The 72,089-nt window shown below is 40.7% G+C and overlaps 1 protein-coding gene across 1 annotated transcript; it reads left to right on the top strand.

Annotated features, from left to right (window-relative positions):
* Positions 1–754: 754 nt before the first annotated feature.
* zswim2 (zinc finger, SWIM-type containing 2) lies at positions 755–48,078 on the top strand. Its single transcript, XM_063052024.1, has 10 exons — positions 755–947; positions 10,970–11,152; positions 14,489–14,565; positions 16,139–16,179; positions 23,285–23,504; positions 32,631–32,882; positions 33,862–33,946; positions 34,363–34,490; positions 35,752–35,911; positions 46,799–48,078. The coding sequence occupies exons 1-10, from the start codon at positions 804–806 to the stop codon at positions 47,612–47,614; spliced, it is 2,106 nt and encodes a 701-aa protein (XP_062908094.1). The 5' UTR covers positions 755–803; the 3' UTR covers positions 47,615–48,078.
* The last annotated feature ends 24,011 nt before the right edge of the window (positions 48,079–72,089 follow it).

Below are 72,089 nucleotides of genomic sequence, written 5' to 3' on the forward strand. Positions count from 1 at the left end.
AGCTGAGCTTCCCGTCAGTTATTTACTATAATTCCCTCGTCCTCTCTAATCTAAAGCCTCTCTTTTTCTCAACCTCCAGTACTATTCCAATGGAATTCATTATAAACTCAAGGAACACCACGTCACATTTCTACCTGGCAGGTTACCATCTTCTAAAGACACAATAACTTCAACTCTCTAATCGACATTTCCAACGTTTTAGTTCCAGCATGCACTATATCTTCCTGCAATAATTTCAGATGAAGACTCTACGTCCACCATCTACACCTTTTGCTGCCTCGATTTTTTTTCATTATGCACATTCGCTCCTCCCTTCCAGATTTTCCTGCAGATTTCTTGCGTTATTTCATTTCCGTTTTTCTGATGAGAGGTCATGGAACTGAGATATCACCACTGATTTCTATCCGTTCTTTTATATCCAGAAAAGAATATTCCGCTTTTGCCATTCAGTTTCTCTCGTACCTCACTTTTTTTCCCTTCTATCTTCTTTCCTCTCTCCCTTAAGACATGCCTGTGCTATTGCTACAAGTATTTCATTGCATGTGTGCAATCACGTACTTGTGCGGGAGCCAATAAACTCGACATTGACTGCTGAGTTTTAAGGAAAGGTGAAACGTTCACTCTGTTTCCACTCCGCACAGTGTCTGTCTGTGTATTCTGGCTGAGGGAGAGGAGTCGGCCCCCTGCTCCAGACCTTTTCCTCACACGCTTTTGCTGTTGGTAGCCAGAGTGAATATTAAATCTCTGACGGGTTGGCTGCATTGACCCCGACTGGGCTTGTAACCCTGGCCGCTTTCACCCCGATGACCCGGAAGCTGTGTTCGGCGTCCCGTCGCCATGGTAAACCGGTAGCGCACTGCTCAGTGCGATCCAGGCCAGGTGGTTTCACGGATATCAGCGCGTCTCCCGGTGCCGGAGAGGGAGCGCCGCGCTCGGTCCTCTTGCGGGTAAGTGACCCAGAAGCAACAGGGGAAACCCGGCAGCGGCGGTGTTCACGCGGGGTAATTACACCGACTCTGGACCGGATGGTGGAGCTGGGGGTGGGGGGGAGGAGGTAGGTGAGGAAACAGAAGTACATGGCTAAGGCGGCATCGGGTTTCAGTGCAAGGGGTAGTGGTATGGAAGAGGAAAGGGAGTGAGGAAGGGTTCCGGGTAGAGCACGAGTTCTCGTTAGAGAGTTTGGATGGAGAGGATAAGGATATCCAGGTTTCGGGGTAGAAAAGGACGTCTGGGATAGGTAAGGGATGAGGGATAGAGATTTTCCAGAGTCCATAAGATATAGGAGCAGAATTAGGCCATTCGAGTCTGCTCCACCTTTTCATCATGGCTGATCTATTTCCCTCTCAGCTCCAATCTCCTGCCTTCTCCCCGTAACCCTTCATGCCCTGACCAGTCAAGAACCGATCAACCTCTGCCTAAGTATACATAAATATTTGGCCTCCACAGCTGCCTGTGGCAAAGAATTCCACAGATTCACCACTCTCTGGCTAAATGAATTTCTCCTCATCTTTGTTCTAAAAGGACGCCCCTCTATTCTGAGGCAATGTCCTGTGGTCTTAGACTCTCCTGTCAAAGAAAATATCTTCACCTCCATTCTATTGAAGTCTTTCACCATTTGATAGGTTTCAATTAGGTCACCCTCTCCCCCCCCCCCGCCCCCCTATTCTTCTGAATTCCAGTGATGCAGGTCCAAAGCCAACAAACATTTTTCATATGACAAATTCAGTCCTGGAATCATTTTCGTGAACCTCCTTTGAACCCTCTCCAGTTTCAGCACATGCTTTCGAAGATAAGGGGGTCAAAACTGCTGCTTACAATACACCAAGAGAAGCCTTACCAGTGCTTTATAAAGTTTCAGCATTACATCCTTGCTTTTATATTCTAGTCCTCTAGAAATGAATGCTTATATTGCATTTGCCTTCCTCACCACATACTCAACCTGCAAATGAACCTTTAGGGAATCCTGCACAAGGACTCCCAAGTCCCTTTATACCTCTTTTTTTTGTATTTTCTCTCCATTTAGAAAATAGTCAACCCTTTCATTTCTTCTATCCATGCTCGAACCTTTCCCATAATACCATGGTCCTGTAGTTTGTTAAGCAGTCTTACGTGTGGCATCTTGTCAAAGGCCTTCTGAAAATCCAAGTACACAACATCAACCGATTCTCCTTTGACTATCCTGCTTGTTATTTCTTCAAAGAATTCCAACAGATTTGTCAGGTAAGATTTTCCCTTGGGTAAACCTTTTTTATCATGTGCCTCCAAAAACCCTGACACCTCAGGTCAGACTAAGTGGCCTATGGTTTCCTTTCTTCTGCCTCTCTCCCTTCTTGAAGAATGGAGTAACATTTGCAATTTTCCAGTCTTCCAGAACTGTTCCAGAATCTTGTGTTTCTTGAAAGATTATTACTAATGCCTCCACAATCTCTTCAGCCACCTCTTTCAGAACCCTTAGCTGTACACTATCTGGTCCAGGTGACTTATCTAGCTTCAGATCTTTCAGTTTACTAAAAACCTTCTCTCTAGAAATGGTAACTTCGCACACTTCATGACCCCTGACACTTGGAACTTCTACCGTACTACTAGTGTCTTCCACAGTGAGGACTGATGCAAAATACTTACTTAGTTTGTCCACCATTTCCTTGACCCCATTACTACCTCTCCAGCATCGTTTTCCAGCAGTCTGATTTCCACTCACACCTCTCTTTTACACTTCATGTATCTGAAGAAATATTTAGTAGCCTCTTTAATATTATTGGCTAGCTTACTTTTGTATTCCATCTTTACCACCTTAATGACTTTTTTAGTTGCCTTTCCCATTCCTCTAACTTCCCATTAATTTTTGCTCTATTATGTGCCCTCTCTTTGGCTTTTATGCTGGCTTTGAATTCTCTTGTCAGCACAATTGTGTCATCATCCCCTTAGAATACTTCTTCCTCTTTGGGATGTGTATATCCTGTGCCTTCTGAATTCTCCTGACTATCAGAATACTGATGTATTTGGTCGCTTAGAATACCTTTCAATAAATTTCCCACTACTGATGTCAGGCTCACCAGCCAATCATTTCCGGGTTTATTTTTAGATAAGCAACAGTGGAACAACATTAGTTATCCTCCAAACCTCTGGTACCTCACCTGTCACTAAAGATGATTTAGATATCTCTGCTAGCACCCCTGAAATTTCTGTACTTGCGTCCCATAGCGTTCAAGTTATCCACCCTAAATTGCCTCAAAACAGCAAACAACTCCTCCTCTGTAATCTGTAAAGGATTCATGACCTCACTGCGGGTTTGCCTCACTTCTATAGACTATGCCAGTCTCTTGAGTAAATGCAGATGCAAAAAGTCCATTTAAGATCTCCACCCTTCTGTTTTGGCTCCGTGCATAGATTACCATTCTGATTTTCCCAGAGGACCAATTTTGTCCCTTGCAATCCTTTTGTCCTTAACATATCTGCAGAATCCCTTAGGATTCTCCTTCACCTTATCTGCCAGGACAACCTCATGCCTTCATTTAGCCCTCTGCTTTTTTTAAGTGTTCTCTTGCATTTCGTATACTCCATAAGTACATAGTTTGTTCCTATCTGCCTATTCCTGCAATGCACTTCTTTTTTTTTAAAACCAGGGCCTCAATATCTCTTGAAAATCAAGGTTCCCTAAACCTGTTGTCTTTACCTTTTATTCTGACAAACACATACAAGCTTTGTACTCTCAAATTTCACTTTTGATGGCCTCCCGTTTAGCAAATATACTTACGAAGAAATATAACCCTAATGCTAGAAAACTGCATGTCCCAATCCACACTTGCAATTTAGAATCCCAACCCATTGACCAAACATATCTTTTTCCATATTTAGTTTGAAACTAATGGCATGATAATCACTAGATACAGTGTTCCCCTATACAAACTGTCACCTGCCCTGACTTATTCCCAAATATGAGATCAAGTAATCACACACTGTCTATGTATTGATTAAGGTAGTTTTCCTGAACACATTTGACAAACTCTATCCCATCCAGTCCTTTTACAATATGGGAGTCCTAGTCAATATGCGGAAAGTTAAAATCACCTACTATAGCAACCTTATGTTTCTTGCAACAATCTGTGATATCGCTACAGATTTGATCCTCTAAATCCTGCGGATAATTGGTTGTCTATAATATAGCCCCATTAACATGGTCATCCCTTTCTTGTTCCTCAGCTACACCCATAAAGCCTTACTAGACGAGTTCTCCCGTCTGTCCTGACTGAGCACTACAGTGACAATTTCCCTTACAAGTAATGCCACTCCTCCTCCTTTAATCCCTCCTGCTTTGTTGTGTCTAAAACAACAAAATCCAGGAACATTAGGCTACCAGTCCTATACCTCATGCAACCAAATCTCACTAATGGCTTCCATATCCTACTTACATGTGTTGATCATCGGCCTTTCCATACATCTTGCAATGAAATTAGTCTTTAGTCAGAACATTAATTGCATTATGCTCAAACTTTTGACTACTGATTTTGCCTGAGGTCTTAACAACATGTCTCCACAATCTCTCCACTATTTGTTCTGGCACTCTGGTTCCCATCCTCTACAACTCTAGTTTAACCCCCTCCCCCATGCATATGCAGTATGTATGAATGAATCTCAATTCCAATTGGTTAAAAGCCTTGCTATAACCTCTCTATACTCTCTGAGAAATGATACTTTGCTTAAAGAACACAGATGTCTCCCGACTTTTTTGTGAGATTTCCACTGCCATGTGCATGGATCAGCATGACAAATCTCATGAGAACTTTACCTTTATATGTAGTTATTGTATAGAGGTTCTCACTTCTGGAGAAGCCTACTGGAACCATCTCTCTCCAGGCTCTTCTTGAGGTGGGCCTAATGTATCTCATAGCTCTCCAAGGATACAATATCTCTATGCGTCATGCATTATGTTGCCCAGACTTTGTGTGTCTCTTTGAGCCAATGTGGGAGATTTCACCCTCTGCACGGCAGATACTGACTCTTTCATCACAGTAATAATGCTTGATACTGTTTGGGGCTGCCTTAGGTGAGTACAAAGTGCTGATGCCCTTCTCGAAAGACTGTACTCTGAAGTATTGGGAGCTGTACTAACTTGAGGAGATCTCAGTAGAAATTATTTACACATGGGTTTGGTGCTTACTGCAGCCAGTGAACAAACGCCAACTCACACTGGATTTTGTCCAATTTCCTAAGTTTCTGTTGCTGGTGCAAAATTCAGTGAATATTTTAGCATATCCAAAGTAAATGGAATTTCCAATTTCTGGGCAAACATCCTAAATGCAGACAAATCCATGACAAACCTATCCCTGCAGTGGATAGTGAGGTCAGTTGAGAAGATCACTGGGGTCTTTCTTCCCGCCATTACAGACATTTACACCACACGCTGCATTTGAAAAGCAAACAGCATTGTGAAGGATCCCACGCACCCCTCATACAAACTCTTCTCCCTCCTGCCATCTGGCAAAAGGCACCGAAGCATTCGGGCTCTTATGACCAGACTATGTAACAGTTTCTTCCCCCAAGCCTTCAGACCTCACAATACCCAGAGCCTGGACTGACACCAACCTACTGCTCTCTACTGTGCCTATTGTCTTGTTTATTATTTATTGTAATGCCTGCACTGTTTTGTGCACTTTATGCAGTCCTAGGTAGGTCTGTAGTCTTGTGTAGTTTTTGTGTTGTTTTACGTAGTTCAGTGTAGTTTTTGTATTGTTTTATGTAGCACCATGGTCCTGAAAAACGTTGTCTCATTTTTACTGTGTACCGTACCAGCAGTTATAGTCGAAATGACAATAAAAAGTGATGACTTGACTTGATTTGAGCAGAGTCTGAAAATGAAACAGACAAATTGCATGTTTGAAGCATGAATTAGCTACAGCAGATTGAAAAATAGTAATAAAGGTATGACAGAAAGCAAACAAGACTTGTATTTGAAGAAATATATATTCACTGCTGGTTCCAAACTGTATCAGGCTCTGTTGTTCCTTTGGGTTCAGCAGATATGTAGAGGGGAATCTTGCTGCATGTACAACAGCTTGCTCTCCATATTGTACTGCCTTGGCTTGCATATCTAGACAGCTAGGATGCAACGTTCATGACTGACAGAGGCAACTATATATCCTGTTAAGGCACAAAGACCCAAAAGGAAAAGAGGTGCGGCTGTTGTTAACGAGTTAAATATAATATCAGAGTATAGGAAAAAAGCTTATCATCTTGTCAAAAAGTGCAGTAAGTAATCTTAAGGATGGGCAAAAATTCAGAATTCAACAAAGGAGGATAAACACGAGAAAGTCTGCAGATGCTGGAAATCCAAACCAACACACACACAATGCTGGAGGAACTCAGCAGGTCAGGCAGCATCTATCGAAAAGAATAAACAGTCGACATTTCAGGCTGAGACTCTTCTTCAGGATTGATAAAGAAAGAAAAAGTAGAAAACAAGAATAATAATTTGAGAAACATAAAACAGAATGTAAAAGCCTGAGACCATAAGACATGGGAGCAGAATTAAGCCATTCAGCCCATGAGTTTGCACTGCCATTCCATCATACGTAAGCAAAAGACAAGGTGAATGTAGGTTCCTTACAGACTGAGACAGAAATTATATTGGAAAAGCAGGAAAATGAAGAGTAATTAAACAATTATTTTGTGTCTGTTTTCAATGGCATATACACAAAAACTTCTGGAAATATTGAAGAACAAGTCTGGAGCAAATGAGGAAATGAAAGAAACGCACATCAGTTAAAAACAATTATGTATTGGAGTGGGATTTAAGAAGAAAGAATTTTATGTACTGGACTGGGATTACATCAAGCTTAAATTAAATTGCACCTGGAATTGTATGGCTGACTAAGGAAGGTAATACATGCCATAAAGAGAGTACAACAGACTCACCACTGGGATGATAATGCTTCCTGGACTGGGAAAGAGATTGCTGCTTTTAATGAGTAGAAAAGCACTCTTCTCTTCCTTTCCCTCACACCCTGCAACCCCATATCTTTGATCCTTTTTCTAACCCTGAACCCTTTCTGTCTTGGATCCCTGTCTCCTCCCCTTCTCATGTTGCTTACCCCGACATGTAACTCTCTCTATCCCTGAGTGCCTTCCAAAATTCCTGTGACCCGCAACCCCTCATGACTCAGGACTGAAGGTGTTATATTTGAATGTGAGCAGTATACGGAATAAGATAGATTGACTTGCAGTACAGTTGCAGATTAGCAGGTATGATGTTGTAGCCATCGCTGAACCATTGCTGAAAGAAGATTATAGCTGGGAGCTTAGTGTCCAAGGACAGGCAGGAAGACAGAGGGGCCGGTGTTGGTAAGAAATGAAATCAAATCATTAGAAAGAGGTGATATAGGGTCAGAAGGTTTTGAATCATTGTGGATAGAGCTAAGGAACTGCAAGGGTAAGAAAACATTGATGGAAATTATATACACACCACCAAACAGTAGTAAACATGTGGTCTACAAATTACAATGGGAGATAGAAAATGTATGCCAAAAGGGCAATGTTACAACAGTCATGGAGGATTTCAATATATAGGTACGTTGAAATGCAGAAAATCAGGTTGGTGCTGGATTCCAGGAGGATGGATTTCTAGATTGTTTTTTAGAGCAGCTCAAGGTTGAGCCCACTAAAGGATAATATGATCAAATTCACCCTGAAATTTGAGAAGGAGAAGCTAAAGTCAGATGTATCAGTATTACACTGGAGTAAAGGGAATCACAGAGGCATGAATGAAGTGCCAGAATTGATTGGAAAAGAACACTGGCAGAGCAGCAATGGCTACAGGATAGTCAGCATGGCATTGTGTGTGGTAGGTCATGTCTAACCAACCTTATAGAGTTTTTCAAGGAAGTTATCAGGAATGTAGATTTTTAGTAAGGAGTTTGACAAGGTCCCGCATGAGAGGTTGGTCAAGAAGGTTCAGTTGCTTGGCATTCAAGATGAGATAGTAAATTGGATTAGACATTGGCTTTGCAGGAGAAGTTGGAGACTGATAGGAGATGGTTGCCTCCCTGACAGGAGCCTGATGACTAGTGGTGTGCCATAGGAATCAATGCTAGTTCTATTGTTGCTTGTTATCTGTATCAATGATATGCATGATTTTACCATAATACCATAAGATACAGGAGCAGAATTAGGCCATTTGGCCCATCAAGTTATGTGATTGACTAGATCTGCAAATTTGCAATTTGCAGATGACACCAAGATTGAAGGTGTAGTGTACAGCAAGGAAGAATATCAGAGCTTACAGCAGGGTCTGAACCAGCTGGAAAAATAGACTGAAAAGTAGTAGATAGAGTTTAATGCAGACAAGTGCCAGGTGTTGCACTTTGGGAGGACCAATCAGGGTAGGTCTTACATGGTGAGTGATAGGGCACCGAGGAGTGTGGTAGAACCGGCAGATCTGGGAATAGAGATCCATAATTCCTTGAAAGTGGCATCACAGGTAGATAAAGTCGCAAAGAAAGCTTTAGGCGCATTGGACTTCATAAAACAATGTATTGAATACAGGTGTTGGGATGTTATATTGAAATTGTATAAGATGTTGGTGAGGCCTAATTTGGAGTATTGTGTGTAGTTCTGGTCACCTACTTGCAGAAAAGATGTAAATAGGATTGAAGGAGTGCAGAGAAAATGTACAATAATGTTGTTAGGACTTGAGGATCTGAGCTTTAGGGGAAAATTGAATAGGTTAAGACTTTATTCCCTAGAACATAGAAGATTGAGGGAGATGTGATAGAGACATTATGCCTATAAAAAGTATTCACCCTCCTTGTAAGTTTTCATGTTTTATTGTTTAACAACATTGAATCACAGTGGATTTAATTTGGCTTTTTTTCTACTGAACAACAGAAAAAGACTCTTTCATGACAAATTGAAAACAGATCTCTGTAAAGTAATCTAAATTAATTACAAATATAAAACAAAAAAATAATTGATTGCATAAGTATTCTCCCTCCTTTAATATGACACACCAAATCACCACTGGTGCAGACAATTGGCTTTAGAAGTCGCATTATTTGTTAAATGGAGATCAGAAATATGGCAGACCTCTTCTAAGTCTTTTTGTACAAACTCTGTACCAAGGAAGTTCAGAGATGACATAACTTTGAGCTGTAGGGAGAGAACAGTTCAGAGGTAAGAAATGGCTGAAGGTCTTCTTGCAGAATTTCATGCAGCACAGTGATGACTGCCAAAGAATTACACTGAATGCATTGTTAACCAGTGGGGTATAGATAGTCCATGATGTCTTTCATGATTCACTGGGAGGAGGATCTTATCTGTTGGGCATGCCCTTGTCTCCTACCTCAAGTTTCCTCTTTTGAGTGACCAGCATTACCAATTACAATGCCACTAATAATGAAATGCTGCAGCAGCATTGACATATAATTCAAAGTTCAAAATTTCACAAAGTAAATTTTATTATCCAAGTACACACGTCACCATATACAACCCTGAGATTCATTTTCTTGCAGGCATACAAATCAAATCTATAGAATAGTAACTATAACAGGGTCAATGAAAGATCAACTAGAGTGCAGAAGACAGCAAATTGTGCAAATGCAAATATAAATAAACAGTAATAAATAATGAGAACATGAGATAACAAGATAAAGATTCCTTACACTGTGATCATTGGTTGTGGGAACATCTCAATGGATGGGCAAGTGAGTGTAGTTACCCCATGTTCAAGAGCCTGATAGTTGGGGGGAGTAGTAACCGTTCTTGAACCTGGGGGTGTGAATCCTGAGGCTGTTGTGCCTTTTACCTGATGGCAGCAACTAAAAGCTGGGGAAAACTATCTCTGCCAGTTTATAGAATTCTGGGCTTTGAATGGTGTCTGAGAAGTCTGCTGTCAGTTCTGAAGCTTTTCAGTCAGTTTTCCCAATATTACTAAGACTCTTTAAATCATGAATATTCTTCTCATCCTTCTGAGACACCCTTCCATGGATGGACGTATTATAGAGCTTTGGTGTTGACGTTGTTACTGGCAAAATTCGGCAATGTGCAAATAATGATATCAAAAGATGCACATCCAGTCCAGAGAAAGTGTCAAGCAGAGTTTGATCCAATCTTGCAGTCAGTATAATTTCACTCAGAAGTAATTGCTATCTATGTACCAAAACATCTAGATTTTGCATGTTTAGTGCATAAGGTTTAGTATTATGTTTAAGCTAAGTTTTAAATTAAAATGGAATTCAAAGCATGAAACGGTCACATTTCTTAACAAAAAGCTGATACAGGTTGAAAGTGTGTTGTTTTCCTTATTTTGTACTGCTGCTTTCAATCAATTTAATTTGGTGAATCTTGTTATAACTGCTCCACTGCTTACTTACTGAATTGCTAAATAAACCAATTTATTGATTCATATGAGGATCAGTATGTTCCCACTCCATTCAAGGAAAGAGTGCCAATGGAAATGATCAGTCAACATCTCGGGCCGGAACCCTTCGTCAGGATTGAAGAGGGAAGGGGCAGAGGCCCTGATCGTTGACTGATCGTTTCCACGGATGCTGCCCGACCTGCTGAGTTCCTCCAGCGTGTTGTGAGTGTTGCTTTGACCCCAGCATCTGCAGAGTATTTTGTGTTTGAGTGCCAGTGTGCATGAGAACTTATGCAAACATCAGGAATTACTCAGGTCACAAGTGCACTGCTGCTACACCCAAAGGTTATGCTATTGTGCATGTAGATAAAGGACAATGTGAGTCAATTCCCATAATAGTAAATCATTTATGGGAGTGGCTGATCTCACTGTGTCCCAAAAGAGATGTGTGAGAAGTCATAAGATTGTTTCTCCGCCCAAGATTAAAGCACTACAACTTGATTAACAACATTTAAGTAAACTAACCCCAAAGAACCTTTGCTCTGAGTTAAGAAAAAAATCAGCACACTTTTTGGAAATAATTGTTTGATTTCACTGATATTGTTTAATATTTTTCAGATTTATGAAGTTATCTCACCTTACTTCCTCAACATGTCACGAGTTGCTCCCTTCAGAAGAGCTGTAACTGATTTAGTTCATAGGAATCAAGATCATGCACTCAATACAACGATATATATTTTGAGAGAGTTAGGTCCTGTTGGATTTCTTCTTAAAGAAGAAGGCATAGCTAAATGTTTTAAGGTAAGTATGAAATAATCAAGAAGAATTCCCCCATTTTATTTGGAATTAGTTCAATAAGTTAATTTTCATTATTTTAATGTTTCTGCATATGCCGGACAATATTTATAAAATCATTTGATGCCTTTTATAATTTTTAACTAAATTATACAAAACTTGAACCATTTTGCATTAGTTGCACTAACATAGAAACGTAGAAAGAAACATAGAAAACGTGTAGCACAATACAGGCCCTTCAGCCCACAAAGCTGCGCTGAACATGTCCCTACCTTAGAACTACCTAGGCTTACCCATAGCCCTCTATTTTTCTAAGCTCCATGTAGCCATCCAGGAGTCTCTTAAAAGACCCTATCGTTTCCGCCTCCACCACCGCCGCTGGCAGCCCATTCAACACACTCACCACTCTCTGCGTAAAAAAAACTTAACCCTCCGTACCTGCTTCCAAGCACCTCAAAACTATGCCCTCTCATGCTGGCCATTTCAGCCCTGGGAAAAAGCCTCTGACTATCCACACGATCAATGGCTCTCATTATCCTGTATACCTCCATCAGGTCACCTCTCATCTTCCGTCGCTCCTAGGAGAAAAGGCCAAGTTCACTCAACGTATTCTCATAAGGCATGCTCCCCAATCCAGGCAACATCCTTGTAAATCTCTTCTGCACCCTTTCTAGGGTTTCCACATCCTTCCTGTAGTGAGGCAACTAGAATTGAGCACAGTACTCCAAGTGGGGTCTGACCAGGGTCCTATATAGCTGTAACGTTACCTCTCGGCTCTTAAACTTAATCCCATGATTGATGAAGGCCAATACACCGTATGCATTCTTAATCACAGAGTCAACCTGCGTAGCACCTTTGAGTGTTCTATGGACTCAGACCCCAAGATCCCTCTGATCCTCCACACTGCCAAGAGTCTTGCCATTAATGCTATATTCTGCCATCATATTTGACCTACCAAAATGAACCACCTCACATCTATCTGGATTGAACTCTATTTGCCACTTCTCAGCCCAGTTTTGCATCCTATCGATGTACCGCTATAACCTCTGACAGCCCTCCACACTATCCACAACACCCCAAACCTTTGTGTCAACCACAGCAAATAATATAAAAAGTTTCCTCAGATTTGGAGTATCCATTTTTTCTTTTGCCAAAAGTATTTGGAAATAAAAATAAACAAGACAGTAGTTAGTATTACTTCATTCTATTTCTCTTCTCCATTCTATTATTTATCCAGTTCAAGGTACAGAGGGCATAGAGTATATTTAGGATGACTTTTCATTCAGATGGTGAAAACCCATGGAACTTTACTTGCATTTGACTATTGACAGCAGTTAATAAGCGCATGGTTTTACATGTGTCCATACGGCAAAAGTATATGTAATTCTACAAACACAGTTTTACAGAATTTTGATTTTAATCATTGGTTTGAAGTCTCATATTCCTAGAGAAACTGCTGGATTTGCCATCTCAGTTGGGTCAGCATGCTGTCTGGCTTTGCCTAATCTAAAGTGGCAGTTAATTTCTCGGAAGATAATTCACAGGGGAGCAATTTAATCAAGATTTATCAATGAAATGAAAAATGGACAAACTTTGTAAAGATCAGCCCATCACTGTTGAAATATTATTAACATAATTTGCACTGAATGTTTTGATTCCTGCAGGAGACATGAATGGTAGTGAATAGATAAGTGGATAAAATTTCAAGGAATCTTACAATTCAGAAGAAGTCCTTTGTATTCCCTGTGAACTCCCTATTTTAAGACCATAAGATATAGGAGCAGAATTAGGCCACTTGGCCCATTGAGTCTGCTCCGCCATTTCATCTTGGCGTTTCCCTCTCAGCCCCAATCTCCTGCCTTCTCTCCGTATCCCTTCATGCCCTGACTAATCAAGAATCTATCAAACTCTTCCTTAAATATTCCCAATGACTTGGCCTCCACAGCCACCTGTGGCAATGAATTCCAGAGATTCACCACTCTCTGGGTAAACAAATGCCTCCTCATCTCCATTCTAGATGGATGTCCCTCTATTCTGAAGCTATGTCATCTGGACTTGGACTCCCCTACCATAGAAAACAGTCTCACCACATCCACTCTTTCGAGGCCTTTCAACCTTCAATAGCTTTCAATGAGATGCCTCTTAACTTAATATTCTATCTTTTCCATCTTTATGACTTTTTAGTTGCCTTCTGTTAGTTTTTAAAACCTTCCCATTCCTCTAACTTACCACTAATTTTTGCTGTATTATATGCCCTCTCTTTGGTTTTATGTGTGCTTTGACTTCCCTTGTAGCCGCGGTAGCCTTCGGAGTACTACTTCTTTATGATGTATCTATCCTGTGCCTTCCAACTTGCTCCCAGAAGCTCTAGCCATTGCTGCTCTGCCATCATCCCTGCTAGTATTCTTTTCCTCTCTTATCCCTTTGTAATTCCCTTTGCTCCTCTGCAATACTGATATATCTGACTTTAGCTTCTGCTTCTCAATTTGCAGGGTGAATTCTATCATACTATGTTCACACACCTCTAAGGGTTCCTTTACCTTAAGCTCACTAATCAATTTTGGTTCATTGCACAACATCCAATCCAGAATAGCTGATCTCCTTTTGGGATCTACCATGAGCTGCTCTAAAAGACATTTCATAGGCATTCTACAAATTACCCCTCTTTGAATCCAGCACAAACCTGATTTTCCCAATCTACTTTCATATTGAAATCGCCCATGACTATTGTAACATTGCCCTTTTGGCATGAATTTTCTATCTCCTATTGTAACTTGTAGATCACTGTTCAGATGTCTGTATGTAATGCCCCTCACAGTCTTTTTACCTTGCAGTTTCTTAGCTCTACCCATAACAATTTGGCACCTTTCAATCCTATTTTACATTATTCAGTCCTTTGACTTTTATTCCTTTCTCCTCCATATAATTAACCACCAATTTCAAAATTGGTATTGCCTTCAATAATTTCAGAGTTCAACTTCCTCAGCACTCTTGGTTTTTAAAAAAAAAATGCATTCACAGACTGAAATCTGCACTAAGTATCAAATATGGGAAACATACAAAATGGCCACAACACCTCACAAACAATTGAGAAAGTAAAGGAAAATAATTGATGGGTGTAATTAAAGTACCTTTTTTTTCTCTAAGATTATTATTAGAAAATGGTTATTTGAACTTTAATGTAAAAGTAATAACTAGTCAGGGTTCATACAATATGATTACTGTCTTAGAATAAAGAGAAAAAGATCCGTATTAGTAAAGCTGTATGTGAACAGATATAGTACTGTGTATATTTACAAATAAGGAGATCTATTAATTTCTCTTAATTTTGTTTTTTGAAAGGTAAATATAGGAAATCCACACAATTGCAGCTGTTCCACATTTCTCAAAGAAAATGATCTCTGCAAACACATCTGCTGGTGAATTTATTTTCATGTATAGTCTCCAATTCATGGAATACTTCTGAATTTAAAGCCTTGAATACGCAATAAGAATACATCTTGAATAAAACTAACACAATTTACTCTCTCATATATAATAATGTATTCTCTTGTATATTAAGTAAGAAGCTACAATGTTAACTGGGAAACAGTTAAGCACAACAGACACTACAAATCTGGAGTCTGTGGCACTTTCGGTTAAGTTCTCAGTTCACTGTATGGTATGCTGTTCTCAGTAGTCTGAAAAACAATGGGAAGTGATTCGTCCAAGTACATCTTCAGAAAAACCCAGCCCTTACTAATTGCCCCAATTGAGCATTGAAAGGACCAACACCAACATTTTCATGTTTATGTGCTTTGTGCAAGAGAAAGAGGAATTGAAATCTGCTGGGATTAAAATCTAAGTAAATTGGTGCAAAAGGATCTTGAAACATTTATTCATTTTAACCAAACAAAAAAACAGAAAGTAAATCTACAATCTGAACGCATTGAATACAAGAAGTATTTTTATAGATTTTTTTCCTTTGCTTGTGACATTGGCATTCAGTTTCATTTGCAGATTTGAAAATATATGTCTTTGTAATTCTTCCAAATTTACTGTGGTATTTTAGAAACTGGTTCTCATTGTATCTCAGGTAAACTAAAATGCATTATAATTAAGTACAAAGGAAAGTCTGTGGAAGAGGAGCGTGCTTTCAGTAAGAATTATGTTGCTTTTTACCCCCACCCTGCCACTATGGGTTTTGTATCTCATCAGGGAGCTGCTATTCTGCATTTTTTTCCTTTTCCTGTATCTAATTTGAAAGTATCTGAGCCAGCACTAATTGAGCACTGTTGTGTATTTGGCTAGTCCTGAATTTTCCCAGCACAGGCACCTCCCAATCTGCATACAGGAAAGGAAAGGATATCAATCACTATTCTTTCCAAAAAAGACACTGAAAGTTGCACAGCTAACTGAGCTGCATCTTAATGACAGAAAAAATTTGAAATGAGTCTCCATAGGACAAGAAAGTAAAATATCATTATCTCTTAACTATTTAGATCATAATAACCATTATTTAGGGGAAGGTGAGTAAATTGTATTTTAAGCATTCTCCTTGAATCTTTCCTTTAACAAACTTAAGCTCTCCAACTATATTTATTAAATTAGTGAAAACATATTAAGTGTGTGAAAAATTTACTTTCACACTATAAATGGATGGTATTACAGACTGGCCTGCATTGTCCAGGTTTAGTCTCTAGTTTATGTCATCTAATCTTAGAATGGTAACAGGCTTTTGTTGCTAGCCTCCTCCTCCTGTGCCAAAGAAAGATATATTGCTCATACAGTATATTCTCCAACATACTGTTTATTAAGGATGGACTGCTTGCTGCAGTCAAATATCCTGCCAATATTCATAATTAAAGTTCAAGAATAAATGAGGGACAGGCAAATTGTATACTACAGTACAAAGAATACTCTGAATTGTTACACAAAGAAAAAAAGGGAAAACAGAATACTCTGGTTGCTTGGAAATAGTATCCTCAAAACTATTTCACTTCTTCCAAACAGGGTTTTGTTAAAGAAATTCAGGCTACCACGTGATCATGAATGTAAGTGCATAATTTATTTCTTCACTTAAAGATTTAAAGACTTTTGCACTGAGGTTTAGGGTTTAATCATTCTGAAATATTCTTAATGTGGCCTTGTAAGCCAAAGTACATTTAACACATGAGGACTATAAAGCACATTGTTGTAAGTTAAGCCATGAGCAGATTTTGTTCACAAAAGATGCTAATAAGCTTCCCCAGTGAAAGATTTTCTATGATATCCTTGCACCCTGCAATCACTTTTCTTGTTGTTTAGCAGGGAGGACATTATTACAATTTGCTGATGCTTCATCAATAATCATGTTGCAAAAAATAATTCAGCCGTGGTGAGCTTGCTGCAGATGCAATATACTGAAAGATTATATTCTATGAAGTAACTTTATCTGACAAAAAAAAATCAAACATTAAGAGTGGTATAGTATTATTTTGCATTATTGCTACATCTCACATTTAAATATAAAGAGAGGTTTGGTATATTATACAGTTTTTGCTTGGAGTTATGCAGTCATAGAAAAGTACGTACAGAAACAGGCCATTCAGCTCATCTAGTCTGTGCTGAACCATTTAAGCTGCCTACTCCCATTGACCTGCACAGGAACCGTAGCCCTCCATACCACTACCATCCATGTACCGGATCAAACTTCTCTTAAACATTGAAATCGAGCTTGCATGCACCACTTGTGCTGGCAGCTCTTTCCACACTCCCACGACCCTCTGAGCAAAGAAGTTTCCCCTCTTATTCCCTTAAACCTCTCACCTTTCACCCTTAACCTGTGACCTTTGGTTGTAGTCCCACATTTACCCTATCTATACCCTTCATAATTTTGTATACCTCTATCAAATCTCTCCTCAGTCTTCTACATTCCAAGGAATAACGTGCTAGTCTATACAATCTTTCCTTATAACTCAAGTCTTCCAGACCCAGCAATCCTTGTAAATTTTCTTTGCACTCTTTTGATCTTATTTACATGTTTCTACAATAATCCAAATTAGGCCACACCAATTTCTTATATAACTTCAACATAACATCCTACCTCCTGTAATCAATACTTTGATTTATGAATGCCAATGTGCCAAAAGCTACTATCTACTTGTGGCAGCACATTCAACAAATTACGGACCTGTATTCCCAGATCCGTTTGTTCTACCACACTCCTTAGTGCCTTATCATTCATTGTGTAAGATGTATCCTGGTTGGTCCTCCCAAAGTGCAACACCTCACACTTGACTGCATTAAATTCCATCTGCCATTTTACTGCCTATCTTACCAGATACTGCTGCAAGCCATGGTAGTCTTCCTTGCTGTCCACTACATCCCCAATCTTGGTGCCATCCGCATATCCACATAAATACGTTATCATCAAAACTATTGATATATATGACAAACAATAATGGGCCCAGCACCGATCCCCATGCCACTCCACTAGTCACAGGTCCCCAGTCCGAGAGGGAACCATCTACTACTTCTGTCTTACTTCTTTTGCCTCACTTTACAGACTCTGTGTCCATCTCTGAGTAGATACAGATGCAAAACAGTTAGTGAAAGTGTCTCCCATCTCTTTTGGCTCCACACTTGGATTACCACTCTGATCTTCCAGAGGACAAATTTTGTCCATTGCAATCCTTTTGCTCTTTTCATATCTCCTTCACCTTGACTACTAGGGCAACCTCATGCTGCCTTTTAGCCCTCATGATTTTTTTTCTAAAGTGTTCTCTTGCATTTCCTATCATCCATAAGCACCTCATTTGTACTAACCTTCCTATACCTGCAATGTACCTCATTTTCTTTTTCGTAACCAGGGCCTCTATATCTCTTGAAAACCAAGGATTCCTAAATCTGTTAGCTTTGCCTTTTATTCTGACAGGCATTTTCAAGCTTTGTATTCTCAAAATTCTACTTTTGAAGGCCTCTCACTTAACAAGTACACTTTTGCCAAAAAACACCCTGTCCAATCCACACTTGCCAGATCCTTTCTGATACCATCAAAATTAGCCTTCCTCCAAGTTAGAATCTCAGCCCGTAGATCAGACGCATCTTTTTGCATACTTACTTTGAAACTAATGGCATTGTGATCACTAGATACAAAGTGTTCCCCTGCACAAACTACTGTCACCTACCTTGTCTCATTCCCTAGAAACAGATCCAGTATCACACACTCTCTCATTGGAACTTCTACATACTGATTGAGGAAACTTTCCTGAACACATTTGACGAACTCTATTCCATATAGTCCTTTTACAGTATGGGAGTCACAGTCAATATGTGAAAAGTTAAGATCAGCTACTATAACAACCTTATGTTTCTTGGAACAGTTTGCGATCTCTGCAAACTTGTTCCTCTTAATGCCTCAAGCTATTGCTTGGACTGTAATATAGTCCTATTAACGTGGTCATACCTTTCTTATTTCTCAGTTCCACCCATAATGCCTCACTAGATGAATTCTCCAGTCTGTTATGACTGAGCACTGCCCTGACATTTTCCCTGACTAGTAACACCACTCCTCCTCCTTTAATCCCTCCCTCTCTAAAACAATAGAAACCCAGAATACTGAGCTACCAGTCCTCCTGCTCCTGCTAACAAGTCTCAGTACTGGCTGCAATATGTTGGTCCATGCCCTGAGCTCATCTGCATTCCTTATGATACTTAGTGCATTAAAATATGCACAGCTCAGGACATTAGTTTCACCATGCTCAACTTTTTGGTTCCTGACTTTGTATGAGGTCTTAAAAACATCTGTGTCCACAACCTCTCCACTGTTCTGGCACGCTGGTTCCCATCCCCTTGTAACTCTAGCTTAAACCCCACCACGTGACAATTAGATAGATGCAGATAGATAGGTACTTTATTGATCCCAAAGGGAAAAAGAAAGAATAAAAAATAAGTTACCTCAAACATTCTAAAAGGAGGAGGTCATCACTTCCCTGGCTCTAGGCTGACTCATTGTAAAGCCTAATGGCTGAGGGTAAGAATGACCTCATATGGCACTCTTTGGAACAGCGCAGTGTCCTAGCACAGAGCTCCCCAACCTTTTTTGCACTGCGGACCGGTTTAATATTGACAATATTCTTGCGGACCGGCCGACCGGGAGTGGGTTGCCAACGGACAAGAGTAGCAGTCAATACGTTGTGTTTACCCTGAGAAAGACTACAATGACAGGCGTGGGCACCTGTGAGTGCATGCGTGTAGGTGTCAATATTTTTTCCACAAATCGTTTTTGACGATTCTGTTCGGTGGGGCGGGAGGTGTTAATCACGACCGGAATATAGGTGATAAGTGGCTAATACACTCAATTTCGTTTCTAAAAGGGTTTATCTAACGAATCTAATATTAAACACACAGCGCATATTTTCCTCGCATGAATATAGTGATAAGTCAATTATCAGGGGAGCTTGAAGTAAGTGTTGAATGAACTTCCAGTAGAAGTGGAAGAGGCAGGTTTGATATTATCATTTAAAGAAAAATTGGACAACTATATGGACAGGAAAGGAATGGCGAGTTATGGGCTGAGTGCAGGTTGGTGGGACTAGGTGAGAGTAAGCATTCGGCATGGACTAGAAGGGCCGAATGGCCTGCTCCGTGCTGTAATTGTTATATGGTTATATAAGTCACTTATAAGTCAATAGCATCATAACATTTTAAGTAATGTTTGGATATTAAACAGACAGCACTTATTTTCCCCTTATGAACATATAAAATCATTGCAACACACCAATATTGCTAAATCAATGGGAGCCCTGGGCTGAATACTTGTTTCCTTGAAACAACACGGTCACATCGAGGGGTGGTGGGAGACAGCGATACTCGAAGGGAGTTCCTTATGTCCAGTCTATTCCGCAATTTAGTTTTCATTGCATTCATTGCAGAAAACTCCGCTTTGCAGAAAAATGTTGGAAATGGAAGCAACATTTTCAGTGCTTTCGTGGCTATCTCAGGATATTTAGCCTTGACTTTGATCCAGAATGCCGGCAGAGATGTTATGTCAAACATACTTTTCAGCCCGCCGTCAGTTGCAAGCTCAAGGAGTTGATCTCCTTCCCGCGCTGACATGGATGACGCGCGAGTAATGACCTCGCATGTGTTCAAGCTCAACAGTGGGCGTGACAGGGAATGAGGAAAGGTGCAGCTGACTCATATCGCCAAATCATATCGTTTCCTCGCGGCCTCATAGCAGATGCTTTGCGGCCTGGTACTGGTCCGTGGCCCAGTGGTTGGGGACCGCTGTCCTAGCAAACCTTCCCGCTAGGATATTAGTCCCCTTCCAGTAAAGGTGCAAACTGTCTCTTCTCTACAGGTCCCTCCTTCCCTGGAAGAGAGCCCAATGATCCAAAAATTTTATTGCCCTCCCTCCTACACCAACTCCTTAGCCACACATTAAACTGTCTCATCTTACTATTTCTGGCTTCACTAGAACACGGCATGTGTAGCAATCCTGAGATCACAGCCCTGGAGGTCCTGCCTTTTAACTTAGCACCTAACTCCCTGACCTCACTTTGCAGAACCTAGTCATTCTTCCTACCTATGTCATTGGTACCTACATGGGCCATGACCTATGGCTTTTTACCTTCCCACTTAAGAATGCTGAGGACTTCTATCTGAGGTGTCCCAGATCCTGGCTCCCAGGAGGTAACATAGCATCCATGAATCTCTTTCTCATCCACAGAATTTCCTTTCTGTTCCCCTAACTAATGAATCCCTTACTCGCACTGCTCACCTCTTCTCCCCCCTTCCCCTCTGAGTTGCAGAGTCAGGCTCAGTGCCAGAGACCTGACCGCTGTGGCTTTCCTCTGCTAGGTCATCTCCCCCCCTAAAGTATCCAAAGTGGTATACCTGGTATTGAGGGGGATGGTCACAGGGGTACTCTGCACTGGCTGCTTAACCACTTTCCCCTTCCCTGAGTGTCACTCAGTTTCCTGTGCCCTGCACCTTGGGTGTAACCACCTCTCTATATGTCCTATCTGTCACACCCTCAGCCTCCCGAATAATCCAGAGTTCATCCAGTTTCAGCTCCAACTCCTAATGCTGAGTGTTACAAGCTGCAGCTGGATGAACTTCCTGCAGGTGCAGTCATCAGGGACACCGGAAGTCTCCTTGCCTTCCCACATCCCACAAGAGGAGCATTCCATTATCCTGCCTGGCATCTCCACTGTTCTAACTAAGCAAATATAAAGAAGGAAGAACAATAAACTGTGTGGGAGGGGGAACTCTACCTCCGGCTGTTTTACCTTCTCTGGCTAAAGCCCCTCCTCACTGAAGCCTTGAAGAACTAATGCTTCGAAAGCCCCACTCTAACTCTGTCCACTCCAATGATAGCTGCTCTGCTTGCCCCTGCCTTACTTTAATTTGTTCTTTTCAATCAATCCTGCACGCTGATTGGCTGCTGTTCAGAGTTCCAAACTGCTGTGAGGCGCTGCCTTTTCTACTCAATCGGCAAACCTGAGTGAATTACATCTTCTCAGGCTTCTGATCTCTGATTGGGTCCAGCACAAAGCCTAAAGGTTTTTTATTACTGAAAATCATTTGAATGTACTTGGAGTCCTCCCATTATAATTTTATCTGCAGTGTTTTAATTATTATCAAATTTGTGTATTTGATTGACTTTTGAGATGCTCCAGGCTATAAGAAGTCAAATTATTTGGATCTCTGAAGAGAGTTTTTTGGGAGTTTTAGAATTAGAATCACTATGTGATTACATGTAAAAGCTATACAATAAAAGTATTACATTCATTGTACAGAATTCTACTACGACCTCGAGAATTGCTAGATATAATTCTACAGTCTATTTTTTAAAAATTTATTGAAGTAGGACGTAATGGAATTTCTTTTAGAGTAATTGAAAAACATTACAAAATCAATTGAAATATGATAAAAATAAGTTTTACACTATTCTTGCGGGCTAGCTCCACCTTTAGTTCTGGTGAATCAACCTAGGTTCAGCTGCCTTGCAGTGTGGATCCCATTTATCTAAACTGGGGCTATATATTAATGCTGCCATTGAGTTCAGTGATTCTGAGCTTGGAAAAAATAATCAACTGGGGTTCTTCTCGTTATGTGGCAGCTGCAGGAAAGTGTGATGAATGGTTATTCGATAAGGCCAACTTCACATTCTATCGTCAGATAGCTAACTTCCAATTAATGCCAATCCTGGAACATGAAAAAATTGCAATATAAGGAACTGCCAATGCCAGAAGATAGTACTACAGCACAAATCTGAAACAAATGAGTCAAAATATCAGAAGACTTGGTCAAATACACAGCTTTTGGGGAGAGGAAAACAGAATTAGCATTTCAGAGCAATGAACAAATATCCCATTGAAATGTTAGAAAGCTGTTCATCCACAATTTAAATCAATAGGGAGTACAAATGGGATAGACAATAAACTAATTTCTACTGATGTACCATAGAGAGCATTCTAACTGCTTGAACACCGTCTGGTGTTGTGGGGGTGGGGAGGTGTCACTGCACAGGATTGAAATTAGCTGCAGAAAGTTGTAAACTCAGTCAGCTCCACCATAGGGACCAGCTTCCCCAACATCCAGGACATCTTCAAGGAGCGATGTCTTAAAAACGTTGGCATCCATCATAAGAGATCCCCATCACCCAGGACATGCCCTCTTCTTATTGCTACCATCAGGGAGGAGGTACTGGAGCCTGAAGGTACACACTCAGTGATTCAGGAATAGCCTCTCTCCCTCTGCTATTGAATTCTGAATGGACATTGAACCCAGGACATTATCTCACTACTTCTTATTTTTTTTCTTTTTTGCACTACTTATTTGATTTAATTTTTAAAAATGTATACAGTACTTACTGTAATTTACAGATTTTATTGTGTTTTACAATGTACTGCTGTTGCATAACGTCAAATTTTACCACATACACTGGTCATATTAAACCTGATTCTGATTCTAATTTTACAGTTAGTTGTATTTATAATACAACTGCATTATTCTAAATCAACCAATGAGCTGGTAATGTAGAAACCTTGCATTACTTTTATAAATATAAGGAACTTAGTATAGAAAAGTAGTCCTGCATTAATCGTAAATTTAAGAATTTCTATGAATTTTGAGATGTCTGTGTAATTTCTGGGTTTGCATTCCTTTCAGGTGCCTTCCAACTTGGCCTTGTGGACCGAGAAATTGAAATATTACTGCATAATCTTCACATAGATGAAACAGTACAGTTTCCCACTAGAAATTCTAACGTAAAGCAGAATGTTGAAGGAGCCATTGGAGTTGTGCTTCAGAAGGAAATTTATCCTGAGGATATCTGCCCTATTTGTCAGGAAGAGCTATTGAAAAGGAAACAGCCTGTGACATATTGCAGGTGAGGCTTGTGCTAGTTGAAATATTAAATTATGGTTTTGAACTAAAGGACAGAATAAGAACAAAATTTCTGCAAAAACTGCAAATTAACTCAAAAATATTTTTAATCAACATGGGGATATTAAATATTAAGATACTTTTTAAACTCAGATTACCAAAGGACAGATACCTTTATTTATCCATGTTTGTAATGGTGTGCAAAACAGCAGAAATGTATTAATAGTATTTATAATCAATGAAAGTATGCGTAATGCTTAGTCCATTAATTATTAGAACAATTACAATATGTATTCAAAGCAACTTAATGCAACTTCAAATTGTTTCTTTCAAACATTGCAGTGTTAATTGTGTTTTCACATTCTAGTCCCAGTAATTGTGATTGTGTTGGACAAGTGAATCTACTATATATTTTGTTCCACAACTTCAGTCTGTGAGTAAAACAATTATACTAAAGTGGAAATCAACAGGTTTGATCCCAGGTCTGCAGTAAGTTTGTCCTTATGTTGTGTGATGATGTTAGGTGCACCACAGCAATAGAACTGACCTTGTATTATTTGGCAGAGGGTAATTGAAATAACCTTAACCCTAGTTCTTGATTGCTAATCACTTTCTCCTCCTGAATTTTTTGTGTTTGGAATTGGCCTGGTTGAGATGCATTCATAATCCCTACCTCCCACAATGCCTAAGAAATGTCATTTTGTTGAAATACTAAAAGCAGTGTTTGTAGAAAAATGTTGCTATTATCATACCGTTCCCCCTCCCCCAACATTTACCGCTAGAATTTAATTTCAAAAGTACAGCTCTAATTTCTAAACCATAATCTAATACATTCAATTAGTTGGAACTGACTCTGATCATTATCTGAACCTTTGTTAAATGACTCACTGTGAAGTCTGCATAGGTATTTAACACAAAGGGTACAGATTGCAGTTAAATCAAAACAGATTGTGATTTAATTGATTCTATTAGTGGAAGATTAGAAGACAATTGACCTCTAATTATAGCTTTTATGAAATACTAAATTAATTGAAACTGGGTCAAAGAGGACAGAAAAATGGTGATCAGATAATGTAAAACTTTATATTAATTAAAAAATTGCATGGAACATTGAAAATAATACTTCACTTGATTGCTCGGTTGTTTCAAGTTCATACATTTCAAATACAGCAAAAAGAGTAAAAATGTTGTTGACCTTGCGTAATTGCAGCCTGGCATGTTAGTCAATCATCATCATCATCATAATGCATGGAAGAACAAAGGAAATTTATACAACTGGTATGCAATATTAATCCTTAAAAATATATGTTTGAAGGACCAATGCAAATTATGCTTTGTCATAATCAGCAAGTGTACATTGATTTTGGGTGAATTTTAAATAGTGGAAATGAGTACAGAGTTAACAGGAATGGCAGTGGGTAATGGAAATTAGAAGTCACAGAAATTAATGGCACAGACAATCATCAAACCTTTTCTGAAATTTAACATGAAAGGTTAATATAGTTGGCTACATACAATATTCAAAGTAGATGATGTCACTACCCATTCCATCTGTGATGCTGTGCATATTAATATGTAGTTTGACATGTTCAGCACTAATGCATTTAGAATAAAATAGGGCAGTTTTACACTTTTTTTATCTCTTTTACTGAACAGGCCTAACCCATCATCTTTCTCTTAATAGTTGGAGCCAGAGTTTACCTGAAACTGAATAGTTTACTGTATTTTGAATTTTGGATTTCTTTTGTTTCCTTTATAATTCCTTGGTCCATTCCTTTATTCCCACCAAACACCCCGCCTTTTTGGTAGTTTCCCTTGCGATCATATGTGATGCAACACTTCTCCTCTTCCCATCTTGTTGTGGTTCCTTTCCACGCTTTGTGGTGCATCGGGTGGTAATCTTACTGCTGCATAAGCATTTTTATCTGTTTTTTATGAGGCCAAGTTGCTAGTTTGATGTACAACCCAGCATGGATGGAAAGCATGCAAGCAGCCGGCCGAATTCGAACCAGGGACGACTCACTTTACAGACGGGGTAGATGCCACTACGCCACCGGCTGGCCTTTCCCACCTTCCAGAGACCCAAATATTCTTTCCAGGTGAATCAGCAATTCACTTGCACTTCTTCCAATCTAGTGTACTGCATTCAATGTCAACATTGTGGTCACCCTCTAAAGGAGAAACAACAGAGATTGGGTGATCCCTTTGCAAAGCACTTGCATTCAATCCATTGGGCTTCCTGTTGCCTGCCAGTTTAATTCCCCATTCCACTCACCCTCCGACCTTTTGGTCTGTGGCCACCTGTAGGTGTAACAATGAACATAAGCTTGAAGAATGGCATCTCATCGTCTGTCTTGTCATGTTGCCGCTTTCAGGAGTTAATATAAATTCAGTAACTTCACCTTACTTAATTTATCAATCTATATGAGTCAGCCATCTATGGTATTAGCTCAGCTTATATATTTCTCCGTTCATTTTTCTTTCTCTCTGGACGTGCGGATATGTCAATATTTGCCTACTCTGCATTTTGCAACTCTAAGTTCTTTGGTCTATGTTCTCACTTTCTCTCCCCTTCACTCATTGACCAGATAACTTTGTTTGCAATTGATATGCACAGTCATCCCAGTTTTGCCCTGAGTAACACACCCATCCTCTACTCCCTTCTCCCCTGAAACTTTACAGATTTCTTTTTCAGTTCTGACAAAGGGTCTCCAGACTGAAGCATTTACAGGTGTCCCCCGCTTTTCGAACGTTCGCTTTACGAAACCTCGCTGTTACGAAAGGCCTACATTAGTACCCTGTTTTCGCTTTCAGAAGGTGTTTTCACTGTTACAAAAAAAAGCAGCGCGCAAGAAAATCAACGCGCAATAAAAGGCAGCGCGCGCCCCGAGCAGCCGCTCTCCCCCAGATTCTCGCCGGCATTGCTTAGACATGTTGCATTGAGCAGCTGTTAGCAAGATGAGTTCTAAGCTGTCAGAAAAGCCTGAAAGAGATCGTAAGAGTGTTACACTTAGTGTAAAACTAGACATAATTAAGCATTTTGATCGTGGTGAACCAAGTAAGGACTAAGTGAGTTTGGCTTGTGGAAGCTGACGAACATGATGTTGCAGAGGTTTTGGCATCCCATTACCAAGATCTGATAGATGAAGAGCTGATGCAATTGGAAGAAAAAAGGATAACAATCGAAACCGAATGAGTAATGATAAAGTACGACTTTAATTTTGAAAGGGACGTCGGTTTAGGGGATATTTGCAGGATGGTTTGAGTGCTTATAAAGAACTGTGTGATAGAAAATGGCGCGAGGCTCAGCAGTCAAGCAAGCCTTCCACATCAGCCACAGCAGACGACGAACCTCGACCTTCGACATCAAGGCGAGCAGTCATAGGAGAAGATGAGCTGTTTGCTCTAATGGAAACAGACGATGATGAGATGACACCCCAGTGTCCCACCACCCCAACCCCCAGGCCACGGACAGATACCGATTCGCGGAGAATGCAGCAGTAGCCGGGAGACACACAGCACATCTTTAAGAAAAAAGCCGAAATAGACATGCTAATTAATTAGGTGCCGCCCGACACCTAATTGTCAGCCGAGATCAGAGACGACGCAATCGGCACTAATCTGGGCTGATAATTACATGTCGGGCGGCACCTAATTAATTAGCATGTTTGTTTCGGCTTTTTTCTTAAAGATGTGCTGTCTGCCTCCTGGCTACTGCTGGACCCCTGCATGCTTCACAGCAGTGTATCAGTTGGTGGCCCAGAGGGTGGGGGCCACTGCACCACCCAGCCTGCGACAACTCAGTCTAACACACCATCATCGGTGTGCTTGGCGCTGTCTTCCTGATTCCAGTAAGTGATACTACACTGTACATACATTATTTCTACTTTATATCAGCTGTGTATTTTTACGTGTTATTTGGTATGATTTGGCAGCTTCATAGCTTAAAGGTTACTGGAGAGTGCTTGCGTTGTGTTTTTGCCAACAGCGCTTGCGTGAGATTTTCTGCCGACGGCGCTTGCGTGAGATTTTCGCTACGGAGAACATTTCTGTAATGATTGTGGAAAAGTATTTCTACTTTATATAGGCTGTGTATTTATCATATAATTCCTGCTTTTACTATATGTTACTGTTATTTTAGGTTTTCTGTGTTATTTGGCATGATTTGGGAGGTTATTTTTGGGTCTGCGAATGCTCACAAAATTTTCCCATATAAATAAATGGTAATTGCTTCTTCGCTTTACGACATTTCGGCTTACGAACCGTTTCATAGGAACGCTCTACCTTCGGATGGCGGGGGAAACCTGTACTCTGTTTCTCTTCTCTCAGATGTGGTCTGAATGAAATTTTGGATAATTTAACAGCTTGTTTAAAAATGAAGACATTTACCTGGTGTTCACAGTGTATTTGGCTAATAGCTCTCTTAAAACTAACTTGTCATTCATCTTATTAATCTATGTGAGTGCTTGCACTGATAGCCTGCTATGATTGCCAGGGTTACATCAGTTATTACATTAAAAAGTAAATAGTCTAGGTTTTCGCAGCACATGTATACCTACCCAAAATTTACACACAAATAACACACACAAAATGCTGGAGCAACTCAACAAGTTGGGGAGCATCTAAAAAATGGAATAAGCAGTCAACATTTCAAGCAGAGACCTTTTATCAGGACCTGATTATAATCCTGTAGGGTGTTAACCTGAAACATTGACTGTATTCCCCTGCATTTATGCTGCATGTCTTGCAGAGTTCCTCCACCATTTTCTGTGCATTGTTCAAGATTCACAGCATCTGAGGAATCTCCTGTGTTTATATTGTAGATAAGTGATGTCTGTTGACCCTATTTATATACTCAGTGGCTACTTTACAGGTACACCTGCATATCTGCTCTTTAATGCAAATATCCAATCAGCCAATCATGTGGCAGCAACTCAAAGTTTAAAAGCATGCAGTCATGGTTTAGAGCTGTTGTTCAGACCAAACCTCAGAGTGGAGAATAAATGTGATCTAAGTTACTTTGACCATAGAAGTAATGATGGTGCCAGAAGGGTGCTTTGAGTATCTTCAGAAACTGATGATTTCCTGGGATTTTCATGCACAATAGTCTCTACGGTTTACAGAAAATGGTGTGAAAAACAAAAAAAATTCAGTGAGTGGCAGTTCAAGATTCAAGATTGATTAATGCCATTTCCAGTACACAAATGTAAAGGAGAACGAAATAATGGTTACTCTGGATCCGATGCAGTACAAAAAACTTAATATAATAAAGAATACAATAATCTTTAAAAAATATAAGTACATTAGATAGCTTATATACATTGATTGTATGTCCAGAAAGTGATGATAGGCACAGAATTGTCTGCACTGTACATAACATGACTCTGACAAGAAGTAGTAGTGTAAAGTAGTGGTTGTGGAGGGGTGGGTTAGTGGGTGGAGGTGCTGGTCAGCCTTACCACTTTGGGAAAGTAACTGTGTCCAGTAGTCCTGGTGTGGATGCTACATAACCTCCCCCTGATGGGAGTGGGAGAAACAGTCCACAAGCAGGGTGGAGGTGATCCCTTATGATGTTACTGGCCCTTTTCCAGCACCATTTTGTGTATATGTCCTTGATGGTGGGTAGGCTGGTGCCTGTGATGCATTAGGCAATTTTGATTACCCGTTACAGAACCTCCTTGACCGCTGCAGAGCAGTTTCCGTACCACGCAGTGATGTAGTATGTTAGGATGTTCTATCCTGCACATCGGTAGAAGAATGTGAGTACATGCATAGTCCAGCTCTCTTCAGCCTCCTCAGAAAGTAGTGGCATTTGTGAGCTTTCCTGATTGTGTAGGATGTGTTCTGGGACAGTTTACGATTATGCGAGAAGTGTACTTCCTGGAGTTTCCACTGCTGTTCTGCCAATGTTAAGAGGAGTGTGAGTTGTGCGAGTTCTCCTGAAGTCAATAACCATCTCCTTTGTCTTGTTGGCATTGCAGAAGAGCTTATTGGCCTGGCACTTGGACTCAAAGCTTTTCCACCTCCTCTAAGCGATCTAATTGTTGTTGGTGCTGAGCCCCACCACTGCCGTGTCATCAGCGAACTTGACAATGTGATTACTTCGGTGAGAAGTGAGGGTCTCCATCGGTCAAAGTTGACCATGGATGTTGTATCCTAGCTGTCTGGATACACAAGCCTGGGCAGTACAATATGGAGAGCAATCTGTTGCCCATGTAGCAAGTTCCCCCTCTCCACACAACTTATGAGCCCAAAGGAACGTCAGAGACCGATATAGTTTGTACCAGCAACGCCGCATGAGTTGCCAATCAGCATTGACCTTGATGTAGGCCTACCTTGGGGATTCCTGTTCCATATTTTTCCCTCTGGGTTTACTCCCAAAGCCTTCCCCATAACTGGGTAGTGGAATTTGAGATCAGAGTTTTCCTTCTCCTAGATGAGTTCCAACCTTGGCTGACAAACCTATCTGACTGAAGTGACTTCCAACAATAGTTGTGCTGTAGCAAATTTATAGATGCCATTTAAGCTGTGCCTAGCCACACAGTCGTGGGGGTAAAGAGAGTAGAGCAGTGGGCCAAATATGCTTCATTGAGATGTGCCAGTATTGATCATCAGTGAGGAGGGGATGTTATTTCTGATCTCCTGTAGTCTAAGTCAAGAATTCATTTGCAGACGAAGGTTTAGAGGCCCAGATTTTGGAGCTTTTTGATTAGAACTGAGGTTATGATTGTGTTGAACACTGTGTTGTATAAATAGCATTTTAACATAAGTATTACTATTGTTCAGGTGTTCCAAGGCTGAGTGGAGAGTCAATGAGATTGCATCCGCTGTGTACCTATTTGGTGATAGGCAAATTGCAGCAGATCCAGGTCCTTGATTATGCAGGAGTTGATTCTAGCCATGACCAACCTCTCAAAGCACTTTATCACAGTGGATATGAGTGCCACTGGGCGATAGTCGTTGAGACAACTCCTCCTGCTCTTCTTGGGCATTATATGATTGTTGCTCTTTTAAAGCAGGCAGGAGCCTGCGATTGCAGCTGTGACAAATTGAAGATGTCCTCGAGCACTTCCACCAGTTGTTTGGTACAGGTTTTCAGAGCCCCGCCAGGTACACCATCTGGGCCTGATGCCTTTTGAGGGGTCACCCTCCTGAAAGATGTTCTGATGTCGACACCAAGACAGAGATCACAGGATCACCAGATGCTGCAGGGATTTGCATAAATGTAGTTTTGTACTCAGTTAAGCAGTGGTTTGTCTTTCTTACACCATATTAGCTATTTCCATGAAATTTCAGCTAATTCCGGCAGCCGCCTATTTGAGCCAAAATGTACTAGTCCTGATGTGTCGCTATCAACCGGAATCCACTATATATATTTACAAAGATACATGGTGCACTCTAGTGGTGATTACTGAGTACTACAAAACATCATTAATATAGTGAGTGCTACTTTCAAATTGTAAATATCTAGTAATATTTGTTGAATTTTGTGATAACATAACAGATTATAAAATGAATAAGAGAAATATCTAACTTGTGTATTTCTTATTTTGGTTTCCTATATTTTTGGTACAAAATGTCTTTATTGAAATGTTTTTATTCTATAATTTTTATGGAAACCAACAGAAAGGTAATGGGAGAAGTTAAGCAATACACCTTTGGTTAGTTGTCAATTTTTGCAAAATGGAATTATGTCATGCCATTACCTGTAGCTACTACTATAGCTTAATGTCAGAAATTCCCAACCTTTTTTATGCCATTAACCAAGCGTACCGTGGAACCCCGGTTGGGAACCTCTACTTTAAGTAAATTATTGCTCACTTTCCTAAAAAATGTTTTCATCTTAAAGCATTGTGTTTGCTATTAATTTCACATTAATATACCAAAGTGTATGCTATTTTTAGCATCTGTAACACCATAGACATTTTTGTTTAAAGTGAGCATTTTCAACGCTGGATGCTGTGGCAGCAAACAGTGTGTAGGAGGAACTCAGTGGGTCGAGCGGTATGTGAGGGAGGAAAGGAATTATCGATATTTCAGGTGAAGCCCTGCATCGGGACTGAGAGTGGAGATGGGAGAGCTGTGAAACAAGAAGCTGAGGTCATTGGTAGACTGAGGGGTATAAGATCAGTAATACACACAAAATGCTGGAGGAACTCAGCAGGCCAGCCAGCATCTATGGAAGGAGTAAATGGTTGATATTATCAATCAATTTGAAACACCTATTGGTTTTGTTCTGTACAGATGCTAAATATTTTCATCTGCTTTACTCTCTGCTTTATTTCAGATTTCCAGCAAGTGCAATATTTTATTTTTGGCTTAAGTCAGGGGCTGAATGAGTAAAGGCTGTGGAATAGTTTGCCTTCATCAGGGGTATAAGATGACAGGTTAATTGGGAGACAGTAGCAGATGAATGTTAGATGGAAGAGTAAGAAACGAGGAGTAAGAAAGAGGAAGTAATGAAGCAGATAGAGCAAGACCAGGGGGTGGGAGAGTAGTGTGAATGTTGGAGTCAACTGCTGGAGGGAGATTAGCAGAAATATAAAGGGCCACCAGTGCTGAACTATGATAATGGGAACTGTTAGTGGAGAGGTGGAACCAGAGTCAGATAGGGGAGAACTGGGGAAAAGCATGTGTGTGATGTGGGTGGATGGAACCAGGAGGTGGTTAAAGATGAGTGATGGGGGAGGGGTGGGGTTGGTGGTGGGGCATTTGAGGGAAAGGGCACAAAAATGGAGAAACAGTGAAAAATCGGAAGAGCAGGGTGGGGGAAAGAGGAAAGAACCAACCAGAAGGGAGGGTTATCTGAAATTGGAAAGCTTAGTGTTCATGCCATTTGACTACCTAAGCAGAATAGTTGGTGCTATTCGTTTAGTTTTGATTGTGCCTCTCTCTGCCAGTGAAAAAAACTGAGGTCACTGTTGAAACGGGAAGGGGAACTGAAGGGGGCTGGAAGCTGTGGTTCTGGAAATAACAACTATAGGATCAATATTAGCTATATCAAAAATCTAAACAGAAAGCATATCTACTTGAATTCTAGTGTAACATGGACTATTTAATTTGGAATAGTTTGCTCTTTAATTACAACTAAATTGGTGACAGTTTGTTTTCTTTTTCTTCCTGACCATAGATATACCTGTGGTAACAGTGTCCATATCAAATGCATGAGGATTTGGGTAGAACACCAAACAAAGATTGAGAATGCAGCCACTATTAAATGTCCTTTGTGCAGGGAGGAATTTGCACCTTTGAGTCTCCTTCAGGAAGAATTTAGAAACTCCACTAAATTTGCCACAGCTGCGGAAAGAGAAAGACTTGACAGACACCTTGGAATTCCTTGTAATAAATGTGGGATTTGTCCAATTCAGGGCAAATGCTACAGGTGAACAAATTATTGTTTTGTATTAACAAGTGTCAATTACTGGATATATCTACCTTACCTTACCATCAGTTGTTTTCTAAGAATAGTCCTTAAAGTATATACAATGCAGATTAACAAAATAATATTTGATATGAGAAAATAACAATATAAAAATGCTGAAAAATGTGGTCTTTTTTTTAGAGATCATATGATAAAGAATCCACCAAATTAGATAAATTTCAGAGTTTCCTGTGATAGACTGACCTTAAGTAAGGGGTACAGATACAAGACTATGCACAGCAGATTCCCCTGTTATAGGGGACATATTTTTTTACTGAGTGTCTTATGATACTGTAGAATATACTGCCAGAGTTGCTGACTGAAGTGGGGAGAATTGCAGAATTTAGGGTTAGGCATAAAAGAAGAAAAGCTGAATAGTATCATATGATAAGTAAATGGAGACAAGAGATTAGACCACTGTTCTTGTGGAGGATAAACTTTAAAGTAGATTGTTTGGACTAAATATTATTTTTATATTTTTAAATTTCAATGTGATTATTTTTGAATTTCTGAAATATTAGAGATAATTGCAAAACCCTCTATTCTTCCATTCAAATATTAATACATTTTATCAAGAGTAGAAAAAACAAGAATTTGGTTGCTGTGCAAAATATAGTTCAGAGTTATCAAGCTCTCAGGCTTTAAGCCTTACCATGTCAAGTCAAGAGTGACATCAATAGTGTGGGGAAGAGATCACTTAAGGAAAGGAATGAGAGAAATGTGGCAAGTGGATGAGTGTGGAAAAGTCATGAAGATTTTAAAATGGGTGTAAAATGAAGATTAGAGGGTCAAAGCCTCTGTTCCAAATACAATACAAGGTGTCCTAAAGGAGCTGAATTACAAGTGCAGAATCGATATTGGATCTGTTTTTTTAAGTATTTTTACACTTTCATAACTGAATATAAATCTTATTCCTGTTTTGTCTCCTTATTTTCGAAAGATGTTTGAGCTGTCCTGATTTTCATCTTTGTCAGGAGTGTTTTCCATGTTTGAGCCACCCTCAGCACGAGTTCACCTTTCGTGAGGTAATTCCAGTTGCTTCTGTGAAAACATTTTAAATACACTTACATATGGAGGAAAGAAAAAGCCTACATGAAAAAGCAGAAGTAATAAAAGCTTAAATGGTGATAATCATTGAGTACTATGTGGGAAAACATCTGTTAGCACTTAGATAATACATTAAGCAATGACAATATTAGGAAATAAGTCCACTGTTCTGGTTGGGAACAAACCTAGGCTTAGATATTTAATTTTTTTAAAGGAAATCTCTAATTGAAAGACAAGTTATATATTAGGTGACTTGGAAATGAAACTTAATATACTTCCATAACATTTAGCCAAGGTTGAGGATTTTTTAATGAATGATATGCAATACAAGTGCACTATATTCTCCATTAATATTTGAAATACCAAATGTTGGAATATATATTTTTAATTTTAGAAGAGAAATCAGTGTTGGAGACCACTACAGCAAGTTTCCAGTGTGCCTTTACCACTAGCAGTTATTGATGATCTGATGAATAGAGATATTGTTGCCAGTGATTATGATCTACTTTTGCAGTTAGACAGGTACGTATTTTTTCAGCTACCTATGACATTGTGGTCCAGAAAGTGGATCATGTAACACCTGATTTTAAGTGTTGGGCTTTTCCATTTTAATATTTGTTTTAATAATCAAGCATAAAGAAGTATAATGATTGCCCATCACGGTAGCTTTCCTCAGACCTACAATGCACTTCATCCCCAGGCTTGATCCCATGTTTTCCCAATCTACAACTCCATCTTTCACCTGATCTTCTGCCTGTTAATCTCTATCACCAATTGCTATTCCAGTCACCAACCCCAACCAATTACCTGCCCTGAATTCTCAACTTTCATCCTAGCATTGATGGCCCTAACCAATCAAGATCCTAATCATTCACACTCCAAACTTCTATCACCATTCTACCACGTCATCTGATATAAATCATGGTAGTTAAAATATTGTGCTTTCAAGTGGCTTGGCAGAGCTGGACCCTTGAACAAGGTATTTGTTGGCCTTCTGCATACTGCTTATTTAATATTCATTATCTAACTCTAATATCTCTAACTTTAATCCACTGGAGGTAAAGTAGGTTGTTATAATTTGGAGCCAATACAAAACTTTTAATCATTTTTTAAACATAAAGTTAAGGTGAACTGGCAAGACCTTTTGTGTAAGTCTGTATCAAGACTTAAAATATAGAGATGACAAGCCAAATGATGGCCACAGAATTGTGTAAACAGACTCCGTGTCCCACCTAATCCATACCAACTACCGAGCACCTAATTACACCCACACAGCACTAATCATATTTTATTCTCCTTAATCTTCTCAATTTTACCACCTGGCCCTCCCTCCCCCTGCAATTCTCCCAGTAAACTTGCATACCATAGACAATTTGCAATGGATTTAACCCACCAATCTGCATATCTTTGGGTTGTGATGATATCAGGCTGTCCAAAACTTGGTTAATCTCATGCAGAACAGTGGCAGACTGAGTCTTCAAAAATAGTGAGATTTCTTTCAATAAAGGAACATACATAATTCAGAGATACATTGCAGGAGTGATAGGGAAATCTCATGTTTTTCCATATGTTCAGTTCTTAGCTGATTTGAGAGGATTGGGTATGAAAACCACAGCCATCTTGTGAAATTGAAACACTCATTATAGCTAATGCATCATTTGTACTTCAATGGATTCAAAATGAGTTCTTAAAAAGGACAATATTTGGATCCCAGTTTGTTTTGTAATTTCACATTATTTAATTATCACTGTAACAAAATACTCTTTTCCTCCTCTGATCCAAGAAATAAATCTAGCACTGTGCCTGGACATGTTGTACAGACTTTACCTCTGATAATGGTGAAAGAGCAAAGCAAATTACTTGTGCCTGGTCAGCAGTGCAGAGTCTGTCTAAAGGCATTCAGATTAAGGCAGGAAGTTCGATGTCTACCTTGTCATCACAAGGTAAGAGTACTTTCCTAATTGCTTGGCAAATTCTATCTTTGAACATCAATTGCAGAATATAGTTGGCATACATATATTCCATTCATTTACCTGGCATCTATGGCCTTGCATACAAGACTTCAAACGATCCAGGGTGATGAATCTAAGGAATTCATTGCCACAGGCAGCTGTGGAGGACAGGTCATTGGGTGGAGGTTGATAAGTTCTTGATTAGTCAGAGCATGAAAGGTTATGGGGAGAAGGCAGGAAAATGGGGTTGAGAGGGAAATGTATCAGCTATGATGAAATGGCAGAACAGACTCAATGGCCTGAATGGCCTAATTCTGCTCCTATGGCCTAAATCAGGGGAACCAGCTCAAGTAGAGCAAAGTGACTACCATCAGCTCTGTTCATGGTCATATCAAAGTGTCTGTTAGTTGCTTTGTAATTGGCTTTAGACCCACAGTGATTTGGGTTTCCAGCACAGTGAATTGGGATATAAACAAAGATGGCCAAATTATCTCAGAACACTTTCTTCCATTCTTAGTTTAATGAATCTGAACTTGGAGGCATTATGTATGTCTGACTTTTCTAGGCGCTGCCTAACCATCCTTACATACCGTACACTGTATATGCCACTCATTAAGCATCTATGTGATACCTCTCTGAAATCTGAAGTAGAGGACAATCAGAAATCCATTAGTGAAGAAGTTGTCTCAAAACTTCAGTTACACAATGTTCAGCAATTGTGCACTATTTAGTACTTCTTTTAGTGTTAGAAAACTTAAAATACAGCTAGTGAAAAAGGAAATGAGTTATTGTCACAAACTTTGCTGAACAATTTTAGTTGATTTCATTTCTACTACACAGGAGGTTCTGCAGATGCTGCAGAGGTTCTGCAGATGCTGCAGAATTTCTGCAGAATCAGAATCAGGTTTTATATCACCGGCATATATCGTCAACTATGTGAACTTTACGGCAGCAGTACAATGAAATACATGATAAATAAATATAGAGAAAAAAACCTATTAAATAGTTCAGTTAAAATAAGAAGTACAAAATAACAGAAAATTTAAAAAAAGTAGTGAGGTAGTGTTCATGGGTTCAGTGTCCATTTCGAAATCGGATGGCAGAAGGGAAGAAGCTGTTCCTGAATCGCTGAGTATGTACCTTCAGGTTTCTATATCTTCTTCCCGACGGAAACAGTGTGAAGAGGGTATGTGGGTATGTCCTGAGTGGTGGGGATCCTTAATGGTAGACACAACCTCCCTAAGGCACTGCTCATTGAAGGTGTCTTGAATACTACAGAGGCTGGTACTCATGATAGAGCTGATTAATTTTACAAGTTTCTGCAACTTATTTTGATCTCGCACAGTAACTCTTCCCCCACCCCACCCCCATACCAGACAGTGATGCACGCAGTCAGAATACAACTTGTACATTTGTATAAGTTTTCGAGTGTTTTAGTTGACACACCAAATTTCCTCAAACTCCTAATACAATATAACACTGTCTTGCCTTCTTTATAACTGGACTATTATGTTGCGTCCAGATTAGGTCCTCAGAAATATTGACGCCCAGGAACTTGAAATTGCTCACTCTCTCCATTTCTGATCCCTCTATGAGGGTTGATTTGTGTTTCTTCGCCTTACCCTTCCTGAAGTACACAATCAGCTCTTCGGTGTTGCTGATGTTGAGTGCAAGGTTGTTGCTATGATACTACTCAACTAACTGGTTTATTTCACTCCTGTATGGCCTGCCTTCTCCATCTGAAATTCTGCCAACAATAGTTGTATCATCAGCAAATTTATAGATGCTGTTTGAGCTATGCCTAGCCACACATCCATGGGTGGGCTAAGTAGGGCAGTGGGCTAAGCATACATCCACGTGGATAGTCAGTGTTGATTATCGGTGAGGTGGGGATGTTATTTCCAATCCGCACAGAGTGGTCTTCTGGTTAGGGAACTGAGGATCCATCTGCAGAGGGATGTACAGAGGCCTAGGTTCTGTTGCTTTTCGATCAGAACTTAGGAATGATGGTGTTAAATGCTGAACCATAGTCAATAAACAGGATCTTGACCTAGGTATTTACATTGTCCAGGTGATCCAAGGCTCCATGGAGAGCCATTGAAATCGCATCTGCTGTAGACCTATTGTGGTGATAGGCAAACTGCAGTGGGTTGAGGTCCTACCTGAGACGGGTGTTGATTTTATTCATGATCAACCTGTCAAAGCATTTCATCACCGTAAGTGTGAGTGCAACTGGACAATATTCATTAAGGTGTTTCGTACCCCGTAACTGGGTTGCCAAACCAGCAGAAATGGATCACTCAGTTGGAGTCTGGATTACTAGAACTAAGAAAGTTTTATTAAAGAAATAAGCAACACAGTAATCGAAAGGATAATAAATGCAACAGTTCAGCAATGATAAACACACATGTGCACAGAATTAAGATAACAGCATCAATCAAGCTCTATCGTTGTCTAGGGGTAAATGACCAAATTTCAAAGTGACACAAAAGTTCAGTCCAATTTAGTTCAGTTCGCAGTAATTGTTGCCATGGCGATGGACAACGCGGGGGGAGGGAGAGAGAGAGAGAACGGGAACGACTGATCATTCAGAAACGGCTTCCACTCACAGACCGGTGATAATTGCTCACAAGCAGCTTTTGGGCAGGTCCTTTGTGATGTCACCTGAGGTCACCGACTGTGACCCCTCCTCCAGATGCGGTCGATCCTCTGCAGTGAACCTGGCATCCAAGCAAGGGCGGACACACACCGGGTTCCTGCTGATCGTACCTTTCCACCCTGTGCGTTGTCCGGTACTTCCCACCGACTCGTGAGAGGCGCACCGCTTCCAGGGTCTTGTTACCTTGGGTGTCGTGTGTGTCCTGCCTTAGCGAACCTGTCCCTTTTTATCCCCCTGCTGGGGTATCGCCTGTCCATCACTTCAAACAGTTCAGGGTTGAAAGGGGGAGCCGCTCCAGACAGCTCTCTCTCTCCCGTCCCTTCATTACACATCTCCAGATGCTGTTTCATTGTGTTCCTTATCTCTCTCTTGAAGACAGGTGGCAGACCAACTGCTGATCACATAGGACAGCTAACATCTTATCTATGTGTATTCTCGTCACAAAGGCAACTCGCATTGCTCTTCTTGGGCACTGGTATAATTGTCGCTCTTTTGAAGCAGTTGGGAATTTCTGAATGTAGGAGTGAAAGATTGAAACTGTCTTTGAATATTCCCGCCGGTTGGTTGGCACAGGTTTTCAGAACCTTACTAGGTACTCCATCGGGCCATGCTGCCTTGTGGAGGTTCACCCTTTTTGAAGACAGCCTGTCGTCGACCTCTGAGACAGAGATCATAGGGCACAGGGTCAACGGATGCTGCAGGGATCCTCATAGCTGTGGTTTTGTTTCCCCTTTCAATGCGAGCATAAAAGGTCGCATAAAAGACTCATCACTGCCATTCATGATGTTGGGTTTTGCTTTGTAGGAAGTAATGGCCTACAAACCCTGTCAGAATTTACATGCATCCAATGACACCTCCAACCTCTGCTGGAACTGTTTCTTGGCTCTTGAAATAGCCATCCACAAGTCATACCTGGTTTTCTTATACGGAGCTGGATCGCCAAACTTGGATGCCAGAGATCTAGCCCTCAGCAGACTATGAATCTTCTTGTTCATCCACGACTTTTGGCTCAGGAATTTACAGCAAGTTTTTGTAAGCACACATTCATCCACACAGGTTTTAATGAAGTTAGTGACAACTATGGCATATTTATCAGGCTCGAAGATGATTCCCTGAACACAGTCCAGTCTACTGATTTAAAGCAGTCCTGTAAGCGCTCCGGTGCTTCCCTGGTCCCGAACTTCTTGGTCCTCACTACTGGTGCTGCGGTGTTCAGACTCTGCCTGTACTCGGGGAGTAGAAGTACAGCCAGGTGATCAGACTTACCAAAGTGTGGGTGTGGGATAGCATGGGAGACACTCTTGAACTTAGTGTAACAGTGGTCCAGTGTGTTATTTCTTCTGGTACTAGAAGTGATTTGTTGATAATAATTACTTAGTGACTTTATCAAGCTGGCCTGTTTAAAATCCCCCAGAATGATGGGGAAGGCATCAGGAAGTGCTGTTTCATGCCTGTTGATTACATTGCTCAGTTCGTCTAGAGCCTATTTAACATTAGCCTTAGGTGGAATGTATATTGCTATCAGGTGAAATGGCCAGCATTTAATTGCGAGATATTCCAGGTCTGGTGGATAATATTGGGACATCACCAACACATTAGTACACCATGAAGAGTTGATCATGAGGCAAACTGACGGATGATGAATTCTGAACCCATCTATTCGAACTACTGCGTCTGACACGGAAGGGGTTATAAGATTCTGTAAAACAAAGGACATACGTATTTCTAATGTCCCTCTGATACAATACCATAGCTCTGAGATCATCATTTTTATTTAACAGAGACTACATTTGCCAGCAACATAGTTGGTATTGGGAGTCAAAAACCTCTTTTTTAATCTGCACCATCAGACCAGCATGTTGACCCCTTTTTCGCCAGCGGCTTCTTAAAGGGGCAGTGTGCCAGGCACAATCTGGGTTTTTTCCATCAGTTTTAAGCAGCGATAAATCGGTCAATTGCACTTAAGCTTCCTCACTGACTGTACATAGATGTAGTTATGGTTCTCAGCCGTAACAGGGTAAAATGAGAATATTTGATATTTCCCATTGTTTTCAATGAGAGCTGCCATTTAGGACATCCATGGAGTTGGTGCCCCGTAAGCGAAAATCAAGAATTGATTGCAGATCACGAAACTTCTGGTTTTAGATGGCACTACTTACTGGTTTGAGCAACAATGTGCTGGTGGTCAGTGAAACAAAGGAAGGAAGTAACTAATACTTTGTTATTCACACTTTTTCGATCATTGCAAACAGTAGCCTGTAGCTTCCCAGTCCAAGTTGAGCTGAATCGCCTGTACGAACTGGCATTTTTGCAGTGTGGCTGGAGTTGCACTGGGGTAGGACAGTTGCAGCACATCCAGGCTGGAGTTATTGTAGTGGACTTGGAGGAAATTCGATGTGGCTGAGCCAAGGCAAGGTGAGGAAAGGTCCAAGGTTTGATTAATTTAAAAACCAAGCTGAATTGGAAAGGTCGGATAATTTGATGAGGCAGAGGTGAGGCAAAAAGAGAGTTTTGATTAACTTAAGTGCCGAGACAAATTGGGAAGGTCGGGTCCTGACTGTATCAAAGTGGCAGAGCCTGAGTCTGAAAGCGAGGAATGACCTGAGGTTTAGAAGATTTAAGTGCTGGCCAGATTGAAATGATCAAGGTGTCGGGGCTCAGAGGACAGAGACAGGTCGGAGGCAAGAGATGGGCCAGTTCCTCTCACTACTCCACGGGATAAGCAAATCTGTGCTGGACAAGGCTATGGCCTGTAACTAGTGAACGTCTAGATCAGCTGCAGTGTTGCTTGGCATTGGGAACTTCAATTCTGAATGTTGCTTGCTTGCTTTTATTGTTCATATAATTTCTCCCCCTCCCCCCTCCTGCACCTCCCTCCCCCTCCTCTCCTCCTCCCCCCTCCTCTCCTCCTCCCCCCTCCTCTCCTCCTCCCCCCTCCTCTCCTCCTCCCCCCTCCTCTCCTCCTCCCCCCTCCTCTCCTCTCCCCCTCCCTCTCCACACTGGGTGTTTGATAGTTTTCTTTTGTTTTTATTGGGGTTCTTCATTTTGTAGCTGCCAGTAAGAAGACGAATCTCAAGGATGAGTAAAGAATACATACTTTGATAATAAAATTTACTTTGAACTTTGAGATCCAAAGCAACATCCTCAAGATGCTGGAGGAACTCAGCAGGTCAGGCAGGTTCAATGGAAATGAACAAACTGTAAACATTTTGGGACAAGACTCTTCTTCAGGACTGGAATGGAAATGGGAAGATGCCAGAGTAAAAAGGTAGGGGGAGGGAAAGGAAGATAGCTAGAAGGTGATAGGTGAAGCCAGGTGGGAGGGAAAGGAACAGGCTGGAGAGGAAAGCATCTGGAGAGTGGACCATAGGAGAAAGAGGTGATAGGCACGTGAGACAAAGCAAAAGGCCAGAGGGGAATGGGAAGGATTTTTCTTTTTTCATCAGTTTTGTGGCTGTCATGATGGAACAGAAGATGATGCTCCTCCACCCTGAAGGTGACCCCATCATGCTGCAAGAGGAGTATTTGGATTGAAATACACATTGGTTTGTATTTATCCATCTTTGGATGCTATTTTTCCAGTATACAAACATTAGAAGAAAAAAAAGATTAATGTAGTCCAGAGAGTTCCTCTACTACAGAGTAGAATTTCCTCTTAGTTCCTTGTCATTTTGAGGTCCTCATATTTTTAGAGACCGCACAATTTTCCAGCATATGCTTTAGAGGGCTGCAAGCATTTACTGCGACAGAGAATGTATAATGATGTTAAATATCATTAATATGTTGTGATATTAGGCAACATTAGTATTCTTCTAAAACGTATAAGGCAATAAACAGAAGGGTAAATCAATCATTGAAGTGCATTTCAATCCAAACAGATTATAGTCTCGGAAAAGCTCTGAACTCTGCTTAATGTGTTTCTGCAATAGATGTTCTGGAATCTTCTTTCCTTAAACTGCCAGAGGAACAACTCATCTTGGCCTCCTTGTTTCCCCATAAGACCATAGACATAGGAGTAGAATTAGGCCATTCAACCCATCGTGTCTGCTTTGCCTTTCCAACATGGCTGATTTATTATCCGTCTCAGCTCCATTCTCCTGCCTCCTCTTCATAACCTTTGATACCCTGATGAATCAAGAAGTTATCAGCTTCCACTTTAAATATGTCCAATGACTTGGGTTCCATAACCATCTGTGGCAATGAATTCCACAGATTCACCACCTTATGGATAAAGACATTCTTTGGCATCTCTGTTCTAAATAGAGGCCCCTCTACTCCGAGGCTGTGCCCTTTGGTCCTAGGCTCATCCACTATAGGAGACATCCTCTCAACATTCACTCTATCTAGGCCTTTCAATATACAATAGGTTCCACCCCCTCCCCTCCCACCATCCCATTTTTCAAAACTCCAGCGAGTACAAGCTCAGAGCTATCAAACATTCCTCACATGTTAGTCCTTACATTCCAGGAATCATTCTCGTGACCTACTCTAGTCTCCATCCAATGCCACTGTATCTTTTTTTAGATTAGGGACCCAAAACAGCTCTCAATACTCCAAGTGTGGTCTGACCAATGCCTTATAAAATGTCAGCATTACATCCTTGCTCTTCTATTCTAGTCCTCTTGAAATGAATGCAAATATTGGATTTGCTTTCCTTACCACCAACTCAACCAGCAAGTTAACTTTTAGGGAATCCTGCACAAGGACTTTCAAGTCCCTTTTGCACCACAGGTTTTCGAATTTTCTCCCTGTCTAGAAAATAGCCTATGCCTTTATTCTTTCCACTAAAGTGCGTAAATGTTCTGCATTGGTCATGATCTTTCAAGAATCCCTTGATTCTGGCATGGTACTGGAGAACTGGAAATATCACTCCACTCTTTAAGAAGGGAGGAAGGCAAAAGGAGGGAAATTATAGGCCAGTTAGCCTAACCTCAGTGGTTGGGAAAGTGTTGAAGTCTATTATTAAGAATGAGGTTTCAAGGTACTTGGAGACTAATGATAAAATAAGTCATGGTTTCTGTAAAGGGCCTGACAAAACTGTTAAAGTTCTTCGAGGAAGTAACAAGCAAGGTGGACAAAGGAGAGGCATTGGATGTCATTTACTTGGATTTTCAGAAGGCACTTGATAAGGTGCCACACATGAGGTTGCTTAACAAGATAAAATCCTGTGGCGTTACAGGAAAGTTACTGGCATGGATAGAGGAATGGCTGACAGGCAGGAGGCAGCAAGTGAGAATAAAAGAGGCCTTTTCTAGTTGGCTGCCAGTGACTAGTGGTGTTCCTCAGGGGTCAGTATTGGGACCCCTACTTTTCACATTATTTGTCAGTGATTTGGATAATGGAATAGATGGCTTTGTGGCAAAGTTTGCTGATGATATGAAGATAGATGGAGGGGTAAGTAGTGCTGAGGAAGCAATGTGATTGCAGCAGGACTTAGTCAAATTGGAAGAATGGGCAAAAAAGTGGTAGATGGAATACAGTGTTGGTAAATGTATAATTATGCATTTTGGTAAAAGGAACAATAACGTGAACTATTATCTAAATTGGGAGAAGGTTCAAATATCAGAGGTGCAGAGGGACTAAGGAGTCCTCGTGCAAGACTCCCAGAAGGTTAATTTACAGGTTGAGTCTGTGGTAAAGAAGGCAAATGCAATGTTAGCATTTATTTCAAAGAGAATAGAATATAAAAGCAAGGAGATAATGCTGAGCCTTTATAAGAGACTAGTCAGGCCGCACTTGGAGTATTATCAACAGTTTAGGGCCTCGTATCTCGGGAAGGATGTGCTGTCTTGAGAGTGCAGAGGAGGTTCACGAGGATGATTGGGAATCATTGGGATGATCGGGAATGAAGGGATTAACATATGAGGAGTGTTTGGCAGCTTGGGGCCTATACTCAATGGAATTTAGAAGAATGTGGGGGGGATCTCATTGAAACTACTGAACATTGAAAGAACTAGACAGGGTAGATGTGGAGAGGATGTTTTCTATGGCAGGAGTATTCCAGAGCTAGAGGACACAACCTCAAAACTAGAACAGGGTTAAGGAGCAATTTTTTTAGACAGTGGGTAGTGAATCTGTGGAATGCTCTGCACAGACTATGGTGGAGGCGTGGGTATATTTAAGGCAGAAGTTGATAGTTTCCTGATATGTCAGGGCATCAAAGGTTATGGCGAGAAGGCAGGTGTATGGGGTAGAGTGGGATCCAGGATCAGCCATGATGGAATGACAGGGCAGACATGATGGGCTGAATAACCTAATTCTGCTCCTATATCTTATGGTCTAGTACATTGCCAGACACTGCATTCCGTCTGCCACTTCTTTGCCTATTCTCCAATCTGTCTAATTCCTTCTGCAGTCTCCCTGCTTTCTCAACACTACCTGCCCCTTCACTTACCTTCATACCGTCTGCAAACTTGGCCACAAAGCCATCAGTTCAGTCATCCATATCATTGTCATGTAACGTGAAAAGAAGCCATCCCAATATTGACCCTGACCACTAGTCACTGGCAGCCAACCAGAAAAGGCCACCTTTATTCCCACACTTTGCCTCCTGCCAGTCAGCCAATCTTCTGCCCTTGCTGGTATCTTACTTGTAATGGCCAGGGTTTTCATCTTGTTAGGCAGCCTCATGTGTGGCACCTTGTCAAAGGCCTTCTGAAAATCCAAGTAAACAGCATTCACTGATTCTCCTTTGTCTACCCTGCATGTTATTTCCTCAAATAATTTCAACAGATTTGTAAGGAAAGATTTCCCCTTAAGAAAACCATGCTGACTGGCCTGTTTTATCATGTTCCTCCAAGTACCCCAAAACCTCACCCTTAATAATGGACTCCAACATCTTCCCAACCACTGAAGTCAGACTAACTGGCCTATAATTTCCTTTCTTCTACCTCTCTCCTTTCTTAAAAGTAGAGGGACATTTGTAGTTTTCCAGTCCTCTGGAACCATTCCAGAATCTAGTGATTCTTGAAGGATCTTTACCAATGCCTGCACAGTCTCACCGATAACTCTTTCGGAACCCTGGGTATAGTCCAATTGGTCCACCTTTCAGCTTCTTTGGTAATAGCAACTGCACTCCTGCCCCCTGGCATACTGCTGGTGCCTTGCATAGTGAAGACTGACACAAAATACTTGTTATGTTTGCCTGCCATTTCTTTGTCCCCAATTACTACTTCTCTGGCATAATTTTCCAAGAGTCTGATATCCACTCTCACCTTTCTTTTACTCTTTATATATCTGGAAAAAAAACCTTTTGGTATCCTCCTCTATTTTATTGAATAGCTTACCTTCATAGTTCATCTTTTCTCTCCTTATGGCTTTTTTCATTGTCTTCTGTTTTAAAAGCTTCCAAATCCTCTAACTTCCCACTAATTTTCCTGATATTATATGCTCTCTCTTTCCCTCTTATGCTGTCTTTGATTTCCCTTGTCAATCGCAGTTGTCTCATCCTTCCTTTAGAATACTTCTTCATCTTTGGGATGTATCTATCCTGCACTTTCCAGATTACCTCATAAACTCCAGCCATTGCTGTTCTGCTGTCATCCCTGCTAGTGTCCCCTTTCAATCAACTTTGGGCAGCTCCTCTCTGATGCCTCTGTAAATCCATTTACTCCATTGTGATACTAATACATCTGACTTTATCTCCTTCCTCTCAAACTGCAGGCTGAATTCTATCATATAATGATCACTGTCTCCTAAGGGTTATTTTACCTTAAGCTCCCTAATCAAATCTGGTTCATTACGTAACACTTAATGAGGTGGTGAAATGGCACGTTATTAGCTAACGACTGCCAAGGTAGTTCAACATGCACATTCCTTTCGCTAATTAGTATTTTCATCATATGGCAAGTGTTGATTTCTAGCTCCCAGTTTTTTCTAATATAAATATATTTGACCACAACTGTGTGTGTCCTGAAATATTTTTCAACTCTTGAAATCCACCTCACAGCGAAAGGAAATATTCATGTAATGATTCCTGGCACTTTAGCGTTGTAGATGCTTAAGCCATAATATTTCCCACATCCTCATTGAAAAGTTACCAGGATTAGATGGGAATGCAACAGGAAATCAGGAGACATTTACATAAACATGAATCAAGAACATTGTCTGTCTTTCATGTAAGCTGTTATCATTTCAAAGTGCTTAATTATTTATAGTGTTATACTATTGCAGTGGAGTATTATATTTAAATATTGATTAAATTATCTTATTTTCTCTAGTTTCATAAAGAATGCATTGACCATTGGTTATTGCATCAGAGCAACTCTTGTCCAATTGATGGTCAAGTAATTTATAATCCATTAACTTGGAACAAAGGACCAAAAAGAAGCAAAAAGAAAGATTCAACTACCATTTTGGATAACTCCAAGCCTCTGGCCCAGGTTGATCAACCTCAGCTTCTCATTCCAGTAATTGGTTATAGGTCTTCACTGAAAAAAACAGGCAGCAATCAAGCCGATGGCCAGCAGAGAAAAGATCACTCTAAAAGAGGAAATTGGACTCAGAATGCAGTAGACCACACGGAGGATTTCACTGTGAATGGTTTGAGTTACCTTCATTTAAAAGATGCAAAAGATGAAACAAATTTTGCTGCTGGACCTTCAGTACCTGCACGAAATCCTCAGGAACCTTTTTTTCCAAGTATTTTACCTGATGTACTCGATGCAAGAAATAAAAATCATTCAATTCAAGCTGCAGTGCAATCAAAAAATGCCAGCAGTAGTCAAATAAAGAAGAGGGAGATAGGCATTAGTAGGACTCATAGTATTGGTCCTAGAAGTGCTCCTTTACTGTATCTAAACAACAGTGACAAGTCAGACTCAACAGAATTACCATCACCGGAGAAGATTTTACACTTGAAAGTTTGTCCCCTTGAAAGCAGCTACATGCAGAGGATGCACAGCAGTGGCTTTAAAGGAGACATCAGAAAACAAGGCAGAGTCCTGTCGAGAAAAGCCAGGTGTCCTTCTGTGAGTTCAGCAGCTGACAATGTGATTCTGGCTATGGAGGGAATCTCAGTGAACACCAGGCTATAAATCCCTTCATTCATTTCAAGTGCAGATGTATTAACAGTTATAAAAGTATTAGGAAAATGATCTAGATCACCAAATTGCCAGTAATTGCATTAAATTGATCAAATTGCAGGCAGTTTTAAATATTCACTGAATAATGTGAAACTTGTGTGAATGTAACCTAGGTTATACAGATCTTTGACATTTATCTCAATAGGGTATTTTAAATTATGGTCTTTACAAAGCCTGCTTGTCCACAGATGATGGTCAATTACAAATCTAATGAATATCAGTGTTTAAATAAATGCAGATTTTGCAGTTCATCCCTAATTTTTATTGTTTAGGAATTTTCTTCCTTGTTATGGGTGGGAATATAACTTGATTGGCTTTCTTTTACCTGTGTTCAACTGATTCAATGTAACTCATTCCAAGGTTTCAAGTGAAAAATATATATTTTCATGAAATAAAGTTCAGCATGAAGGAATTAGGTTTTAGAAATGTTCCTAACTTTTCCATTTTCTTCAGATGCATCAGTCTAATTTTCAACAACTAATGTATTATATAATTAATTAGTTAATAATGAACATGAGATGGTGTAAAATTGTGCATTTGAAATGAAGTAATATGTGGAGGTGCATATAAGATCTTTTATTAAACAAAATCTCCAGTGGATTTGTACAATTATTCAATTGATTATAGCAACATACAACAAATCAGCAAGTTGAAAATAATTAGTATAAGGTAATCATTAAAACTCAAGTGTCTAGATAAACAATGGTTCAATAAAGATTCATTCACATCTGACCCATCTCTCAGAGACACTCCAAGTAAACTATTAAAAACAATTATTCATCAAAGTTTGGCGGTAGATACAGTAATCTGCTTGTGGATGTACTTTGTATTTAAGTAGAATTATGATAGACCTTTTCAGTTACATGCTGATATCTTTTACCTTTATCTTTTATTTCAGTTTCTTATGATTTTATTAGTTTATAGGTGTGTATTACAGTATATCTATGAACCTCACCGAACAGTAGATATTTTATTGTTCTATTCAGGACAATGTTCTACAGTCTTTAATCAATTTAACTGCTATCTGTCATCGTCTTTTGGTTTTACTTCCTACTCGGCCCCCATACTGTTGTTTAAATTACACGTTTGTACAAAGTTAAATGAATTTGCTAACATTTACCCCGTAACTGTCAGAAACAATAAGCATTTCTACACATGCCCACACAAATACGGAGTTGTAGTCAGCTGCTCACCACAAAGAGTGATTTGTCATTGACAAAGGTAATAGCTGGCGTATAAGTATTCATTTGGTTAGTTTTAATTGTTTGAGCTTGTTTAAACATTTTAGGTATTTTTTTATTTAATTATCAAAAATTTTAAATCTTCAGGGTTGTTTTTAATTTGTGAATGCCTCTATATGCTTTTGATCATCTGACACATTTCAGACTGTTTCAGAACCAAAACATTAGGTGTGCTGTTACCATTAGAGCTAGGCCATTTGGAGGGTTATCAGGAATTACAGCACCTTTCTTTATTTTCTTACATGATGATCTTCCAACTCCAGATCCTCACTCTTTCCCATTTTTCACCTTTCTGATTTTGCCAATTCTTTGCCATGCCTTAGACAATCCTAGAGTGGCTATTGCTTTGCTTTCCTGATAGACATCATTACCTAAATGACCCATAAATATCAACTAATCCAAAAATCTATTGAGCATAAAGTATCATTCTCTATATCCCACTTCCCAATTGTGTGCAAATATACAGGATTTAAACATCCTCCAGATATGTTTTCTTCTGCCCAATCTAAGTGCCAAAGTTGATAACTATGCTTCGACACTTAGCACTTGCTGTCTTAAATTCTTGCTCATCTTAATTTTTCTCTGAAACCTCTATGTATAGCTCCTTCTTTGGATTAGATTCCAATATGGTCTGATTACACCTCTATTAGGTCTCCTGGAATGTAATTTGCCTAATTATTTCAAAACATGATTAGTTTGAAAACTCAGCTCATTTCTATTTAGTTTTTGGAATCTTCTTCTCTTCCAGTACTTGGAGATCCGGGAAGTTACTGTTAGTTTACCAGATTCAAACTCAGCTCATTTCTATTTAGTTTTTGGAATCTTCTTCTCTGGCAGTACGTGGAGATCGGGGAAGTTACTGTTAGTTTACCAGATTCTGAGTTTTGAAACCCATGTGAGAAGTCCAGCTTCCCACAAGTGGGGATAGCAGGTGCCTGATGGGATGAGTAGCCAGATCGGTGAAGAGATAGCATGCTCCTTCTGCTGTTTATGCAAGGATACTGTCTGATCTCAATTCATTACCACAATATCATGGACCAGAAAAGCCCTAAAGTCAGTGAGAATGTTAAATTTCTCCAAGGAAGCTCTGAGCACATTCTTATTCTCTCTGTTTACCTAGTAATATCAAACTATGGCAGAGCTCAGAACAGAAGGAATCTTTCAGGGTTCTGCTGCTGGTCATATGAATGTGGTCAGCCTAATGTGGCTGATTGTGTAACCAGAATCCCACTGCTGGGGTTGCTGGCCAGGGAGAGGACATTGATGTTGATTCACTTATCCTGTGGAATTTGGAAGATTTTGCAGAGACAGTGAAGGTGGTATTTTTTCAGGGCCTTGAAGTAGCTGCTGTAAGTTATCCAAGTATTGGTTGCATAAAGGAGAGCAGAAATTGCCTCTGCCTGATCAACCAGATGTTTTGTGAGAGTTGTGAGGTCTTGATCTTTAAACACTCTATTCTGCAATTGGGCAAAGACTGTGCTGTGTTTGAAAAGGGTGCTGAATTTTAGCATTTAAGTCTCCCAAGATACAGCAGGTACCAGGTTTTTCCAGGTACTTTTAAAATGGTAAAAAGATAAAGATTAGCTTTATTTATCACATGTACATTGAAACATACAGTAAAATGCGTTTTTTTGAATCAACAGCCAGTACAGTCCGAGGTCGTGCTGGGACAGCCCACAAGTGTCACCATACTCTGGCACCAACATTGCATGTCAACAACATCTTTAATATTTGAAATATCTGCAGGCAATGGAATGTTAGCAGCTTAGGAGTTTGTGAACCATACTCTGGCACCAACATTGCATGTCAACAACATCTTTAATATTTGAAATATCTGCAGGCAATGGAATGTTAGCAGCTTAGGAGTTTGTGATGACTTCAGCAAAATCATCATCAAAGGCCCCCACCATCCAGACCGCCTCCTCTTCTTGCCGGAAAGAGTAAACAGTCGACAAATTGTTAACAGTTTACTTTTTTCCATAGATGCTGCCTGGCCTGCTGAGTTCCTCCAGCATTTCATGTGTGTTGCTTTGATTTCCAACATCTGCAGATGTTCTTGTGCATGTCCTCTTCTTACTTATTGTCAAGCAGGAGGTACAGGAGCCTTGGATCCCACACCACCAGGTTCGGGAACAGTTACCCTTCATTCATTAGGCTCCTGACCCAGTGTGGATATCTTCAATCTCTCATTTTTTATCCACTAATCCTGCAGAAGGATTGCAGCCCCAAACACCAAATGTGCTCTTTTCCATAATTGCTGCCCGGCCTGCTGAGTTCCTCCAGTATTTTATGTGTGTTGCCTGGATTTCCAGCATCTGCAGATTTTCTCTTGTTTGTGATTCGATAACTTCAGTCACTGGTTCAATCAAAGTTATCAGTGATAACTTCAATCACTACTCTGAACTGACTCTACAACCTGCAGGCTCACTTTCAAGGGCTCTTAACAACTCATGTTCTGAGTATTATTTTTTAATTATCATTTTTTTTCCAATAAATGCCTGGAAGAAAATGGATCTCAAGGTAGTATATGGTTACATATATGTACTTTGATAATACATTTATTTTAAACTTTGATCATTGTTCTCAGACTTGTGCATCTTAATTGCCATTCCTCCCAGTGTGACCAGGAGAATGAGAAAGAATGGAAATTTGTGCGGTTGATAGAACAGTTGAGATAGTGGAGGAAGCAGGAGGTCATATCTACCTAGAGTCTCCCGTTCAGAGCCTGCCAATGTGCCAGTGGCTCAGAAGGGATTTCTTCCTGGAAATATAGTGCATGCTTCATCACAGAAACTCCAGAGTTGTGCATAGATTTCTTTGTGAACAATCATCTGCTTCTGCACAAGTGCTTACCAAACTAGCACTATTATGTAAGGCAAATTACAGATTATCCTAGGAAAGCTGAACACCTCTCATTCTCATTAACAAGAGGACTGGTGAAGCCATCAGCTATTTATGTAGTACAATGTGTTTGGCTGATGTGACTACTGTAAATAGAATGTTAATGTGTACATTGTCTGAAATGTGCTTGTGATAGTACTAAACATTTGAAGATGTGTTGGTGGTAATGATGATTAGTTGCAAGTCTAGATTGATTGAAATCATTGGTAGATGGGAGAGTGCTGGCTTGGTGTGATGGAGTAGAGTCTGAAGTTAGACCTGCATTTGGTGGGATATAGCATTCACTTGCACCTTGATCACACTCCTACTCTCCACCCCCAGGACAGATTGTCTCTCTTCCCCTTTTCAACCGCACCGACAGAGATTTCAGGGGAACATCAGAGGAACATGATGCCCCCTATCCCGTGTATCCCAGATATTATTGCATATTGCCATTACGCTTGCCAAAAGTGTACCTTCTCTTTATAAGCTGCAGACTTATTGAGGGCTGTGTTCAGCTGATAGCAACCACTCACAAAATTGGGATGCCCAGCTCAGACACTAATTAGCTACATGGTAAGAGCTGGCAGGACACACCGATCATGTTAATGAGTAAGACCAGAAATGTATCAATCCTACAATGGAAATTCAGCCACTAAAACAGATCCTGGAAGTAAAAAATTAACATGCACATTTTGATAATATTTCAATAGTTCCATTTAATATCAGCGAAGTGTATACAATATAGATCCTGAAATTCTTTTTGGTAATTTCTTGCAATGAAACTACCAGAATTTCATAAGAGCTCAACTTGTTCACTTTAGGGAAGAAAATCTTCTAACCTTGCTCGCATATCCTAAACATGACTTGAGACCCAGAGCAATGCGGCCGACTCCTAACTGCTACCTACAATGGCTCAGCAAGCTGAGGGTAATCAAGAATGGATATTAAATGCAGAATTTGCCACCATGAATGATAAACTATGCACATAGTTCTTAATGATGTTAAGGTCCTGACAAAGAATGTTAGGACAATTCCTTGACTTTGGGCTGTATGGCTATGTCCCATTACCTATTACCCTGCTCCCTCTCCATAAATATCAGGCGCCTGTTATCTGCTGACTATCACATTTATGGGAGCCTGCTGTGCATAATTTGACTTGCATGTCAACTGTGTCTACACTTCGTTGATGTATGGAAGTCCTGAGGTCATGAAAATGCTTTAGAAAAGTAACTCATTCTATTTTAAACTTATCCTTGTGACCGAAAATAAATACCAGCTTTTGAAGGTAAAATTTCATTACCAGTGGGTAGCACAGTAGCATAATGCTTTACAGTGCCAGTGATCAGCAATTGGAGTTCAGTTTCCCGTTGCTGTCTATAAGCAGTTTGTATGTTCTTCCCATGACCAGGCGTGTTTCTGACAGGTGCTCCAGTTTCCTCCTACATTACAAAGTAGTACAGTTAATAGGTTGTAAAAATGCTATGTTAGTACTGGAAGTGCAGCAACACTTGGGCTACCCCCAGCACATATTTGGACTGTGTTGGTCGTTGACACAAATGACCCTGTTTAACTGTATGCTTTGTTGTTTCAATGTACATGTGACAAATAAAGCTGATCTTTTTAATTTTTTTTTACTGAACAAGATCGAACATGACAAAAAACTGCGCTTCACACAATTTTGTAAAGAGACTGCAACAAATAGAGTCAGATGTCGTTAAGTATCCTAAGAGTTTTCGCATCTTCTCTTCATCTGTTTTGCAGGACATGATTTCAGAATACATTTCACTGTTGAGGCCATTTCCCATCATTTGGTCTGCAATTTCATCCACATTCTTTATTTTCTGAACCAGATTTCCCCAGTTCTTTTGCAGAAATATTTTCTTATCTGATACAGAAATGAAAGGAATTATTTCACTGTACCTGAAAGGAAGACTTTCAGAGCCAACTTTTTTTGTATATAGAAACTGCATAGTTTAAAATATGATATGATGAAATGTGATTCTATTGTATAAGGTTGAAAAAGTGTCTTTTATTGCGTTTGGAAGAACTAATAAAATTTTGTTTCTTAGAAGAATCTAAAGCCAATTGTTCAGCAATTACCTATGGCTGCCACTGCACAATTTAAACCTGGTGTGACTTGTAAGTTTTGTTGGCTGGGGGGTTCACAGTTCACTAATTTATTTTTCTGTGGGGGGGGTTGATGCTCTTGGTGCCATTACACAATTTAATTTGGCGAGATTTGTAAGATTTTTGTGTTGGAGGAGAGTTATTTATTTCATAGAACAACTTCTATGATTTTCTTTGCTTCATGGCTATCTGGAGAAGACGAATCTCAGAGATGTATATTGATACATACTTTGATAATAAATGAACCTTTGAACCTTCAAAGCATATTTGGGAAAATATATATTGCATTCTTGCTCAGGTGCCTTTAGTCTAATCAGATGGTCCTTACTCATCAGTGGAACTAAGAGTCAAGTAATGGTTATTTAAAAGCTAACTGCTCTGTAAAAGATAAAAATTGACTTATGTTAAGGACTAGCTAATCCTTCAAGAACAAAAGCTGTTTAACCCTGTTACATTACTGAGCAATATAATGTCTGATCCCTCTGCTTCATCTACCTTTTTACCAAATCCCCATCCTCCCTCAATTCCTTTGGAACATATAACATAACAGCATAGTACAAACCCTTTGGCCCATGATATTGTGCTGACCTTTTAACCTATTCTAAGATCAATATAACCATTCTCTGCTACATAGCCTTCCATTTTTCTATCATCCATGTGCCTATCTAAGCGTTTCTTAAATGCCCAAAACGTACTGTATCTGCCTCTACCACCACACCTGGTAGGGTGTTCTGTGCACCTGCCACTCTCTGTGTAAAATAAACCTACCTCTGACATCCTGCCTATACTTTCCTCCAATCACCTTAAAATTATGCCCAAAATTCTATCAATCATAGCCTCGAATATACGCCTCCCACAAGCTGCCAGAGCCTTCTGCGATTGTCCAAACCACAATTCCTCTGATGATGGCTCTCACTTCCAGAGGACCTAGTTTCCTAGTATCCAGTTTGCCTGTTTTGGAGTCAGCAGGGCTTGAGTCGGATCATCTCATTGTGGGTTACCATCTCAGATACATAGCAAGAAGATCCTCCACTGTAAGTTTGAGTTCAATGATTTGGCAAAGCTTATTAATATTTATGAAATGCAAGAGGGATTATAAAATCTTTGGAATGGTCCAGGCACTGCTCTCAGGTTTTATTAAATTACCGCTTTGTCCAATGTTCCATGTCTTGAAACTGACTTGTTCACAAATCTCTGCAATGCCACTTTGGCCTACTAATTCTGTGCTGACTGTCAACAACCCTCGTGTAAAGTTTACACTAATCCTATATTAATCCACTTGTTTCTGCTCTCCTGATGTTTTCACATCAACACCCTCCAGACTCTAGCCCCCACCTGCACATAAAGGGCAATTTGCAGTGGATAATTAATCTACCAATCTGCATGTCTTTTGGGATTTGGAAGAAAACTGGAACACCCAGAGGAAACCCGTCAGCCCCTCAAAACTTATCATCAAGCTCCAAGACCTGGCCTCCTTACTTCCCTCTGCAATTGGATCTTTGGGTTCAACGTCGAGAGACCACATTCATTGCAGAACAGAAACATCATCTCCTCAACAGTGACCATCAACATAGGTGTACCTCAGGGCTGTGAGTTTAAAACCCCCTACTTTCTATATCTATGACTTTGTACTTAAGCACAGTTTCAACATCATCTGCAAATTTGTTGATGAGTGGTAGCATGTTTTCCAAGTTCACAGGGCATCTGGGGGACAGTGACCACCGCTCCCTGGCCTTTATAATTATCATGGAAAAGGATAGAATCAAAGAGGACAGGAAAATTTTTAATTGGGAAAAGGCAAATTATGAGGCTATAAGGCTAGAACTTGCGGGTGTGAATTGGGATGATGTTTTTGCGGGGAAATGTACTATGGACATGTGGTCGATGTTTAGAGATCTCTTGCAGGATGTAAGGGATAAATTTGTCCTGGTGAGGAAAATAAAGAATGGTAGGGTGAAGGAACTATGGGTGACAAGTGAGGTGGAAAATCTAGTCAGGTGGAAGAAGGCAGCATACATGAGGTTTAGGAAGCAAGGATCAGATGGGTCTATTGAGGAATATAGGGAAGCAAGAAAGGAGCTTAAGAAGGGGCTGAGAAGAGCAAGAAGGGGGCATGAGAAGGCCTTGGTGAGTAAGGTAAAGGAAAACCCCAAGGCATTCTTCAATTATGTGAAGAAAAAAATGATGACAGGAGTGAAGGTAGGACCGATTAGAGATAAAGGTGGGAAGATGTGCCTGGAGGCTGTGGAAGTGAGTGAGGTCCTCAATGAATACTTCTCTTCAGTATTCACCAATGAGAGGGAACTTGATGGTGAGGACAATATGAGTGAGGTTGATGTTCTGGAGCATGTTGATATTAAGGGAGAGGAGGTGTTGGAGTTGTTAAAATACATTAGGACTGATAAGTCCCCAGGGCCTGACGGAATATTCCCCAGGCTGCTCCATGAGGCGAGAGAAGAGATTGCTGAGCCTCTGGCTAGGATCTTTATGTCCTCATTGTCCACGGGAATGGTACCAGAGGATTGGAGGGAGGCGAATGTTGTTCCCTTGTTCAAAAAAGGTAGTAGGGATAGTCTGGGTAATTATAGATCAGTGAGCCTTACGTCTGTGGTGGGAAAGCTGTTGGAAAAGATTCTTAGAGATAGGATCTATAGGCATTTAGAGAATCATGGTCTGATCAGGGACAGTCAGCATGGCTTTGTGAAGGGCAGATCGTGTCTAACAAGCCTGATAGAGTTCTTTGAGGAAGTGACCAGGCATATAGATGAGGGTAGTGCAGTGGATGTGATCTATATGGATTTTAGTAAGGCATTTGACAAGGTTCCACACGGTGGGCTTATTCAGAAAGTTAGAAGGCATGGGATCCAGGGAAGTTTGGCCAAGTGGATTCAGAATTGGCTTGCCTGCAGAAGGCAGAGGGTGGTGGTGGAGGGAGTACATTCAGATTGGAGGATCGTGACTAGTGGTATCCCACAAGGATCTGTTCTGGGACCTCTACCTTTTGTGATTTTTATTAACGACCTGGATGTGGGGGTAGAAGGGTGGGTTGGCAAGTTTGCAGATGACACAAAGGTTGGTGGTGTTGTAGATAGTGTAGAGGATTGTCAAAGATTGCAGAGAGACATCGATAGGATGCAGAAGTGGGCTGAGAAGTGGCAGATGGAGTTCAACCCGAAGAAATGTGAGGTGGTACACTTTGGAAGGACAAACTCCAAGGCAGAGTACAAAGTGAATGGCAGGATACTTGGTAGTGTGGAGGAGCAGAGGGATCTCGGGGTACATGTCCACAGATCCCTGAAAGTTGCCTCACAGGTGGATAGGGTAGTTAAGAAAACTTATGGGGTGTTAGCTTTCATAAGTTGAGGGATAGAGTTTAAGAGTCGCGATGTAATGATGCAGCTCTATAAAACTCTGGTTAGGCCACACTTGGAGTACTGTGTCCAGTTCTGGTCACCTCACTACAGGAAGGATGTGGAAGCATTGGAAAGGGTACAGAGGAGATTTACCAGGATGCTGCCTGGTTTAGAAAGTATGCATTATGATCAGAGATTAAGGGAGCTAGGGCTTTACTCTTTGGAGAGAAGGAGGATGAGAGGAGACATGAGAGAGGTGTACAGGATAATAAGAGGAATAGATAGAGTGGATAGCCAGCGCCTCTTCCCCAGGGCACCACTGCTCAATACAAGAGGACAAGGCTTTAAAGTAAGGGGTGGGAAGTTCAAGGGTGATATTAGAGGAAGGTTTTTTACTCAGAAAGTGGTTGGTGCATGGAATGCACTGCCTGAGTCAGTGGTGGAGGCAGATGCACTAGTGAAGTTTAAGAGACTACTAGACAGGTATATGGAGGAATCTAAGGTGGGGGCTTATATGGGAGGCAGGGTTTGAGGGTCGGCACAACATTGTGGGCCAAAGGGCCTGTACTGTGCTGTACTATTCTATGTTCTATGTTCTCCATGCAACAGCACATTTGAAGTCAGGCTTAAACCTGGGTCTCTGGTGCTTTAAGGCAGAGGCTCTAGTAGCAGTGCATCTGTGCTGCCCATGGAAGTTCTCCTACAGGAGTACAGGATCAAATGCAATATGAACAACTGAACTTATGTTCTCTGATTATCAGGCACTGTGCATTATTGAATGATGGAAACTACAGTCTGACAAAAAAGCTTTTCAAATTCTTGTGTCTGTGACTCCACAAAAGGGTTCCCATGATCTTAGAAAAAAAGTCTAACATTCTCTCAAAATACTTCTTTCACTTATTTGTTCACTTAGTTTGTTTATAACTGGAAGGAAGTTTGGAACTGGCTAGACAAGATTTTAGATGAATATACTAATTGAAAGCAAAACATGAGGCAAACAACTCAGGAAATAAATCAGCAGATTGCAAATCCATGCAAAATAATGTGAGTGACTAATGGGGGAAATTTGAGGAAAAAAAATAAAATAATTTATCAAAAGGCAACCGATGTGGATTCAGAAAGGGGATTTTGATTAACCTTCGCAATCACTTTAAGGAATTGCCTACCTAATTGGACAGTAAGAGATCTATGAAAGGACTAATGTCACTTCCAGTATAGGGTAAAGTTCCATGTTAACTGTAAGTTGAACTGCAAACTACAGAGTTGCAGCATAGTGGATGAAAAATTTTAGCTGGAAATCTAAATAAAAATGGAAAGTACCAGAAATGCTCAGTTGACTGGGCAACACCTGCGGAGGGCAAAATAGAGTCAATGCTTCAGGCCCTTGACTTGTTGTCAGATCTGGAGAAGTGAGAAAACTAATGTGCTTTGAGTTGCAGAGGTTGGAGAGGGTGTGTGGGCATGGGAGAACATAAAGTACGATTGTGGTGAGAAAAAGGAAGACAAGTCAAGTTGGAGTAACAAGTCTCTTCATCAGAACTGATGCCATGGAGGTGGAGGAACTCGGAGAACGGACCGCAGCAGGGTGGGAAGTAAGGCAGTTACGATAGCTGCAGGACTCTGGACTTAAGGAGAATATTGGCCATTAACCTATCCTCAGAGGTGGAAACAAAGAAGTCAAAAAAGGCAAGGGAAGGGACAAAGACGGATCATGTGAAAGTGAGTGCAGGGTGGAAATTGACAACAAAGGTAAAGTTTTTTTTGAGAGTGCTGCATAGTTGCAAGAGACAGCATTGGTAAAATCATCAATGTAACAGAAGAAAAGTTGGAAGAGGCAGACTCAGTGGGACTGGAAAAAAAACTGTTCCACATAGCCCACATATCCCACAAAGAGTCCGAAATCGATGGAGCACTGATTTGGGGAAAGTGATTAGACTCTATTGCCAGTACAGTTTCAACCAGCTGAAATGTGCTGGTAGCTGGAGACCAGCTCAACCTTTGTTCAGGGAGAAAGTATCGGCCATTTGTGTCAGAACTCGCCAGTTATGCAGTATGCTCATCCACCTTCTCCCCAGTTTGCAACTTAAAACACAGCAGCTTCCAACTTTACTCATTCTAATGAAGGGTCATTAACCCAAAACTCTGTTTCTCACTCCACAGATGCTACCTGACCTGCCCTTCAGTATTTTCAATGGAATTAATTATGTATTTGTGAAAGGGGCAGTGGCTGGAGATGAGAGGGAGATGGTCCAAGCATTAGTACCTCTGCTGTTTCTTATTATTTAAATGAACTCAATTCAGAAGTTCAGTGTAAAATAGATAAAACAGTAGATGATACCAAATTAAGGAGGGGCAATGGAATCATAGGAAGTAACTCTGAAATTATACTGTGTAATAGACAAAATACACACATAGATAATAGTAACAAATATTCTTTAAATGTGCACGTGTCAAAGGAACAGCGTGCAGCATAAATTCCACAAATTAGTTTGAACCTAGTAAAAAGGAATTTTAAAGAAAGGTGCTTAGGTTAACACCCCCAACAAACACAAAGTCAGAGTTGACATAGTTTAATCTATAGGAAACAATATAAAGAAGATGAAATCCGTTTGTGCACTATTTTGTTTAAAGTCCACTTTGACTACTGTGTCCGATTAAGGGGTTGTGTGGGCATGAATAATTGAGGTATTTAAGTACAGAGGAAAGTCATAAGAATGTCCTTTATATGAAAGACTGAGTCATAAGAAAAGATTTAAAAAAACTTGAACATGCCAATCTATAAAGGAGGCATCAGAAGCATACAAGTTTAAACTAGTAAACAGCTTAGAATGAATGCAGTAGGCTAGTTTTTACACAGCTGGAATAGATTTCCAGCTAGGAAAAACCTGTTATGGAAGCCTTTAACAAACAAGGGGAGGTTGTAGTATTGGAATGATTAAATTGGATGGACCAATGACTTTACTCATCTATAATCTTCTCAATATCTTGTAACAGGAAACCACATGAAGAAATTCATTACCTTTTACTTTATTCTCCAGATCTTTAATTTTTTCTTTCAACTTTGGATCTGTAGACAAAATATAATTTAAAATATTATCATTCCTCAGTTATTAGAATTAATTTTAAAACATTTTGAATATATCGTATCTTCAGCATCGATTTTTAGATAAAGTGCTTATATTATTTATATGTTAAATATTTTTGCTCCTTTTATACAGTAGATGATTTTAATCCTAACCCTATTTTAGATTTTGACTATTGTGCAAATATCCAACTTGGATGAAAATGATTAGTTATGTCATTTTCTAGCTGGAAACAATCCAACAGTGGTGGGGAAGTTAATCAACTGCCCAGAAAACAGGGTTATATTTCTACCAATTGTTGCCTTGACCTTAAAACCAAAAGCTGATTTGAATGAAGAAGAATTTGCAGCATGGCTAGGATGTCCTCATCACTGAGTCATGGAGAGATACAGCATAGAACCAGGCTCTTTTACCCACCCTGTCTGTACCCATTAACCTGATGTTAATCACATTTTATTCCCCCCCCCCACCTTCTTGTCAACTTCTCCTCCCTCAGATTCCACCACCCACATACATATAGGGGGCAATTGAGGACATGGGTGGAAACCTGAGTGCCTAGACGAAACCAACATTGCCATGGGGAGAACTTGCAAACTCCACACTGACAGTACCCAAAGTCAGAATTGAACGTGGGTCTCCTGTGCCATGAGGCAATGGCTCTACTAACTAGTACCTGCACTGCTATGCTGTCATAGTATCAAACAAATTCTAAAGTAACACCTTTTTTGGGGAAACACTGGCTCTTTATTCCTCTCCATTGATGTTGCCTGATCTGCTGATAATCTGTGCTTTCATCCATTTTGTTTTATGAATACTGCCAATGGATTTCAGAATCCTAAAATAGATTACTGACCAATCCCATTTGTTTGTGGGATCCACTAGTGTTGAGGATGATAATGAAGTTTATTAAGCTAACATGACACTGAATGTGCACATTATGTAGTTACTATTACAAGTTTCATTTTAATTGCACTTGAGACTTAAAATGAACATGCCCATTGATCATTTCAAACAAAAATATCTGATTTTGACAGACTAATTAAGGTGAAAAACCTCTCTAAGACTGAAGCAAAATAGAAAAAAATATATGCCATGAAACACCAGAAGCCGTTGAATGGAGAAACCTACAAAGAGTAGTGGATACAGCCCAGTCCATCACAGGTAAAGCCCTCCCCACCACTGAGCACATCTACATGGAGCATTGTCAGAGGAAAGCAGCATCGATCATCAGGGACCCCCACCGCCCAGGATGTGCTCTCTTCTCCCTGCATCCTTCAGGAAGAAGGTACAGGTGTCTCAGGACTCACACCACCAGGTTCAAGAACAGCTATTACCCCTCAACCGTCAGGTTCTTGAGAGAAAGGGGATAACTTCACTCAACTTCATTTGACCCATCACTGAAATGTCCCCATAACCTATGGACTCACTCTTCATCTCATGTTCTCAAAATTTATTGTTTATTTATTTATTATTATTATTTCTTCTTTCTTTTTGTGTTTGCACAGTTTATTGTCTTTTGCACACTGGTTGATCACCTTACCTGGCGCGGTCTTTCCTTGATTCTATTACGTGTGTTGTTATATTATGGATTTATTGAGTATTCCCACTAGAAAATCTCAGGGTTGTATATGGTGATATATATATAATTTGATAATAAATTTACTTTCAACTTTGAAAGTGTTGCAAAGACTGGATTGCATGCTAAGTGACAGAATATTTCAGTGTAACAGACTGCATGGGTGTGGGGTGCAAGGAAATTGGTGCAGATGCATGGCAGAGCATGAGATGAAACAAATGTGTAGGAATGTTAAGCGGCTATTGAGAGTAGTGAGTTTCTAGAATATATTGTTATTTGGTGGAGAGTGTGCATTCTGTGCTCAGCAGAAATGCACTCACATTAGTTAGCTGATTTAGTTGTCAATGTAACCCTGGTCAATGTAATTTCCTGCATTGGACTTCTCCCCTCATTGGCCTTTTCTGTTGTGTTGCCTTTTTCTGGGAATTACAGAGCAGCAGGAGATAACTACTCAAGATGCTCCAGGCATCATGAGTGGGCGACAGCTTGATGAGCAGCTGTTTGTCACTCTTTCTTCTCTTCCTGTAGAGAAGGGACAGTCTGGACAACTCACAGCTAGAAAGTAAAGAGAAATTAAGTATGAATGATAACTTTGCTGGGTGTAGTGACATGTGGGCAATGTTGAGCAGATGTCAAATATCAATACAGTAATTAAGGAAATGAACTGATGAAGAAATAATAACAGTAAAAATAATGCAAAGCAAATTCTCTGGTATGGACAAAATGGATGCCTCAAGATTCTCTATGTGAATTGGTAAACTGGCACATTGGGCACGATGGTCTCAATAACTTCCTTATGTAATCTAGCAAGCTTTTTTAATCTTGCAGTTCTAGGAAAGGTTCACACCCTTTAGACATAATCACTGTTTCACTGAAATGGTTTGTTATTGTCTCATGTACTGAGATACAGTGCAAAGCTTGTCTTGCACACAACAGGAATTCTGCAGATGCTGGAAATTCAAGCAACATACATCAAGGTTGCTGGTGAACGCAGCAGGCCAAGCAGCATCTATAGGAAGAGGCGCAGTCGACGTTTCAGGCCGAGACCCTTCGTCAGGACTAACTGAAGGAAGAGTGAGTAAGGGATTTGAAAGCTGGAGGGGGAGGGGGAGATGCAAAATGATAGGAGAAGACAGGAGAGGGAGGGATAGAGCCGAGAGCTGGACAGGTGATAGGCAAAAGGGGATACGAGAGGATCATGGGACAGGAGGTCCGGGAAGAAAGACAAGGAGGGGGGTGACCCAGAGGATGGGCAAGAGGTATATTCAGAGGGACAGAGGGAGAAAAAGGAGAGTGAGAGAAAGAATGTGTGCATAAAAATGAGTAACAGATGGGGTACGAGGGGGAGGTGGGGCCTTAGCGGAAGTTAGAGAAGTCAATGTTCATGCCATCAGGTTGGAGGCTACCCAGACGGAATATAAGGTGTTGTTCCTCCAACCTGAGTGTGGCTTCATCTTTACAGTAGAGGAGGCCGTGGATAGACATGTCAGAATGGGAATGGGATGTGGAATTAAAATGTGTGGCCACTGGGAGATCCTGCTTTCTCTGGCGGACAGAGCGTAGATGTTCAGCAAAGCGGTCTCCCAGTCTGCGTCAGGTCTCACCAATATATAAAAGGCCACATCGGGAGCACCGGACGCAGTATATCACCCCAGTCGACTCACAGGTGAAGTGATGCCTCACCTGGAAGGACTGTTTGCGGCCCTGAATGGTGGTAAGGGAGGAAGTGTAAGGGCATGTGTAGCACTTGTTCCGCTTACACGGATAAGTGCCAGGAGGGAGATCAGTGGGGAGGGATGGGGGGGACGAATGGACAAGGGAGTTGTGTAGGGAGCGATCCCTGCGGAATGCAGGGGGGGGGAGGGAAAGATGTGCTTAGTGGTGGGATCCCGTTGGAGGTGGCGGAAGTTACGGAGAATAATATGTTGGACCCGGAGGCTGGTGGGGTGGTGGGTGAGGACCAGGGGAACCCTATTCCTAGTGGGGTGGTGGGAGGATGGAGTGAGAGCAGATGTACTTGAAATGGGGGAGATGCGTTTAAGAGCAGAGTTGATAGTGGAGGAAGGGAAGCCCCTTTCTTTAAAAAATGAAGACATCTCCCTCGTCCTAGAATGAAAAGCCTCATCCTGAGAGCAGATGCGGCAGAGACGGAGGAATTGCGAGAAAGGGATGGCGTTTTTGCAAGAGACAGGGTGAGAAGAGGAATAGTCCAGATAGCTGTGAGAGTCAGTAGGCTTATAGTAGACATCAGTGGATAAGCTGTCTCCAGAGACAGAGACAGAAAGATCTAGAAAGGGGAGGGAGGTGTCGGAAATGGACCAGGTAAACTTGAGGGCAGCGTGAAAGTTGGAGGCAAAGTTAATAAAGTCAACGAGTTCTGCATGCGTGCAGGAAGCAGCGCCAATGCAGTCGTCGATGTAGCGAAGGAAAAGTGGGGGACAGATACCAGAATAAGCACGGAACATAGATTGTTCCACAAACCCAACAAAAAAGCAGGCATAGCTAGGACCCATACGGGTGCCCATAGCTACACCTTTAGTTTGGAGGAAATGACGCAGACTGGGAGACCGCTTTGCTGAACATCTACGCTCTGTCCGCCAGAGAAAGCAGGATCTCCCAGTGGCCACACATTTTAATTCCACATCCCATTCCCATTCTGACATGTCTATCCACGGCCTCCTCTACTGTAAAGATGAAGCCACACTCAGGTTGGAGGAACAACACCTTATATTCCGTCTGGGTAGCCTCCAACCTGATGGCATGAACATTGACTTCTCTAACTTCCGCTAAGGCCCCACCTCCCCCTCGTACCCCATCTGTTACTCATTTTTATGCACACATTCTTTCTCTCACTCTCCTTTTTTTCCCTCTGTCCCTCTGAATATACCTCTTGCCCATCCTCTGGGTCACCCCCCTCCTTGTCTTTCTTCCCGGACCTCCTGTCCCATGATCCTCTCGTATCCCCTTTTGCCTATCACCTGTCCAGCTCTCGGCTCTATCCCTCCCCCTCCTGTCTTCTCCTATCATTTTGCATCTCCCCCTCCCCCTCTAGCTTTCAAATCCCTTACTCACTCTTCCTTCAGTTAGTCCTGATGAAGGGTCTCGGCCTGAAACGTCGACTGCGCCTCTTCCTATAGATGCTGCTTGGCCTGCTGCGTTCACCAGCAACTTTGATGTATGTTGTCTTGCACACGGTTCATACAGATCAGATCATTACACAGTGATTTGAGGTAGAACAAGGTAAACCAATAATAATGTTGAATAAAAAGTGTAACAACCACAGAGACAGTACATTGCAAGTTAACAATAAGGTGCAAAATCCTAACAAGATTCAGCATGCCATCAAAAACCTTGACAAACTTCTATAGATGTGTGGTGGAAAATGTGCTGACTGGCTGCATTACGGCTTGGCATGGGAAAACCAATGCCTTTGAGTGAAAAATCCTACAAAAGGTAATGACTTGAGCCCAGTACAGCACGGGCAAAGCCCTCCCAACCATTGAGCACATCTACATTAAACATTGCTGCAGAAAAGCAGCATCCATCATCAAAGATCCTCACCACCCAGGCCATGTTCTTTTCTCACTGCTACCACCAGGTAGTAGGTACAGGTGCCTCAGGACTCACACCACCAGGTTCAAGAACAGTTACTACCCCTCAGCCATCAGGATCTTGAACAAAAGGGGATAACTACACCCATTTAAAGACTTTTCTATCTTGTTATTTCATGTTCATTATTTATTGCTATTTATTTATTATTTTTATTTGCATGCTTTGTTTACAGTTTACATATCCAGTTCTATAGATTTGCTAAGTATGCCTGCAGAAAAAGAATCTCAGGGCTGTATGTGGTGACATGTATGCACTCTGATAATAAATTTTACTTTGAACTTTAGATTGTGAGGTCAAGAGACCAACATCTCATACTAGGAAACTATTCAATAGTCTTAGAACAGTGGCAGAGAAGTTGTCCTCAAGTCTGGTGGTACGTTTTATCAGCTTTTGCATCTTCTGCCCAGTGGGCAGCTGGGGGTAGTGGGAGAAGAGAGAATGTCTGGAGTTGGGGGTCTTCGATTATGATGGCTGCTTTTTCTAGGCAATGAGAAGTATAGACAAAGTCCGAGGAGAGAAGGCATATCTCAGAATTTTAGATCAGAATATCCATTGAGACAGATAGAGAGAAGAAGTTTAGTAAAGTATTTAAGTGAGTTAGTCATGTTAATCATCTCTGAACTCAACAGATGGACTGCGGCCAATTATGTTTATGTACTTTGCTAAAACCCCTCCTAAATACGAAACAGTAACATACGTTAACCAAAATATGTACTGCACTGAATTAGTTTTGTTTTCTATTAGGATTTTAGTATTAAGTTGTTACCTGGAGGTGCTTCAATCCTGGCTTTTGGTGCCGGATCAGGGCCTGAGCCCATGCTCAAGTTAGCACTACTGCATCCTTGAATGTTGGGACAGAACACAGTCGAGGATCCACTGACCGTGATGGAAGATGTGATGTTTTGTCCTGAGAAATAAGAATATGCATTTGAGGGAAGATAAAATATAGAATTAGTCAACAGCACATACCAAAAGATTTTGATTAGGTTGTCTAATGTTATAAATACCATAGTAATATAGTATTTTATGCACCTTAAGTACTACTCAGAGTCCATTTCTACAACTCAAAGTACCAACATGAAAAGAGACTCCTGAATTAAGTGTAATGATACCACAATAAAGTGAGCAATGTGAAATATTGGTTTCCAGTTAGTCTGCACTGATCAAATATGATTAAGTTAAACAGGGAGTGATTGAGCAAAGCTGACAAAGAGAAGCCTGTGCCCAAGTGCTTGGACCCCATCACTCCCTAGCAATTCTTTCTCCCCCTCCCCCTCCACCTCTCACTCTCTTTGACCTAAAAGAATGTTTTACATAATAAAACATTGTTTGTACCTTCAGTTTTCAGTTTCAGGCAGAGATCCAATTGCCACAATATTTTATCGAGTCGCTGCTTAAAGTGATACTCAGCTAGGTGCAAAGAAGAACCCACATTACACTACATTGTTTACCATTGAAGCAGGTAGTCCTTGTCAACCTGTCTGATCCTGAGCTGAGTTCTCATCCCTATACACTCTCCAATATTCCCTTCAATTTATAAAACAGAACCTCTATAGTACCACCACCTGGGAAAATTAGGCCAATATTTTACAATAACCAGAATACAAACCAAAACACAATTAGTTAACAGTAGTGTACAGTAAAAACTGCCTTTCTAATGGGTCCATCTTCCCTACTGTCCACTGAAACCACACAAGCCTACTTCAAACACAAAATTATTCAAATATTATATTGTGCATTTATCCTACATCTTAGGCATACCAGTTGCATCCATCTCTCCCAAAGACTGAACAGAGAAAACCTCAAATTGTAAACAGTGTTATGGAGATTAATTTAGAAATAGAATTAAAATATTTACTTTAATTAACTTCAAGACAAAAGGAAAAAGTACCTGGATTCATCTTCACTGTGGGAAGGATCTGTGCACTGCAGGACCAGCTGGAGCTATATTAACAATGACCTTAAGGGAATATGGTTAAACTGAACTAGCTACAAGCTGCCTGCACAATCCAAATGAGATTATTTTTATTGTGCCATAAATGTTTAAACAAATTACAGTAAGTTGTTAATTTAAATTTTATGCCATAAGAAGATTTAGGGCTTTGATTATGGTAGAACATGGATATGTCCTTGAAAATACTGCTCAGTTATTGGCCTGAGATGAGTTGGCAGCCTTTGCCTATGTAGCAGATTGATCATTATCATTTTCCTGATCGATCCCAGGGAGGAACACTGTATGCAGAAGTTATCATTGTAAATAACAATATCATATCTCTTCTGGAGAAGTGAAAGCATGAATATGATTGGCTCAGCTTCAATCAACATTTGCCTCCCCAGCCAACACTCATCTATACCAGAGGTGAACATTTTTTAGTTTTAGTTTTAGTAGAAATCAAGCCAGGTAGGAGTCGTGAGGGGGTAGGGGTGGAGAGGTTAGACTGGACCCAAGAAACATCAGAGTTGTAGACAAAAATGATGAAAATCCCAGGATTTCAGCCCATTTACTTACCATGACCTTTGAATTGTGTTGTTTCACTTGCACCTGCCTCGGCCTTTATATATCATTAGACTTTGCCTTCATGAACTTTCTATTTTTTTTTCCTTCAAACACCACACCATCACTCAAAGTCAGCGAAGTGCCTCATAGAATTAGTTTTCCAGTCACAGTGGCTTATTGCCATCAGATACTTAAAGTCCGGGGTACAAGCAATGCAGAACTATGAGGATGTAACAAAAAGAAAAATCAGAAGTTAAATTTGAAAATTATTATGACATATAACAGGTCAGTTCACATTTCAGTTCTACCAAAATATCAGTAAAATACAGTCACAGAGCAATGTACCATGGGTAAAGGTCCTTCAGCTCAACAAGTCCATGACAACCACAGTGCCCACCCAGCTGGTCCCAATTTCCTGCATTCAGCTCATATCCCTCCAAGACCCACTCCTCCATGTACCTATCCAAGTACTTTTTAAATGATACTACTATACCTACCTCAACTACTTACTCTGACAGCTCATTCATGCACTCACTCACCATCTCTCGGTGAAAAGGTTGGCCCTCGGGTCTCATTCAAATCTTCCCTCTCTCACACTAAGTCTATGTCCTTAGTTTTGTGTTCCCCTACCCTGGAGGAATGGTAAAAATAAAAGGCACAAGGCTAGGAATATTAGCAATGCCTTAATGCAGAAGATCAAAATTATTCATCTAAAACATGAACTGTTTCCTTCTCCACAGTTACTGCCTGGTCTAGTTAATATCCTGAGTACCTTTTGTTCTGTGGTTTGGAATGTCAGCACCTTTGCCGCCAATGTCCCAAACCCACAGTCAACATTGTTGATGTAAAATCAGTCTTCTGGAGAGTGAACCCGTGGAAAGTTTCAGGCCCAGATGGTGTCCGTGGCCATGTCCTCAGATCCCGCACGGATTAGCTGGTGAGGGCCGAGAATGTGCAGTTTGGTTGCAACAGTGATGCATAGGCTGCTGTTGGTATTTGCAGTCAATCCAGGGGAGAAAAACACAGTAATGCACTTATTTTGCCTTATCAGTTTCTTTAAACAAGAATTCAAAAACTAGCTGTAAGCCAGAAGAAATTGCAGGCTGTTAACTTCCTCCATTTCTTTTCCTCATCTTTTCCCTTTCGTTAGTAATTTGAAATAGTTCTGCCTAGAAAGAGAAAGGAAAAGAACAAGTTTTTATAAAACACCCTTTAGCTTTGAAGGTAGTCCCTGCCACATCATTGGATATGTATCAATTCTCTTTTTACACGCCGACTGACTTGATGGGTATACTCAGACTTTTCTAGCTTCATCTGTAAGAGCTCTGGAGTGTGTCTCGAACAGCAGAGCAAGAGGAATACTGCACACCAGCTGGGTTCTCCACATGTTCTCAAAATACTCAGCAAATTTATGTTTTTCAGTAAATGGTCTCCTTTTTGTGGCAGATCTGGGTTGTTACCAGGTTGGCCACTAAAAAACTTCTTCCTGCCTATTATCTGCTGTTGCCACCCCTCAGTCTGCTGTGTTAACCAGAGGTAACTGTGGCCACAGCGCTGGTGACTGATGCTGCATCACGTGGTTTGGGAAGGCTGTGGCCCCAAACTGCTGCTCATAACCCTGTGCCATTAACCACAAGGGCTGAGTTCTCAGTAAACATTCAGCTGGACAGCTGGCAGCGAGAGCACTTGTAGAAACAAGCGCGGTCTTCCCATTCTCATACTGCTCCAAGGCGACCTCAAAGACTATGTAGCGCAAGCCTCAAAGTTAGAAGAAACACAGCCACTCATTCCTACCTCATTATTGACGCTGGAGTTCAGTCTTGCTACCAGGTTGGACTAGAGGAGGAAATGTCAAAACGTAGACTAGAGTGCGGGTTGTTAAGACTTTGCAGGAACTCACTGCTGATCTGCATGTCTGCAGCAGAGCAGGAGCACCTCAGGACCCGGAGAAACGAGGCAAATTTTCATCAGAACATACTGCACAGCATTTTAGAGAGGGAGGGAGAGCAGCCAGATGTCTTGGTACGTATTGGTACCAATGACATAGGAAGGAAAAGCAATGAGATCCTGAAGACAGAATTTAGAGAGCTAGGCAGAAACCTGAGAGGCAGGACCTCCAGGATAGTAATTTCTGGATTGCTACCTGTGGCATGTGCTAGTGGGGGTAGAAACAGGATGATGTGGCAGATAAATGCATGACTGAGAAGCTGGTGCAGGGGGCAGGACTTCAGGTTCTTGGATTATTGGGATCTCATCTGGGGGAGGTATGACCAGCACAAGAGGGATGGGTTACACCTGAACCCGAGGGGGACCAATATTCTCGCGGGCAGGTTTGTTAGAGCTGTTGGGGAGGTTTTAAACTAATTTAGCAGTGGAGGGGGATGTGGTGGGAACCAGGATGGAGGGAATCAGGATAGGATGGATGGTAAAAAAAGCAAAGATAGCATGCAGTCAGACTGTCGGGAAGGGCAGGCAGATACCAGGACAAAATTGCAGTGTATCAGTGTATTAGAGATGCAAAATCAAAAAGGGTAGCAAATACAGCTCTCACAAGTGTTATATCTCAATGCACGGAGTATAGGAAATGAAGTGGATGATCATGTTGCCCTATTACAGATTGCTAGGTATAACGTTGTAGCCATCACTGAATCATAGCTGAACAATGGTTGTAGTTGGGAGCTGAATGTCCAAGGTTACACGTTGTATTGCAAGGATAGGAAGGTCGGCAGAGGAGACGATGTGACTGTGCTGGAAAAGAATGGCATCAAATCAGTAGAAAGATGTGACTTAGGATCGGAAGGTGTTGAATCCTTGCGGGTTCAGTTAAGAAACTGCGAGGGTAAAAGGACATTGATGGCAGTTCTATACAGGCCTCCCAAAAGTAGATGGGATGTGGACCGCAAATTACAATAGGAAATAGAACAGATGTGTCAAAAGGGCAATGTTATGTTAGTCATGGGAGATTTCAACATGCAAGTCGATTGGGAAAATTAGGTTGGTAATGGATCTCAAGAGTATGTGTTTGTTGAATGCCTATGAGATGGCTTTTCAGAGCAGTTTGTTGTTGACTCTACTAGGGGATCAGCTATAGTGGATTTGGTGTTATATAATGAACCAGAGGCGATTAGGGAGCTTAAGGTAAAAGAACTCTTTGGAGACAGTGATCACAATATAATTGAATTCAACTTGAAATTGATAGAGAAAAAGTAATGTCTAGCGTAGCAGTATTTCAATGGAGTAAAAGGAAATTACAGTTGTGTGAGAGAGGAGTTGGCCAAGGTAAATTGGAAGGAGATGCTGGCAGGGATGACAGCAGAGCAGCAATGGTGTGAGTTTCTGGGGAAAAAAATTAGGAAGGTGCAGGATAGATGTATTCCAAGAACAAAGAAATACTCAAATGGTAGAAATAGTACTACCATGGCTGACAAGGAAAGGAAAGTCAGAGCTAATGTAAAAACAAAAGAGGGCATACAACAAGGCAAAAATTACCAAGGAGATAGAGGATTGGAAAGCTCTTAAAAACCTACAGAGAGCAACTAAAAGAATCATTAGCAGGGAAAAGATGAAATATGAAAGCAACCTAGCAAACAATATCAAAGTGGATAGTAAAAGCTTTTTCCAAGCATGTAAAAAATAAAAAGAGTTATAAGAGTGGATATAAGACCACTAGAAAATGAGACTGGAGAAATAATAATGGGGCACAAGGAGATGGCAGATGAACTAAATGTGTATTTTGCATCAGTCTTCACTGTGGAAGATATTAATGGTGTGCCAGATGGTGTAGTGTGTGAAGGAAGAGATGTGAGTGTAGTTACTATTACAAGGAAGCAGGTGCTCAAAAAGCTGAAAGACCTAAGGGTACATAAGTCACCCGGACCAGATGAACTGCAGTCTAGGTTTCTAAAAATGATAGCGGTAGAAATTGTGGAGACGTTACCAAGGATCTTTCAAAAATCATTGGACTTTGGCATGGTGCCAGAGGACTGGAAAATTGCAAATGCCACTCTACTCTAAGGAATGAGGAAAGCAGCAGGAGGAAACAATAGACCGGTTAG

Source organism: Mobula hypostoma, chromosome 6 (assembly GCF_963921235.1).
Source record: "Mobula hypostoma chromosome 6, sMobHyp1.1, whole genome shotgun sequence".
Taxonomy (NCBI): Eukaryota; Metazoa; Chordata; class Chondrichthyes; order Myliobatiformes; family Myliobatidae; genus Mobula; species Mobula hypostoma.

Excerpts from the sequence above, each read along its gene's own strand:
- zswim2 (XM_063052024.1), top strand. The coding sequence starts at position 804 with ATGACCCGGAAGCTGTGTTCGGCGTCCCGTCGCCATGGTAAACCGGTA. Across the intron at positions 32,883-33,861 it reads ATTCAGGGCAAATGCTACAG|ATGTTTGAGCTGTCCTGATT; the intron begins GTGAACAAATTA and ends TATTTTCGAAAG. Across the intron at positions 35,912-46,798 it reads GTCTACCTTGTCATCACAAG|TTTCATAAAGAATGCATTGA; the intron begins GTAAGAGTACTT and ends TATTTTCTCTAG.